The sequence below is a fragment of the Balearica regulorum genome, chromosome 1 (assembly GCF_011004875.1).
Source record: "Balearica regulorum gibbericeps isolate bBalReg1 chromosome 1, bBalReg1.pri, whole genome shotgun sequence".
Classification (NCBI taxonomy): Eukaryota; Metazoa; Chordata; class Aves; order Gruiformes; family Gruidae; genus Balearica; species Balearica regulorum.
The window spans coordinates 22,242,033-22,314,121 of NC_046184.1; the positions used below are offsets into that span (position 1 = coordinate 22,242,033).

A 72,089-nucleotide genomic window follows, 5' to 3' on the forward strand; every position below is an offset into this window, starting at 1 on the left:
TGACCACAAATCATCATCTCACTTAAAACATGACCTTAAAATATAATCTGACTTCAATTGCTACTAAAGTCTGTATTAAAAGAGTTAGATCACTTAAAAACTTTCATCTTTTAGGGTAACACAAGAAATTACAGTGTTTAAGATTGCATCATAGCATCGTAATTGAGCTCTACAGCTATTTTTGCCTGGTTATTATAATGCATAATAAATCCATTAGGAAAATACTGCAACTGCTTGACAAAATTGTAAGCATCAATTATATAATACTATATTATAAAAATGACAAAAGATTATGAAACAAAATTGTTCAGTGGAAAAAATAAACCTCTGTGTTAAAGTTATGATTCCTTCAAGTCATACTCTAGAGCAGACAAAATAATTGCTGATGCGTTTCTGGCATAACAAATAGATGTTGAGTTTTTAGTAAGTTTGTTTCTAACAGCTTCAGCAAAGTGTCAAAGTGGAATATGTTAAACTTCATCCTTTTAAAAGTAAAATCTTATATTTCACAATATTTAGTAATAGTAAAAGCTAGTATTTTCAAATTATCAAAGAAAATTGCTAACATAACTAATAAAAAGGCTCCTGACTAAGTGTATCAAAATGCCACTCTAAACAGGAAGGCACTCCAGTTTGTCATATGACTAGCTCTGTTGACTTAAGTGGGGCTACCCAAGCACATGGCTCAGAATTATTTAAAGAAATCTAAATACATAGCATCAAAAATTTCAGTGGCAGTTTGAACAGAAATTAATAAATAAATCACAATGATTTTACCAAGACTGAACTTTGTTCCTAATTCATTGATTCTCTTAAGTGTCTTACAACCATCTTCAGCTAGTGAATTCAGGTGATCCTAACAGGTATTGCTGAGAGGTGAGAATCCCTCAACTGGCTAAAACAGATTTCCCACTGCACTCCCACTTCTTTAACAGGTCTCTCATAGTAAGATACAGAGCAACCTTCTGTTTGCTTACTTGCCTGTCCTAATTTAAGTGGCTAGCAGAAAGAAGGATGTCTACACACCTGACAGGATCTCTGTTGGTCATGGCCATGTGATTAGCAGAATGCTGACAGGATCACTTCTGTATATCAGTTGGGTTCAATGGAGGGAGGAGTATTGACACAATGACAGGCACACTCCACCTATTCGCTAGTAACCTAGGATCACAGTGGAAACTCCACATATTGACAAGCCTTAGAGCACTCGCATATATCCTCCAGCATGTCCTCTCACTGGCCCTGGACTACACATGGCGGCATTCCCCAAAGCACAGGGCTCCCTCAGTTCCTGCAGCCACTATCTGGATTTCAAAGGTGGCAGGAAAATAAGGAGTATATATGGATATATGGAGTCCCTTCCACAGAAGCTCAGTGAGAATGGAAGAATCTAAGAATTTGTGTTTCTCTATTGTGCAGCTGCACAAACCTCCACTCAGAGTTACACTCAGAGCAGGGATCTCATGAAGGAAGACGGTAAGGGAGCCCGTGTTAAAAAAAAAAAAAAAAAAAAAAAATTGTAAAACTGTTTTACCAGTCAGAGCATCCAAACTTGAGGCTAAATCAAAAATGTAATGGTCTGCAAAAATGTGAACGGAACAGCAGTTGGCAGCTTTTCTGATTCCAACAACTGGAGCATGTCAAAATCATGTAGGCGATGCTCCTTGAAACCCACCAAACTGAGATTTCATACCTTCAGGTGATATGTAAGAGCCAGCATACATAGTACATAACCCGATCCCTACTGGGAAGAGTGTAAAAATACAAACTATACTTTTGTCTTCAGAAAAAAATGTATTAGAAAGGCTTGTATAAGTTTCTATCTAAATTCTGACCCAAAGCTCTCTTAGCATTGAATGTATGGTTAGATGTATGAAACACCTATGGTTTAGGGAAACGCAAAACTGGGATTATTTTTTGGACTAACAGACATGCAATAAAAGATGTATCTTTTTCCACATGGAACACAGTTAAATTTTGGAACCTTTTGTCACAGGAGGGCTGAAGCTACAAGAAGACTCCCAATCATTGACAAAACTGAGAGAAGACAGCCCTATCAGTACAATGTTTCAGAGGCAGCCCGTGGCCTAAGAAGATTGTACGCTGCCACTGGACCAGAATTTCAGGGTCAGGGCCCTCAGCTACTTTGTTGAGTATGGAAACCTATAAAAGGTTTTTATAGAAATCCAGCAGTTTTAAAAACTACTCTGGTTTTGGGTACATCTACCTACAAAAGTTCTTCAGGAAGTGTAAGAAAAATCTCCAAGAATACAAAAGTAAAAAATTTTAAAAGTTTGCATACATATTGTAAGATTTTTTTTTTTTTTTAATCTAATAAAAGTGACTCCTGAGTGGACATTGATTTGTTGTCAACTGACATATGAAATGGTAATTCAACTGACATTTGTATTTTCATTCATTATATTAATATCTTTACATCAAGCAATACTTAGGGAAAATTGATACTGGAGCATTTAAAGGGGGTATTCTATCCCTTTTGGCTTACAAAAATAATTCTCCATTTAGTGCTGAAATATTTTTTTTATTTATCTCTTTCTAGGAGCTGGTAAGTTTCACTATGTGAAAATAATTATAGCCATTTCCTGACTGACCTGGAAGCATTGCATAACTAGCTATGAGGCTTTGGGCAACGTGGTCTAGTGGAGGGTGTCCCTGCCCACAGCAGGGGGGTTGGAACTAGATGATCTTTAAGGTCCCTTCCAACCCAAACCATTCTGTGATTCTACGATTCTATGATTCTATGATTCTAACTATAACTTCACTCCTACTCCACTATTCTATTGTGTCAATCACTTTGGAGGACTCCTTTTAAAACCTAGTGAAAAAATCTGATTTCTGGGGAGTTTCTCCTGATATATGAGACAACTCAAACTTTCCCTGGGTTTTATGTGTCCAAATAACCCATCAAAGACAAACCTATGCTAATGGGTTTTGTTGATTAATAATACCTGTACAATTAGTACAATTAAACATGCACATCTCCTCTTCTCCAGTGATCCAGTACTAGAAAAAAAACAATCAACAACTTTTTAACAATCACAGGTGCGTGAGAGAATACAGGAAGGTGGTGTGCTGATGACTTTTCATTGCAGTAATATTATAGTATCACCAGTGAAATTGTCTTATGAAATTGGATTAAAGAGATTTTTGTAAACCAGTTCTTCTAAGAGTAAAAGTATATTATGAAGCCAAAGGTCATTAGCTGGAAAAAATATTGATATAGATATTTAAACTGTAGGTTTAAAGTAAACAATAGTTATCATCCTTTTTAGGCATTGTGAAGTTTCTTCACTAAAGAAGACTCCAAGACTTCACATAAACCTAGACAAAGGCAAAAGTTTCAATTTCAAGAGATTGGTGTGAAAGAGATTTGGTGTTCAGACAGAAAAGGAAGAATTTCAGATTATTTGAATTATTTCAACATTTATTCCTTAAAATTATCACATGCATAAATGATAAAATTCTGTAATATTTAACATCATTATTTTTGAATATGCTGTAAAACTTTAAGAATGCCTGAGCCAACAAGTCTATAGCAAATGTAGCACTGACTCACAGCTTGGTTAAAATTAGAGTTATAATACTCAGATAAATAGAAAATTATAATTGTAAAAGATGTCCAGCAGTAGCCTAGTCCTTGACTTAGTGAGATTGTTTAAACACCCTGGCACATCCCAAACACAAAAGTGCTCCAAGAACTATGACAGTTCAATTCCCTTTTCCATTTCAATACGTTATTAGAGAGCAGTGAGAAAGCATGAGTAGTATGAGCATTTCTTGAAGCCAAGCAAGGCAGAACAATTTAATTCCTCACTGCAGTCTGGAAACTGTTTTAGAAAAAAATTCCATAAAGTGCTTATTTGATCAAATTCTCTATTTATGTTTGCTATATTCAGTATACCACTGTGGCATACTTATACACACCCAGACTACTTTGTTATGACACTACTGACCACTGTGCAGTAAGAGGTAGCAAACAATCTGTTTACTCTCAAATTGATTTTGAGCAAAGTACAGTAATTCAGCGTTATAAATCGTGTTGTAGTGGTCTGAATGCATAAAGTCCATGCACTTCAGAAGACAGCTTCTACTTTCCCTAAGTTACAGGTGATTGACTCAGTAATTATAAAATGGAAATGTACATCAGGCAGAGCTGTAGGTGCATCAGAGCATCTTTTTCTAAGGGAAAGATTCAAAAACTATAGCAGAGATAAAGTACATTGCCAGAATTTATATTGACATACTCTTTTCAATAGTAAACAAGCTAGTTAAATTCTGGGTGAAGAGTAAAGCATGCCTGTGGTTGTCCCCTTCCATAGGTATACGGAGAGCTGCTCTCTGCAAACAACATTCATCAAAAGGTTGCAGTCACTCCAAAAAAGAAGACAGCCCAGCAGAACTATTATTGTAAACTATTTAAGCTAGCCTAGTTCATTTTTCTTGGAAAAGGTTAGGGAGTGCTCACATGAGCAGTGTGCAGGCAGATCTAAGAGGGCAATCATCTTTGACAGCACAACAAGGAGCTGAGGGCAGTAACCTTTACCACCAGCAAAGCCAGATGGTATGTCCATGCCACAAGGCTACAGAAACCTGTAGTGCTCCACAAATGCAAACCTTCAATGAGGACAAATTTTGAGCAGTCAGGAGAAAAAACCCAAATACCACCACTGCTACTGACAAGCAGTAGTCATAATTCATACTAGCATCAAAAAGGCAGATGGTTCATCTAACAAGAAAAATCAATAGCATTTGTCATAGTTAATGTTGACATTTTTTAAACTTCTCTATATTTGCAGGGCAAAGGCCAGCCAAGCTATGCATATTGCATCTGCTGGAAGATATGACGACCTTACCATCTTGCCCTTTTTCAACCCTGACCTTTTAAGACTGCAGTGAAGAGGTATCATCATTAAAGAAGGAATATATATTCACATGAACCATAAACTAATTTTTACTCCAATTTGCTACCTAATTCTTCTGTTTAAGGAGTAACAAGATTTTGGCTCAGTTTCCATCACCTAAAAAGCAGCTTTATATTTTCTTGGGTTTTCTTATAAATGTTCCAACCCGTCAATCTAAATTTTATGTCTTCAAAAGGCCAAGGTTATTCCTGGAAAGTAGCAGCATTCCCTAGTGTTTACCTTGGCCACATTGGGTCTGGAATTTTGAGGAAGAGGTAGAGAGTGCTGGAGATTCTCAGGAAGAACATGCTGACCTGATTTGATACATCATGAACAAGGCAAGGTAATTTCCTTTTAATTTTTTCAGTGGTCGTATCAGTATATGGGCTTGCTAACAAAACATAAACTAGTTGTGTGTCTCCATTGCCAAATGAATTACAACTTAGTTTCAGTGCAAGTGATCATAAAACAACACTCTCTGACAGCTAACAGACTTAGTTCTTTCACTTCAGTTACTACTTCTCCATTTTTTATTTGCAATACATGGTATGAGCTACTGATTTCCTCACTTCATTTTCCCTCTATTCTTGCAATCACCTCTCTCTCATTCAACTAATCACGTCTACTTTCCTTAATTTTCCTTCTCGGGGTTGCCTTCCTCACTAATTTTGCTCAGCCACTTAACTTCCAATCCCCCTTTAATGTCTTCTAAATAAAAGGGGTGAAAACCAAAATACAGTCTTTAGTTTGCTTCTCCTTTTGTCTCCAACAGCACTTTCCTATGATCTGTTGGGAATTCTGGATTTCATTTCAGATACATGTAGCACAAAGCAGGTTTTGTGATAGCTGTTTCCACGTGGTTTTTTGGTAGCTGGGGACTGGTTCTACCAGATACACAATGCTGTTTGCTCTTGTTAACCTCAGAGTGATCTGAAACTCTTAGCATCCAAAGGCTCAGGTACTGAAATGACAGGAGCCTCTGGAAAAAGGCAAAAACAAAATCCTGCTCCCTGCTGAAGTCAGTAAGAATTTTGCTTGTTTCTTCAACAAAGCAAAAGCTCACTCAAAGTCTTTATTTGCTGAGAAAGTCTCATCCACTGTATAAATAGTGACATGAAGGCACAGCATGACTTAAACCACTGTTGACTTTTACATAACTATAGTTACTAAACTACAGAATTCAGTAAAGAGGTTTCCATAGAAAATGACTTGCTTTATTACCAAATGTTTACTGAAGGCCATAATTAATAACAGATTTAGTATGTTTACATTAACTATCTGTTTAAAACTAATCTACTAACTCACATGAAAAGACTAAGCATAGTACTATATTGTGATAGTCAGGTAGCAGAAGCATTTTAAATGCTTCCCAGAAATTAACACAATAGCTGTTTGTACATGTATAAGTCCTTGTCTTACTGATTGGATTCAAAATAGATCCAAATTACCTCAGTTTATTTTTTTTTCCATACGGCATGTTCTGAAAAATGAATTAATATACTTTATTCTCTAAAAATAGACATTGTCAAATTTATGAAGGTGATTATTCCTATAATAATTACTGAAACAAAAAACTATTTGTCCATGACTTAAGGTCATTTATAACACATTCCCTGTGTGAACCATGCATGAATCTGACTCCTTAATTTTGCTTGTCTGTTGTCCATGCTCTTCATTTGCCACCAGAAACCTGTTTTAAAATAAGATATTGACCATGGAAAGTTCATGTAACAATTGTTATATTGACAATGATTTCCTTATTACAAACAAGGATTCACAAAAGTTAATAACATAGCCAATGTGAGCTAGTTAATCCATGCTCAGGAATGCATATAATAAGAAGTGACTCTGGCTTTATGTTGATTTCTCAGATTACCATTTTATTCAGTGTTTTAGAGCGCACAGTAATAATAAAATGCATTAGGCATGATTCATTTCCAATACTGCCATCTACATTTTAATAAGTCTCAAAATTACAGAGAAGAAAAATGACAAAGACTTATGATAGTTAATATAAATTTCAATCTATACACTTCATTTTAAACAATATTCTAGGCTTTTAACTAAGGGTAAAAAGGGTTTGTAATAACAAGATCTCCTTCTCTCTGAAAAGGACCAAGGCAAAGAAAGACTGGTGCTATGTGAAATATACAGGTAAAACTGACACAAAGGTACCCTCAACTCACTAAAAATGGCAATGAAAACTGATGAAGGGCACAAAGCATACTTGTTCATACTCAGTCAGAAAGCTTTCTCGATGTTTATTGAAATTTGAAAAACACCCCCAAAAATCGGCTTTAGTAAGATTAGTTCATTGATAAAAAGGGTGGAACTCTCTCAATGCTATTTAAAAGGTTTGAGAAAGAGACTGATCCCTCTGGAGAGTGCTTTGGCCCTTCCTAGGTTGGATGTCTAAGGCCAGTAGGGTGAATCACCCTGAGGAGGTGCCAGTTACATCTCCATTAACTACTGAAGGAGCTGAGACAACAAGCTTAGATGAGACAGCTAACTCTCAGAGAGCACATTAGGAGAAGTTAATGTCTCCCAGCAAAGGTTTATCTGCATTGCAGATGAGGCTCCTTTTGGATACAGAAAGACATATTGGCTCCAAGTTTAAGTTTATTCGCACAAGATAACAGTAATGAAAAGTTGCCAGCACAGGCTTCAGCAAGAGAGATATACCCTTGCTGGTCACTGGCCTACATTCAAGGCAACGTACCACATGATCACTATGCTGGTGAGATTATAGTCACAGCAGGGTCATTTACCTGTCATACAATTACACCTCTGTTTGTTCCAAAGACTTGCCTGAAGCCTAGAGGTGACCTTTTCACCTCAGATTAGCACACAAATTTCTTCACAGAAACAGTGGCAATTGTTTCTACCTCTTGGATATGGAAAATGACAACCTACAGGAAATCCTGTATTTTAACATTAGTTTTACTCATACAGGGATAAAAAAAAAAAATCAGAATAAATCAACATTACCCAGTAGCTACGTGGGATAAGCCAGATGGGGTGCTTGATTAATCTAGTGGCCTTTTACAATGGCGTGACTGTATCAGTGGACAAGGGAAGAGCTACGGATGTCAACTGCTGGGACTTCTGTAGGGCCTTCGATACAGTCCCTCACAACATTCTTGATGCTAAATTGGAGAGATGTGGGTTTGACAGATGAACTGTTAGATGGATAAGGAATCGGGTGGATGGCCACATTCAAAGAGTTATAGTCAATGGCTCAGTCTCCAAGTGGAAACCAGTAACGAGTGATATCCTTCAAGGGTCCATACTGGGACCAATACTATTTAATATTTTCATCAATAACATAGACAGTGGATTGAGTGCACCCTCAGCAAGCTGCAGATGACACCAAGCTGAGTGGTGCACTCAATTCACCGTAGGGAAGGGATGTCATCCAAAGGGACCTTGAGAGGCTTGAGGAGTGGGTCCATGCAAACCTCATGAAGTTCAGCAAGGCCAAGTACAAGGTCCTGCACCTGGGCTGGGGCAATCCCCAGTAAACCACAACAGGGTGGTGAGACACTGGAAGAGGTGAACAGGTTGCCCAGAGAAGTTGTGGATGCCCCCTCCCTGGAATTGTTCAAGGCCAGGTTGGATGGGTCTTTGTGCAATCTGGTCTAGTGGAGGGTGTCCTTCCCTAGGGGGGCAGGGTGGTTGGTCTAGGTGATCTTTAAAGGCCCCTTCCAACACAAACCATTCTGATTCTATGATTCCGTGATAAGGAAAATCTGTAAAACATTGTTTGGACTAGCTCTGCCAGGGAAATAAAATAATTTTATTGATGCATTCCTGCTTATAATTAACGTAAGATGTGAAATTAGTGAAGCAAAACTGTGTATGACATAACAGGTGATGAAGCATATGCCTACTAGCCTCAGCTCCTGAAACAATACAGCTACAATATATTTACATTCCCCTTAAAATATTTTGTTACATTTTGCGAGTAGATGGGATTATTCAAGTCTGCTGTAATGGTCCATCACTTTAATGGGTAAGAAGTCAGTTAACTGAGAGCTAACTAGAGGAGTCTGCAGCTGGAATATAGACAAAATTCTTCACTATATGTTTTTCCTCTGTCCTCAAGCTAAGAATCATGTTTTCTTGCAGTTTGACACAAGTAAATAATCTTGTCTCAAGGAAGTAAAGCAGCCTATTTGTATGGATTTCATTTCTATCTCTCTTATTTTAAATCATCCTGAGTTACTCTCTGCTGATTTCTTCTTTTCAGTTAGAATTTCTTATCTGTCTAACCTCTCACTGGCATGTATGTAGGTCAAAGCAATTATATTCCTTTGTTAAACAAGCTAGCTTGAAACAAGGGAAGCCATCTCCCTGTTACGTAGCTTTAAGCAAAAATAAGCCATTCAAGCTGAAAAATTTCCTGCAGACAGACCTAAAAAGGAGATGAGGACACTGATTATGCATGTAGGAAGCAAAAAGCAACCAGAAAACCCAAGGAATGCTAGAGAATAATTTCCTAGAATGAGCTTCGGAAAGGATAGAAATAAAGTATCATGATTCAGAGCTGCATTGGGATTGCTTACTAAAAATAATTGCTTTTTCTTTGTTCCTACTGCTTCAGGAGAAAGAGAACTCCATGTGCATTCTTTGTTTAGCAACAGGATTTCACTAAGAAATGCTGGATCCACAGTGTGTCTGTTACCTTTTGGGGTGGTACAAAGAGTGTAGGCATGGAGGTTGATTTGCTGCTATCCACTAGTTCTAGGCCCTTATGTCCACACTACATATTAACCAGAAAATAAGTTCACTCCAGTTGATGATCCTAGATGCACACCATGTATGAGCAGAGAGCTAAGCACTGTGTAGAGAACCTTACCCCCACACTGGAAGTGGGGTGCTCTTGATGGTGCCTCAGTGCATGACTTCATCTCTTCAGGAGAGGTACTGGCGGGTGCTTGAGTATCTACCACAAAACATAAAGAATATACAATAGAAATTACCAGATGGGCATATCACCGGATTCATTTTCATGCCCACCCATTTCTCAACTCAGTTTTTTTGTTGAATTGCTGCAGGTCAGATTGCTGGTAGAAGACCTCACTCCAACAACTTTATGTCATCAAGCAGTTTCCTGTAAAAAAAAAAAAAAAATCTGCCTGACAACCCCAGTGATACTGTGAATCTATGATTCTATAAATATATATTCTTATATAGCTGCGTCCTCATTTCCCTCTTTCTGTGGCATATTATTTGTGCTATTCCTTGTTGATTACCAGTGCTCAGGCACTGGCAGTGGGGCTGCGGGGCGGCCTCTGTGAGGAGAGGCCAGGGCTGCCCTGTGCGGGACACAGCTGGTTCCAGCCGGCTCCAACTCACACACACACACCCCCCACCCCACCCTCACCCCCGCAGGGCACAGCTCAACCCTCCGCCACAATGGCGGTGCCTCGGGGAAAACAAAGTTAGGAAAGGGCAAAATGCTGCATGGCAGTGAGGAGTGAGGAAAAAAGTGTGAGCAACAGCCCTATGACACCAAGGTTGGAGACGGGGGAGGGGAGGAGGTGCCTCAGGCACCAGAGCAGAGATTCCCCTGCAGCTGCAGAGGAGACCACAGTGGAGCAGGTATTTCCCTGCTGCCCATGGCGAGACCACGGCAGAGCAGGGATCCACACTGCAGCCCATGGAGGACCCCACAGCAGAGAAGGTGGATATTTCCTGAAGGACCTCAGCCTGTGGGGAGGAACAACGCTAGGACAGGCAAAAGTGTGAGAGGGAAAGAGCAGCAGAGAGGAGCTGTTACGGATGGACCAGGCTTCCCATTCGCCACTCACCCTGTGCTACTCAATGGGGGAGGAGGTCAAGAGTCAGAAATGAAGGAGTAAAGTTGAGCTTGGGGACACAATTGGAGAGGGGAGGGAAGGTGTTTTAATTTTTTACTTTGTTGCAATCCAAGTCTATTTTAAATGGCAATAAATTAAATTAATTTTCCCCAAGTCAAGTCTGTTTTGCTGTGAGAGTAATTGGTAAGTGATCTGCTTGTCTTTACCCAACCCACAAGTTTTTCCATCTCATTTTTTCCCTCTGTCCTTCTGAAGAGGAGGAATGAGAGAGCAGCTAGGTGGGCATCTGGCAGCCAGCCAAGGTCAGACCACTACAACCAGGCAGTCTCTTAAATTGAAACAATACCTTGAGAAACCCTCTATCTATGTAATTCCAATAATTAATCAGTCTTACATGGTCCCTTATATATGACAATGTCCATCTGCTTTGATTAGAGGTCCCTATTGCTACAAATACTTTTTTTTCCATAAAGGGATGTCAATGGCTTTTTAAATTAGCTTAAAACCAATGAAAACAATATTTTTTTTTAAAGTGTTTTCTAAGGTGTGCACTGTAATACCTTGACCTCTCTTTACGTATAGATTAAAATAAAAATTTAGGCAGTAACTACTTCAAATAGCCTTTGGTAATGCTGTAATCTATTTTTATAGTTCTAAATGCTTTTTCAGTAACACAATAACTCTCTTATCCAATTACTGAATTCAGAATAACTGTAAGCACTTTTACAGTACACTTCCTACATCCTGGATAGACTGAGTTTCTTAGAATGAAGTTTTCCTTCAAAATAGAGCTGCTGGAGCAGTGATGTTATGTCAGTTATAAGCAGCAGTCCTTGGAGCAAGACCTGTGACCTACTGCTCTTCAACCATAATGGACTTTGCTGACAACCAAATTAAAAGCCAGGTGCTCTTTTGCACAAGCACTCATTTTCTCTTCTTCCCCTCCCATGAATCCTACCTTCTCTTTTTCAAACATTTTCCTATCTCCAGGAAGCGATGTGGAGGCTACAAGCGCCAAGAACAGATTGCAGCGTGATGTTTAGAGTTAACTCCTGAAAGACAGGACAGTAGGTTTTGAATGCTTTAGGGCCAAAAGATCAAATATGAGTTTCCTACTTTCTGCATGGGTATTCTGAGGACAAAGGCATTATATATAAAGGTTCTACCCCACAGGTCATTGGTAGCTATGTTATGAACCTAAAAAGACTGAGTTTTGAACTGTATGACTTTTGAAATAAATCCTCATTCTCTTGATTGGGATTTATATTCCAAATAACTATACTTTCTGTATTTCCAGTGCTGGTAAAATGCAGTGGAGCAGCTCTTGGGTTTCCAGAAACGAGGAATTGGAAATAGAGAAGGAGTTCTCTCTCGTAGGCTCCATTTTATGCAAGGCTTAAGTAGATATATGATTCCACTGCTTGTAGATTTATGCTGTGCCAATACAAAACCTTAGACTCTTTATAGATGCTTCAGTGTACATTTTTGTACAGAATTACAGACATACCAAGATGCCAGACAAACCAAGTACTGCAAAAGCTGCTTTGATCTCTACTGATAGAATACTTACTGCTCTGTTCCACATACCATACTGAAGTGCAAAATCAGTAAAGCCACAGTAATGGCACTTAGCACTATAATGCAGAGTGAATTTATAAAAAATGGCAAACCACATAGCAATGCTGCTGCTACAGACTGCTATATATCATTCTGGAAAAATACCATTAACATCATTCCACTTTTGAATGCTGTAATTTCATCATGGAATCAAGGAAGTTCCAAAATTAATCTGCCTCTTTTCAAAGACATCAATTTGATGCCTTTTCCAGATTCTGTTCCATAATGTTCACATTTCTAATCTCCACATAAGAGAGCAGATGTGTACTGGGCTGGTGCTCAAATACTCTGCAGAGGGAGAACTGAATAAATATGTTCTTGAAAGTTAATTACTCTTCTGTTGCTTCTAAAGATCAAGACTTTGAGTGAGCATCTTGACAAACAACACAGATGGACAGTTCCACAGAGTAAACATTTTCCAGAGGAATGTCCCTTGCTTTCCAGCTTACTCCACAGTTTCAAAGCAGTGTTCATTCACCTAAGTGATATCTATTAAATGCCATACAAATAAGTGACAATGCAGAATTCTAGAGGCACGTATGAGCAAACTACCTTTAAATACTAACAGAAGTCAACCAGGAATTTACATTTAATATGTACAGCTTCATGCTTTGTTTTCTGAGCGAAAAATAAAGCAAATATTGCTGTGTTGATTACATTGTACATACAGATCACATAATATCAAAACATTCAATGGTCTTTATTATTTACATGCATTGAAGTGCCTAATTACTCAGCTGTATTTAAATGTTTCTATATGCCTCTGTATGCAAAAGAAATAAAGACAATGATATTTGGTTTAAATGTGCAGCTACAATAAAAATAGTAAAAGCACCTTTTCTCTCTCAAACCAATAGCATAGAAATGTACTGAAAATACTTTAAATGTGGAGCTATGAAAAAGCTCCATATTCTTCCAGAAGGATAACAACTCTTTAAAAGTTGCATACTTCTGAAAATGGACTAATATTTAAATCCATCTTCAGCTAGAACTGCATATAATTTTTCTGTAGTAAAATGAAAGCTTTAGATCTCTGCTAGCTGATACATACACTCTACTCTGACAAGTCCCAAATTATAATTTGTATGAGAGCTTCTGAATCTATAACTATTTGCACAAGCACTCAATAATACAGCAGTCTCTACCCCAAAATCTATGGTATGCATGGAAAAAGTCTGAGACAACGAAGTGTTAATAGCCTTAATAATAGTTAATTGTAGTTAGATGTAACTCAACTTCCTGAGGAAGCAGTTTAAGTTGCCTTCTTGTAGTAATACATATAGAACCTATTAAAATGATTGCGAATTGCTTAGAAAATGAACATGCACAAACTCCTAAAGATTCAGTTGAGTAATACAAATGATCAATACATTACTGGCCTATGTATGTGACTCTCTTTCTCATCAGAAAGCAAAGAAGAAACTGCTATCTAGGCTACCTGAGGCAAATATGGTCAGTTGCCTCAGTCAAATATTAAGTGAAGATTAAATTCCATAGAATTGATTAAACTTGTACTAATATTTTTTTGGTACTAAGGAATATTTTATAAACTGAATTTCAGCATACCATTTATTTGTATATCCACATACTTGTTTAGCATTCTTGGATGAAAGGAGTGATATAAAATTGCTGATAATATTTCAAAGATAGACAATAGCATACATTAAGGAACGTTTGTCACACAGCATGTGGAAAGACTAGGCCAATGAACAGAGTGCAAACAGAAGTTTCACCATGCACATCTTCAACCTACCACCAACTTGGCATGTCAATGAAGAAGTGTCACAGCACCTCTGGACCTTTTTCTTCTGAAGCCTACACTGAGAGAGGCAGCCGGTGGATGGCTCACGAGTGTTAAAAAATCCAGTAGGAAAATAATTCAGGTGCTTATATTTATTCTTCTGCCCAGTACAAGTCATAAGGAGAGAAACTATTCCTTCACTTCTGTACAGTCTGCAAAGGGTGATGAGTAGGGAATTCCTGCATTTCATGCACATACCATGCTTCTATGAATCCATGCTCAACTTCCAGCTAGACTGCCCCAGCAAAATATCCACAAGAGTCTGAAAAGCACTTGTTCTCCTTGAGAAAATCTAATTATTTCCACACAGTTCCAAGGTAGACCCTTCCTTACAACCTAAATTTTATCTTCCCTGCCTTACCAGAAACTGAGTACAGGAGGTAAATATAACCAAAATATGGAATACCCAGCAGTGGTTTCCTGTTGTGGTCCCCTGGGTTGAAATCATAGAATCATAGCATGGTTTGGGTTGGAAGGGACCTCAAAGATCATCTAGTTCCAACACCCCCTGCTGTAGGCAGGGACACCCTCCACTAGACCACGTTGCCCAAAGCCTCATCCAACCTGGTCTTAAACACTTCCAGGGATGAGGCCTCCACAACCTCTCTGTGCAACCTGTTCCAGTGCCTCGCCACTCTAACAGTAAAGAATTTCTTTCTAACATCTAATCTAAATCGACCCTCCTTCAGCTTAAAACTATTACTCCTTGTCCTGTCACTACAGTCCCTGATAAACAGTCCCTCACCATCTTTCCTGTAGGCCCCTTCAGGTACTGGCAGGCTGCAATTAGATCTCCCCGGAGCCTTCTCTTCTCCAGGCTGAACAACCCCAACTCTCTCAGCCTGTCCTCATAGGAGAGGTGCTCCAGCCCTCCAGTCATCTTCGTGGCCCTCCTCTGGACTCGCTCCAACAGCTCAATGTCTCTCTTGTACTGGTGCCCCCAGAGCTGGACGCAGTACTCCAGGTGGGGTCTCACAAGAGCAGAGTAGAGGGGCAGGATCACCTCCCTCGACCTGCTGGTCACATCTCTTTTGATGCAGCCCAGGGCATGGTTGGCTTTCTGGGCTGCAAGCGCACACTGCTGGCTCATGTGTAGCTTCCCATCAATCAATACCCCCAAGTCCTTCTCCTCGGGGCTGCGTTCAATCCATTCCTTGCCCAGCCTATAGTCGTGCTTGGGATTGCCCTGAACCAAGTGCAGGACCTTGCACTTGGCCTTGCTGAACTTCATGTGGTTCGCACAGGCCCACCTCTCCAGCCTGTCCAGGTCCCTCTGGATGGCATCCCTTCCCTCCAGCGTGTCAACCACACCACACAGCTTGGTGTCATCAGCAAACTTGCTGAGGGTGCACTCGATCCCACTGTCCATGTCGCTGACAAGGATGTTGAACAGTGCCGGTCCCAGTACCAACCCCTGAGGAACACCACTCATCACCGTTTGCCACTTGGACATTGAGCCGTTGACCACAACTCTTTGAGTGCAACCATCCAGCCAATTCCTTATCCACCGAGTGGTCCATCCATCGAATCCATGTCTCTCCAATTTAGACACAAGGATGTCATGCAGGAGAGTTTGTGCCACTTTGCCAGAAAAGATCAAAGATTTTAGTCTGCTCCTGGTTTCTCTCCATTTGTCAGAGAGGTGGTCTCTACGTAGTGTAACACTCCTTGCCTGAACCAGTTATTCCAACTGGGATTTATCCAGCTGGAACAACGGACGCTGGAATGCTTCCCTCCATACAGCAGCTCCAAACAACTCAATTTTAAACTGCTGTTTGGGTCTGCTTTCCAAAGCAAGATGCAATCCTAGATGGGTCTCACAATAACATGGAATATTCAATATGCACCCACGAAATCTTAACTGAAGGAAAAAGCTCATCAACCAGAAACCCTGACTGCAGCACACCATATGTATTTGTTGAAGAAGAAATAAAATTAAATAGATCAAGCTCTAAAAAATAAAAGAAATGGGGTGAGTGAATTTGCCAGGTACTGTTTCACTTCTTAATTTTTGTCCCAATCTGCTGTACTGAAGAGAGTGCATAGGTATGGGAGAATCATACTGCTGGGTTCTCCTTCCCCCCCCCTTCTTTTTCATTTTGGTGATAAAATTCAAAAGCTAATAAAATCAGACATTTTATAGCAGCATTGATGAATGGCCATGTCTGGATTTCCTGTCTGGAGACCGGAGCAGGCAGTGTCTGAGAAAGAAGACAAGGCAGTCAGTGCATAGAGAGAAAGGGAATATCCAGCAGATGGATTATGTCTGGCTGCTCCCATTATTAATACTGATCTGTATCAGGCAGTGATGAATACATAGAAGCACTCAGAAATACTAATGGTTTCACCCTTTAAGTACTAATTTCTACCCTTCTATCCTATTTAGCATTAAAAATGCTCTCTGATCTTGTCATTGAAGGAAACGGTTATAATGAAGAGGCAGGGCTCTTGGGAAGAAAGAATATACTAGATTTAATGAAAAATATTAAAATCAGCTTTAGAGGTAGAGAAGTCGTAAACTACAATCACTGAATATCAGAGAAAACTCTCTCCTCCTAAACAATTTATATTCTTATTTAAATGTGATTTTTAAATCCTAAATCTAAGGATATTTTCAGTTATCAAGACATTCTGAGGTATTAAAAAAACTAAGGCAGGCAGGACATGTTAGGTAACATATAGTAATATAATCAATTAAACAGAATTCATGCTGCATTGAAGTTAAGCTTGATGTTACAAAATCTCTAAACCTCCATTTCCTTGGATCTTTAGCTCTTTCAGAAATCTCCTTGAAGAAGTCAAAGACTGTATATGCAGTCACTGCCAAACAGGTCAAAAAAATCTCACCCTAAGGCCTGAAACTACCTAAATGTCTACTAAATGGAACTGGAAACAGAGGCAGCTCACCAGTCTGGAGGGGACAGCTGAAAAAGACAAACCAGGCTGTAGCACCTACCAGTAGCACTTACCCAAGATGAAGTAGGGAAGATCATTTGGATTGGGGTGGTTCAGGTTTGACTCTCAGGACTATGCAGTTCTAGTTGATTATTCTGCCAGGAGCTATTTGAGGGATTAATCTGACCGAGGGCAACAGGATAGGCTCTGGCCTAGCTGAGAACATTTTTTTTGTGAGCTCCAGCTGCTTCATGCAGCTTGAGCAATTTTCTGTTTTGACATGAAAAAAAGCAGGGTGACATTTCTTCCTGGGGCACACCGGGATCTATGCAATATGTATTTAGGTATTAGGGCAGGCTTTTAAGATCTAGTTGCTGAAAAAGAGTTGCTAAAAGAGAATGCAAGCTTGACTTCATGGCTAAGGAGGGTGGGGAAAATGTAAGCAACCACAAGCATAATGTAGGTGGTATCTATCAGCCAAGACAGAAATTAAGTAACATAACTGAGAGTGACAACAGTGCTTAGCCTGGGGATTGTAGGCGCCAGGTTCCCAGACATCAGGTGTTTGAAATCTGTGGACCTGCATTGTTGTGTGCCACACCAACCATTTGCATTAACTGAGAAACTTCTCCTGGGCTTAACCTTCCTTACGAAATGCCGCACAAACAGATGTATAAGGGGGGCGAAGGAAAAAAGAGGGCTCTGTCATTTGTCCTCCTTCCTCTTTTTCCTGGAAATACAAGTAAGCTTTGGTCTGGATCACGCAAAAAGGTAGGCAGAGCAGAGACTCCCATAGCTGCTCTGGTTCCTGCCTATGCCACCAACACAGTGTTCCTGACTCCTTTTTCTGAGCCTGAGATCCTATCCTTCCGCTAAGAGTGTTTGTAAACTTAGTTGTGGGCTAAGAGGGGATACAAAACTGTGGAGGTAGGTCACTAACTTTATAAACCCTGCCAGCTGAAGCATTTCTTTCTTTCTAGCCAGCAGATTATTCTGTTGCACTTTGACTCTTTTAGAACAACAGGTGTGGTCTTCTAGTGGAGGGTGTCCCTGCCCGCAGCAGGGGGGGTCGGAACTAGATGATCTTTAAGGTCCCTTCCAACCCAAACCATTCTGTGATTCTATGATTCTATGATTATAAATCTATATCTCAAACACATGACAGTCTTCTAGATTATTTTATTCCCAAATAGTCTTATGGACTACTTTATTTAGAGGAACCTTCAGGAACTCAAATACTGTTTTGAACGCAGTGTCACAAATTCAGGGCCCCAAGAGCCCTCTAAGAAAGCCTACTCCAATCACAAAATACAACTTTTTAACACAAATTTTCCCTGAAGAGTGAGACTCCATTCTCTTGAAATACAAATAACATTTACTTTTTCTTCATTTTGTCTGTCATTTTCTACTTTTAACCTCAGATTTCAATCACACCAGAGAAGCTGTGGTTCCATGCCTAAAACCAAGGACAAGAAATGAATGGTTTCAGTTATTTTCATCACTCTGCCGGTGACTTTGCGTGTAACACCAGGAATATCAGTGACTGCTGTGTTATACTCTCATTTGTCTGTAAAGTAGAAGTACTAATACACACCTATTTTTAGATGTTTAGTTGCAAGCTTATGTTATACAAGCTTTTGTAAAATGCTTTGACATTTCTGGAAAAAAAATCGAAGTCTGTAAATGCCATCTTCATATATAGAGAGGTTCAACTGAATCATTCTTTCCTTCCTTTTCTTTTACTGCTAAAAATAAGAGTTTTATTCTTGTTTTGTTAGCAAAGCTTCATTTTTACAATGAAGTCTTTATTATGACACACATGAACTCCCAAAGAAACAGACTATCATTTTAAGAAACTTTGTCTCCTTTCAAACAACCCACATAAAAACTTCTTTAATTTTTCTTTTTTGAGGAAAAAAAAGGAGGAATATTGTAGAACCTTTCAGTAGGCTTTCAGGATACCCGGAGATCTTTGCAATTTCCTGAAGTATTTAAACATTGCAAGCCTTTTTCTCATGCGAAGAGTCTTCAGTTACCCATGATGTTCTATACAGTCATTGGAGAAAACTTTGATAGTCTTATTAATACTGAATAACACTTAATTAATAGATTTCAGTGGAAAGCATTACTCAACACAGGATTTTGAACAAGTAAGACTATTAGAGTCAGAACTTTTTATGTAGCTTTCCAGGATAATTTATCTCAAAATATTTCTAAATCTAGACATAAGCAAAATTAAAGCAATGCACATTATTAATTCCAGAGGAAAAAAAACTATAAATACTTAGGTTTACATCTCTGTTTTACTGCCTTGTGGATAATGTCAGAGTATCATTGCATACACAGGTTTTATCTTCAGCATTTCATCCTGTTTTTAAAAGTATCATACTTTATGTATCAATAAATTTAGAACCACCACATTAGAAAATTGAGGGTTTCTTTATATATTTTAGTATGAAATTAAGTTATTGAAATAACTTGTATAATTTGGGAAGGGAGACCATATTTTTCAAAACATAGCACAAGCCATTGGTTAACACAAGTGTTTTGAAAACAGCTTTACCAATGTGAATGGAATTTGTTTTAATAGCCTTGAAAAGCCTGTGATTTATGATCTCTGTCAAAAGGCATTATGCGTTTTTACAATTCCTATTCAGATCAGCACATTTCTAATCTTATAATGTAGTATGGAAATTAACAACTTGGATTTCTCCATTTTGCTTTTTTATTTGCAGTCTAACACATTCCTTTAGGAACATGAAGTTCCATATGTCTCTCTTCATTAAGTCAACAGTAAAACAAGATATGTTTGTCTAAAGACTTTACAGTTGTCTTCTATTTCCAGATGTTATTGTACTATTGGGTATTATATAGTCTCTGAAGAATAGGGTCTCTAAACAGTTATTTCAGGTGTGTATGCTATTAAAACCAATAACTATACTAAATATTCAGAAAGATCAAGGCAAAAGCTAAATGAACTTCCACAGGGTTTGGGAGTTTCAGTTAAAAATCAACATCAAATACTTAAAGGTACTTCTTATCTGAAGCTTATCCTAATATATCAGTAATACTCTTCTTCTTGTAGTTGCAAACTAGGGTTGAAGTACCAATTTTTCTGAAGTCAATATCAAGCCTCCTGACAGGTTTACACAGAACTGTGATTAGCAGAACCAACTAATTCCAGCATTTCAGAAAGGTCTGATAATTAAATATCTCTAGAGTTAGCGAACCTGATACAGCCACCCATACATACTTAGCAAGGAAGAATGATAAGCTGGTAAATCAAGGAGAGGAGTTTTATGAAGGTATTTTGTAGCTCCTAGAAATTTTCCTTTTTAACAGATATTTGCCTGCTTATCAATTTCATGCTTAAACACAAATAGACTCACGGATAGTTTCTACAATATGGAGCTGCTTATGGTGTTAACATTGGCCTTCAATTCATTGTAGATGGAAGGAAGGAAGATTTGGAGAGTGTGTGCTTTGTAAATTCCTTCTGCACTACACAGTTTCTCTCCAGCTGTTTCATTACTATTTCATCTGCTCCAGTCAAATATGATTCCTGGGTTTTTGGAGAACCCCAATGTTTGTTTCCCTGCTATCGCATAGCTCACACTGCATCGGAGTGCTACAGGTGAGGCATGTGACCAGTGACCATTCTAGCACTTCTAGAGAATGTTGAAATGAACAAGTCCACAACTTGTTCATTTCATAATGAAATGAAGGACATAAAGCAAATATTTTTAAACCATAGTTCCTAAAAGTTTCTTTAAAATTCTGTAAGCTGTACTTTTAATTTACAAACCTCTCTTCAAACTAGAACGCTTTGTTCAAGTCTGGAATGCACCTGCAATACTCTTCTCCAGAAGGCAACCACCCGTGCAGTATGTCAGGCACTTTGGTTTGGTTTTGACAAGGTTAAAGAGGGACAGGAATCCAACTGGAATGAAAGCTGAAATCAGGCTTGGTTGAAGTTGCCTGCTGTGAAGAATGCTGTGAGTGAAGACAGACCACCCTCACAAGATGGTAATCCCAACACAACATTAGCTAAACACAATAGTTATGCAGGGTGATAGTGCTGCTGCCATCCTAACAATAGCAAATCCAATTACTTCTATGGAGGTCTCATTAGGACTTAAGATAATAGAAACAAATGCATACTTTCAATACACTTTCACAGAGCGCAGAGTGTAGTTTAAGCCAGTTTATCAGCCTGAATAATTTGGATCCTCACTGTTGTCAGCAGTGAACTTGTCATTTTTCTACATGATATTTTTCACTGTGTCAGCCTTAAAGGCATCCTTGCTTCTTATTTCTTTTTTTTCCAGTAAAGAACTTTCTCTCCTTGTCGCTACACTCCATTTCTAAAAGATCCTCCAAGAATTAATCTCTCCCCCAAACTCAAAAGTCAGTGAAACTTGAGGACATTCACCTAATTAAAACTGCTGATCTTAACTGTGCCAAGATCAACAGTGGTACCCAAAACAGCAGATAAGAATCAAACTGAAAACAGGAGGAGGTACCTCACAGCACCATTTGTAGCTCAAACTCAGTCTCTTCTCAGCTCTGCCGTGATTCACAGAAGCCATCGACCTCTGGTTACATGGTATTTCCAGCCCTTACCCACTAACAGAAGAGGAGCTTTTAGCAGCTCCGTTGTCTGGTCTGTTGCTTTTGGTTTTAAATGCAAGCTTATACCTCACAGAAGCAAACTATAACAAAATCAGAGAACCTTTATTAGCATAGCTTTCAAGATATCTTCCTAAGTGATCCTAAGTCAGGAAATGATAACACAATTGTGAGGGCAGTCAAACAGGCAAGCTGAGAGTCACAAAGGAAATGGTGGAGTAGAGTTGGATTTCTGCATCATTAGATGTCCCTCCCACCTCAGTAAAATGATAAATGCTGTCTCCACAGAGATCCAGGATGCACAGAATAGTGAAAACAATATAAAGGAAAACAGACTCATCAGAAAGTCAGTTCAATCACCGGTGAGAATGCACAATAAAGGCTCCCCTGCCTTTCACCACCCACAAGGAGAGAGCTGTAATTCTGCAGCGTAATAGTCTTCCACTCACTCCATATGTAGTTACAGGGCTCTTCAGCTTTTTGTGGTTCACTGCAAACACATAGAGGCCTGACTATGGGACACTATTGTCCCTAAGATAAGGGAGACTAAAGAATAGCCCAATAAAAAAATAACATCCTGCATGCATGGCTTGTTGCCAAGACACATATGGAAAAGTCCTGCTCTCGTAGGAGAAGAGAGCTAAGGCAGCAAGGGAGAAGCAGTCCCACCTGTTATTTTCTCACTGGAAAGGCCACTGCTGTTGGGAGGTGACTTTGCCACTGGGGCACAAGGAGGGGCAAATGAACAACAGACTTCAAAATATGTGCTGCTGCTGCAAAGAAGATAATTAGCTCCTCATATAACGTAAGCATTTCTGGAAAGGGATCCATGTTATCAGATTTTTTTCTTTTTTGCTAGTTATCAGTTAGTCAACATGGGTGAAGCTGGATAAATTAGCTATATAAAACCTTAAGAATGATAAAAGAATTATAACAAACAGTGTTTCCACTCTTTCTTCCTCTTTGTCTTGCGCAGCTTTGAGGAAATATAACGTGCACATAAACAGCTGTACCTGCAAGTTGTTACATTTCATTTGGGTTGCCTCTATTCATGAGGTCCTTGCTTACAAGATAGAATTGGACAGGTTTATTCTGTTAGAGTTTTATAGGCAATATAAATTTTTAAGTCTTGCCTGTACTGTAAGCCCTGTCTTGAAAATGCAATCTGCATTAACAGGATTTTGTAGGAAGGAACATCTAAATCAATAAGGTGAACCCAAAACACCCCAGGTTTTGTGCATTCATTTCTGGATAAGTAACTGGAGAGCATGGCAAAGCTTTTTTGCATGCCAGCCTCTTTTATCTTCAAACAGATCCACAAATGGATTATATATAGATGTGACAGCAGCCCTCTGAGTAAAGCATAAAGGGCAGAGATTACAAAAGATTGATTTCCACAGCTCGTTACTGCCATAAACCTATAACCCAAGCAGATGCACAGGGGAGAATTCTCTTCCTTAGGTCAGCTGTTTATTTCTGGCACGTGCTTACAAATCTCTGGGGAGGACTAAAAGGACATCCATATACTACATTTTCAAAGGGCCAGTAAAGAAGTCTTGTTGCTGTAGTTTCCCCCAGTGTTTGCCTCCATTTCATGAATCACTGTGGTTAACCCAGAGAAGAGATTAATTTCTACCTGTAGTGTGAGCTGTATGCATACTTGTGTGTGGAAACATCACCACAAGCCTTGTATTCAGTGTCTTCTCTACTGAATTCACCAACTTTATGAAAATCAGAAGAATGAACTTAAATATGGATTTCAGGCTATTGCCCAATTAAATTTGGTGAGCAAAACATAGACAGGAGTTTTTCGTGTCTCATTTCCATGAGCAGTGATAATGTATAACATAAAACACCCCTAAATTTAAAATAATGTAGGCTTCAACATCATTTCAATTGCTCACATCATATAAATGCTTTTATGAATTTAAGACAGTGAGGTGTACAGGCCAGGATCAACTAAATGACAGGCAACGGTGCTGGGTCCTGCTCTAACTATACGTGTAATGGAACACCCTCATGATTATACCAGTTAAAGTCCTTATATTCAGTTTTTAAGAATTTCTTATCTTTCCTATTTGAAGAAAAGCTATAAGTACAGTTCTGATAAGACAAGTATCCATTAATTGATTCATCTTTTCAAACAGGTTCAATTCTTCCCTTTGCCTATTTGTTCCCTAGAAATCAAGAAGGCCAAGAGTAAAAAACAACAAACTAAGCTCCTGGCTGTTTGTAAGATAAGTCTTCCACAGAATCAAAATACCATTAAGTGTTCAGACACTTCTGTCAGGTGAGAAAAAGATATTTAAATTCCCTTTTTAAACTGAATCCTTAACATGCTGCTTTAGTTTTGCATTTGTTACAGTTTTCTCCAGTCTGCTCAGTTCAGGCATAGATCCCAGAACGCATAAGGTACAGTTTTCATTCATTGTATCTTAAACATAGGAAGAAATCAATACATTCAGCTTTCCCCTTCTGAGCTAAAGAAGCAGTGCCTAATTGGTATAAGCAGTCTTCTGTCAGTCTGCTGCAGAACCATCACTTTGCAATGCTACAAACACCTCGAACACAACCCACTCAGCAACATAAGCAATTATATTGAAAGTTAGTAGATATTCTTCCATCTCCGCTCTGAATACAAATCACAGCTTCTAATTTAGCAACCAGCCTCTTGAGACACGCGCACACATACACGGGGCGGGGGCGGGGGGGGGGAAGCCCATAATGGCAGCTGCTTTTGTGGCCAAAACTCTGCAGCTCACATTCCTATGGGGAGCATCAATCCAGTATCAGCGGGGCTCTTCTACTTCACACAGAGGCCAATTCTTAGTTATAAGTGTTTTCAGAAAAAAAACAGTCAGAGTGCTTTACTAAAAATAATGATCTAGGCCCTACTGCATTTTGGCCCATATTTCGTGTGCTAAGACAGCTCCTCGTTGTTACTTCTTTTTTTCCTGATGAAAAGTGTATAGACTTGGAGGGGGAATATGGAGAGGGAAAAGAGGAAGGGACTGTGGTATCACCCCAATGTGCCCATATGTGACAGCTGTGATTTTATCTCTCCTCTTAATCTAGCAAGTAGGCATTCAGTGGTCGTGGACATTAAGCCCTCCACAGTCACTTTCTTAGCCTAAAAATTCATGACAGCTGCTACAGTTAAGCAAGGTACCTTTAGTAGATGTACCTAATATAGTGTCTAGGTGGCTTTGATCTAAGATACTTGTATTTCATGTGAATAAATGTACTCAGTGTGGAGAAAAGCATTACCATCTTGATTTCCATGGCCATGTCCCTTAATATGTATTAATGGGGTGAAATTAACTATTGGCCCTCCCTAAAATTTATCATCAGTTAACATGTAGTAACATAACAACTTCTGTTTGTGACCTAGGTATTTACAAACTGGCCAATATTCTTCCCTCCCCGTTTCCCTCCGCTCCTGTCTCATCTGCATCTGGAGACACAGCCAGTAAAGCCACCTTGAAAGGATAAAAGGCAAAAGTGCACTCAGGGCAACAGGTGGCTAGCTCATTCCTAAATGATAACTGAGTCTGGAAATCCAAGATATGTACAGCAGGAAAGAGCCATTGGTTTATAGGAAAACTTGGAACAGCTCATCAATAAATAAACAGTGAGGCACTGTTCCCAAGTTTTACATCAATACTCTCTTTTCTGACAGTCTTTATAAAAGGCCATTTTTAAAAAAATAACATTCATATTTTAAGAATTCATTGGGCTGAATTGAATTGCTAAAAAATGCTTAGAATTGTCTTTAAAAATACATTGTATTATTGTGGCTACAGTTGGAAATTATAGGCAAAACTACTGTTAATTCTGAACATTCAGTCTAATGGAAACCATTCAAAGATTACTATATGCATAAAAATACGGTAAGTCAAATTGCTCAAGTAATTTCTCCATGTCAGACTTCCTAAATAAACTCTTGTACAAAGATATAATGAATTTTAATTGCATTCAGAAAATGTCTGAAATCTAACTACAGGTATAACATGCTGTGCCAGCTATTTCAGACCTGCTTTTTTGTCCCTTGCATTTCATTTTGATCACCCTGTTAAGAATAAGCTCATATGCACAAAGAGAATCATTTTTCTTTTAAATTATTAATTAAAAGATTAATGCACACCTTCAGATCTCCCATAAGAGCAATGTTCCAATATCAGTACAGCTTTTAATGAGGTGAGCAAGAGAGATCCAAAAACTATTTTATTCTGTGGTCATATTTTCAGTGTTAATAAGAAAATTTAGCATCCAGTGAAGTACAAGCCTCAAAGCCTGCTACAAAGTATCACATAGACTAGGTTGAGATATGGAAATAGCCTGTTACAGAAATGCAGAGAAATGGCTAGAAATGAGGACTGCTCATCCCAAGTCTCCCAGAACAACTCCTTTGCTGAGTATGCAAATCAGGAAGAGATTGCTATATACTGCTGCCACTCCACACCAATCCCATGTTCTACCATGGGCTCGTTTCCCTTTTCTACAGGGAAAATTAAACAAATCCACATTATTGCAGTTGATTGGATATGCAAAATACTCCATTTGTTTCAAGGGGTATTACACAAGCCTTCTAGAGCAAGAATCACAGCTTATGGCATGTGTAACTTCGTATTGCCACCTTCAAAATGACTAAGCAGCTGAGCTCGGCCAGTCCTGATATGCCAACTCAAAGGCCAATGCTAAATATGCACTTTTTCCCTTTATTTGTGGCTTCTCTTTTGAAACATACACTCATTTCACAACATCCCCAGGGCCATCTAGTATCAGGTTGCTTTTCTAGGCATATCTGTGCATCCCCGAAGTATTACCTGGCTTGAGCTCAGAGGTTAGGAAAGCTTACAGATAGAAAAAGGGAAATCAGATGTTAGTCAATAGAGAAAGACATAAATAAGGTTTTAGATATATTATGTTACAGTTCTTACCCTGTGGTCATGACTAACTCCTTTTGTCTTTATTTCTCTAAGCCAATTTTATTTTTTTTGCATTTTAAAAGAAAAATTTTAAACTGCAGCAAAAACAAAGAAGTCATTGAACTCTCATTTTTTCTTTATGCATTACAATTACAGGAAAAATATAATATCGTTTTGGGTCAATCTTCTGTGAAAATTCACAGAGTATTAAATAGCCTTACTTTCAGCGTACATCATTTTAAATTGCGTAAGCAACAGATGGGAACAAAAGGTCATTTCATCCATTCTAGTGTGTGTGGTTTTAAGTGTTTTACTTCTAGTTGTAGAACCTCTAAAATTGAGGCTTTATGTAAGAAATTACATAAAACAGCAGATAGTTAAATTCACCACGGGAAAGAAAGACAAGAAGAAATAAATATGATAATAGGATGATTTAAAACAGCATGATCTCTTGATTGCAGTCTAAATATTAATACCTCTGTGTTTACTGTCCTAGTGCATGGAGAGAAAGAGAAGAGTCAGGATGACAGACTGCAGCAAGCACGCCTGGTGCTCAGCACCCAGGGAGTAGGACCACTATTAATGAGCTGTGGACAGGATTTGATTTGCCCATTCCTGCCATACAGAAAGGAAGAGGACTTAATTAATGACAAATTATCACTTCTCTGATAATGCATAAGGCTCCTTGCCATACTCTGAAAATTAATTTTATAGTCTTAAGTTGCTCTTACTGTTTTGAAAGGTGAGAGGTGTTATATATTGACAAAAAACATAAAATCTTGAGTTTAATCTTACTCCATAGTAGAGGGCAAAAAATAGCAGAATAAATGAAAGCTGATTTAGCAGGTAGATTTTCAGCTGAATTCAGATTTTCTTTTAGTTTCAGCTACAGGGGCTCCCTTTTTTATGTTATGTTGTATGAGATTCCAATTCTGCCATTAAAGCAGTCTGGTAAACTACTAATTAGAGGCATTAGCCTTAAATGTCCTTTGAATTTTGTACATTCAGTCAGCATCCATCCCAAATTGTGCTTTGATCTTTGATGCAAATGTAAGAAGCGTCCTCGTGTCCTCCCTTGAGAAACATAGTCCTGTCACTTTAACTTTATGGTTGATGCTGCCTGGGGTTAACATCGTATTGCTCCCAGATGCAATAAAGGAAGAGACCATGTTTGGCTGAGAAAGAGAATTAGACTCGCAGCCCCTCCAAATTCTTGAATTCTAAATGTCTTATGTAGTATTTCTAATATTTTATTTTGCATTGTATTATAAAAAGAAAACTATTTGAATGGTTTTTATTGACTGCAGGTAAGACGCAATGCTTCATTCTGCCACAGAGTCCCTTTGCCTTTAAGAACTGTATAGATGACTTATTTTTAAAAGATTCCTTAGAGAACATTTTGTAAGACAACAATTGTAAATTAAAGCACAATTATAATTTATGTTGAGCCCTTCTGATCTTTTATGCTCTGACTCTTTATTACAGCTACTATTAGCAAGTCCCTGCAGAGCCTCTTTTTGTAATCAAAATGACAACTCATATCATCAGTGGTAAACATTGTTTGAAATGTAATACAACATTTCTTCGACAGAGGCACAGGCAATTTTAAATTTACAGCCTAAGCCTATACTATCAAATCAGTGGAAAAGCTCATCAAATTCATAGGGCTTCTGATTAGGACAAGAGTTGTGTAAATGAGTAAGTAAATGTTTCAAGTGGCATCTTTATACTGATAAGAAAATCAAATCATTCCTTTGTGGATTTGCTGTTCTGGGGTGTGATCCTGCTTCCCAGTGCTGCTGATGCAGTCCTTCCAATAAGTCCTTCACACAAAGGACATAGGCAAGGCCAGGACCATCCCTTCTCCTCCAGTAACACCCACGTGAGTGTCCATACTTTGGTTTCTGCTTGCTTTTCTATGATGTCTCTAGTCCGCGATCCCAGTGCTCCTTTCAGCACAGAGGAACTAATATTGTCACAGGTGAAATTATTAACCCTGTCGGCTCAGACTTGACTGCACCCTGATGGCCATGGCACTCTTTTGTGAAGTGGGAGTTCAGGATTCATGTCTCTTTAACAAAAGCTATGAATTCAGTTCTAGGTTTTCCGCTGTTGAGTAAGTGCTCTAGCCATTATGTTACTCAAAAGAAATGGCCAGTGTTTCTTTACTATGAACTGAACTCATCATCCTCGGTGTGTAATTCATTTGCTTGATAAATCAAGCCCTTCCAAGGACTTATGCATAGTTTACACACTTTTCTTCCTGCCTCTGAGATAGAACAGATCTTGGATGGGTAATTAGTATTTCCAAACAGTGACATGAGAGCAAGTGAACAGTCCGCGCGCCAACTTGTGGGTTCAAGTATTCCCTGCGTGCCTACTCTCATCACAGTCCCTAACACATTTTAGCGCGGTCCGTCTGTCTGCACAATTGCTTCCGTTTAGTGCTTTCTGCACAAGTGCTTCTGCATCTGTCATTCAAGTGCAAAAGTGATTAGACCAAAGATATCGTACATTTGATTTTTAATACAAATGCATGCAACTAGCAAGGCATTTTCAATTCTTCTTTCTACAACTAGAGTAGCTAGATCACATGCATCTGCAAGAATGTCAATTCCTCCCCAGTGAGCTGAAGAAAGGAGTTTCATAGCTCAGTAAAACACGTTAAAGTGTGCATTCAAAGTGAAAACAAAAGTAAAGACAAAAAAAAACCAAAAACCACCACTGTTATCTGTGGAGGATTTTCTTTTTTCTCTTTTTGTAAGTCAACCCTTGCTGTTCACAATTATCTTGTTCCTTACAAGCAAGGAGCTGCAATAAATGGAATTATATTTTCCCTGAAGATAGTGCCTCAGTTCTAAGGGTGATGGTTTCATTTATTTATATTGGGAGAATAATTTGAATTGCGGGAACTATTTATTTTTTTTAAATACACACATTTAATACACATGACAAAATGCCAGTATTCTTATATATTATGTTAAAAAAAATAATTTTCTGAAAAGCATTTATACATTTTGTGTCACAATTACATAATTCTTATACTAACCCTGTTGCCTACATCTTCACATTTTCAAGAGGTGTGAATTTGACAGATCAGATGTCAGTTCAGAAAAAGTACACTAAAACTTGCAAAAGGTTGGATGCCATTCTGGCTACACCGATTAAAGACTGACACATATTTGGAACATGCCAGTTCAAGATTGAAGATGACAACAAAGGAAAGTATGAAGACATGGAAGTTGTGATTGATGGGTGGTACATTATTCTAAATTAATACTTAATCTGGGAGCTGACATAGTGGAGCAAAATAAAAAATGTATTTTATCTGATACGCTGCCCCTCACAATAGCATAAACTGAAAGTTCAGAGAAAAATACTATGCTATTTATAGCAAACACATAAAATATCATCTTAACTCTTTATAAATACCTCCTTCATAACACAAATCATACAAGCAAATTCCATCTTGATTTTTATAGTTGATTATGTATTACCATTTACCCTGTCAGACCCAACCTTATGAATCTGACAGCTTTGGTATCTCTGTAACCTCAGCACAGTCATCTGCAACTCAGAGACTGCTGTATTACAAGGTCAAGGGTGCCAAAATCCAAATACTTCCTTCTCCACTCTTCCATACATACTCCTTTCAGTTTACCCCAGTGTCTCTAACTTCCTCACCTTTATTTCCCAACATCCACCCCCTTGCACACGTCCCCTATATTTCTGTATCACCAGTTTTTAATTTTCTTTCTCCAGTGTTTTCAGACATCAACACCAGGCTGCCTAACCCATGTTCTTCAAGCAGTTTCTGATGCAGGGTTGGGGTCAGATGGGAGGGCAAGTGCACTAGCAAGGGGGCTTCACATGTCAGAGACCAACTAGGTAATTTGACAACCTTTCCCTATCACCTGTTTTTCCTCACATCCTCAGATCCTTTCCTCATGGCCAAGAGAATTGTTCAGCAGGCTACAAATTGTGCAACCCTCCTCTTGGATTTCTAGCTGCTTTGTAAAGTGCCCTGGGACAGATCCACACTGCACATCAGCAGTTGGCCATGTCTGGTATGCAAAAATCAGTATGAATATCCTTATGAGCATCTTTATAATCCTGTAATTTCCCTCCTTTACATCCTAACCCACTCACAGAAACTATAAATGCCTGCAGCCCCTTAGGACACTTCTATCTGCAATCTCCTGTGACATTTTAAGTTACAGTCTGTCTCCAGTGCCAATGTTGGTCTTTCTAAAACAGAAGAGGTCTCCCTAAAACAGTCTGAGGTCTCTTAGTCAAGTCTAAACCAGAAGAACTCAAGGCTTTAACTTAGAGAATTCACTATGGATCATAATCCCTACATCCTGTTTCTCATCTAAGAAACACTTTCATTATTTCATATTTTGAGACACAACAGTAGTATTAGAAGTAGGAACTAGTTTCAAATATTTAAACCCCGAAGTTATAGACTCCAAACTCAGTTGTTTTGACTTTTAATTTTTTTTTTATATTCCTCTCTCTTGTTAACGAGTCTTTGTTTCCTCTTTTTCATTCTTTATCTTTCTTCTCCCCAGTTTAATGTCCCTAAAACTTACAAAGAAAGGAAAAGATGTGAAAAATACATTAGCTTTGGGCTGCAAATGCTAATCAGAAAGTAATACATAATGTTTTGTATGTTTCTTTACTAGTACATCACAATATGGTCAGTGTGAAGGCTACATGTTTTCAAAGGTAATATAGAATATTAAAAAGTCAGAACAGCACATTCTCTTTGCAATGCAAAAACTATGAAATTCCCAAACACACAAGTAGTATAACTTCCCTTAAGAAATGGAAATGAGCATGAACATGTGATGAAGTATACTTCCACAAAAGATGGAAAATAGCCAATTTATCTGTTTTGGTAAGATCTGTTTTAATCTCCCACTATTATTATCGAATGTAGGAATTTTATGAGGGGGGTAAAAAAGCAACTGTTAAGATTCATTTACATTGCAATGAGGTGCAATGTAGATGCCTCCAGTTTTACATGTGATTGTTTGAATACCACCCTAAGTCTAACCACAGTTTTGGAAAGAATTAGGTAAGCCATTTATTTTTCTGATGAGTGCACTTCACTGAATTAAAAAAATTGTAAAGTGAAGTCACTACCAAAAATGTAGTTCTGCCCTTTACCTGCCCTAACCTTGTATTTCCTCCTCTCCCTTCATCAGTACTAGTACCCACATGCCCATGAAGCTTCCTGATCCGGCTGTGAAACCTTTTTATTTGGTCATAATTACTTTTCAGTTAGATCAGCAGTTTGATTCAGCTAACCATAGGGTGCCAAAAGCCAATGCAGATACAAAAGTGGAGGTGAAAATATGTAGTCGAGGATGGAGATGAGGGTCCTATCATCCCTTGGGGCAGCATCATGACTTGAGCATTCAAACTAAACTTAAGATACTGCACGTTAGCCACAGACACACGCAGTGCTTCTTGTGTGTGTATGCACTGAAGATTAGCTTTGATACGCTCTCATACAAGACGGTGTGTTACAGACACACCTTTTGAGGAACCGCTTTTAAAGCTACAAGGGAAATTCCTCTGAGCAGCGTTCTGCCTGCAAGTAAACTGTTGTAAACCCCCTCTGCTTTTGGAAGCTAAGCTCTTTCCTGCAGAACAATCACGGGATGCTGAGTGTCCCAGCCCCAGCACTGAAAATGGAGAGTCAAAATCACAAGTGTAAGCCTGTATTTTGAGCATTGGAAAATGAAAGGGTTTCCTCTACTTGCAAATTCTTTCTCCAACAAGGGGGGATAATCAAAGCAGCTCATTAGCAGTATAACATACACTACTATCACACTTCCTTTCTCTAGCAATCCTAATTTCAGTAAAACTCCTATCATAGAATCATAGGATGGTTTGGGTTGGAAGGGACCTCAAAGATCATCTAGTTCCAACCCCCCTGCCACGGGCAGGGACACCCTCCACTAGACACATTGCCCAAAGCCCCATCCAACCTGGCCTTGAACACTTCCAGGGATGGGACATCCACAACTTCTCTGGGCAACCTGTTCCAGTGCCTCACCACCCTCACAGTACAGAATTTCTTCCTAACATCTAATCTAAATTGACTCTCCTTCAGTTTAAGGCCATTATCCCTTGTCCTGTCACTACATGCCCTTGTAAAAAGTCCCTCTCCAGCTTTTTATGTGTAAGACAAAGATTTTACAACTCTCTTTTTAGTCATCTCCCACAATCTAATTCTTCCAAGACTGTCTTTTTTTCATTCTGTAAGTGACATTTACTGCAATTCTTCATAAACCCCTGAGAATTGGATTCCTTGCTCCTGGAATCGAATAAAATATGTGCACAGCCTGTCAGCAGGTCACATGTATCCTGCCAACCTACATCTAATAGATTTTTCACTTTTCATCAGTGGATTTCAAGACAGTATGTAGTCTGCCAAATTTACTAAAAAGCTTGCTACAGTATCACACTTTCAAAATGTGCAATCTGTCAAAGCCACAGCTCAAAATGTCTGCTACGATGAGAGTCTTTGAAAAATCTGCTACGGTGTTGGCATTCATTCAGACAATAATGAGTATATCAACAAAGAAGGAGGGGAAAGGAAAAAAGTTGTTAGGGGGAGGGGGAAGAAGTGGAGAGGAAAGAAGATGAATCCTAAATGTAATTTTTTAGCATCTGAAGAAATTACAAGAATTCTTTATGCAAGTGTAATCCAGTTTCATATGAATTCCTCCAGGATGACAGCATGTTAATAGATAAATACTCTATGAGTGCTATATTTAATAACACTGATGAAAAGATAATTTATCATAGATTTGACCACAGCTGTACATAGCAAACCTCAATATTGATTCAAACACTGAATACATTTAGCAAACAGTAGAAGATGTCAAAATCGCTTGCGCTGCTATTTCATATTATGAGATGCTATATATGGAGTCTATCAGAAGAGATAGGTGGAGAGAGTAGGAATGCTTAATTTATTAATTATGATATGAAGGAAACTGAAGTAATTTCAGGAGATTTGTAAGTAAAGGCAAATTTCCATTTTAAAACAGACAACACTAGCAACAAAATATCCAAGGACTGTGAACTGCAACTCTCAGAACTTGCCTTATCTGTTTTCCTTCATCCTTTATTTTAGAAAATACACATTTACATTCAAAGAACATAAAAAGAGGCAAAAAGACGGGGAAAGGCTAACATGTATGTAGATGTTCTTTGCAGACAATCTGTGGTTTATCTTTAAAACTCTAGAAAAGAAGGTGCAATTTGAGAATCAACTCTTATCTTGGAATGCGGGTGATAAAAAAAATAACAAAACATAAAATGAAAACAATCAAAAACTAAGAAAAACAGACTTAGGGCAAAAGGACTTAGGACAAAGCCCACACCAAGCCTCAAGGAATACTGGGCTTCCAGAGGACTGCAGACTGGTCTGCTCCTTTCCTTTATCCCAGAAGAGGAATCTCATCCAAATTAGCTTTTGATGATGTATAAGATTGGGGTGAGGGGTGGGGGGGGTGGAATACACACTTAAGATTATAAAATTGCCTCTCTAAAGCGATCTTTTGTTCCACTGGCTAACTAACCCCCTCCTCCTAGTAAAACTATTTGGTTGCATAATGTGGAAGGAGAGAAATGTAGCTGAGCTGGCCCAGTTCCATAGCGAGTTAACAGAACTGGGATTGTGTCTGGGTCCCAGTCTGGGAGGGACAGAAGTGCTTTTGTTTAGTTGCAGTGGAATCCTGCAGGAAGGTTAAATAGCAGCGAGAGAACCCAACAAAGAAGTGGTAATACTACATAGGCTACAACCTGCGCAATGCACAAAGATATACATACGTACCATGGACATTATTAACACTCTCCAGTTTCAGGCACCTAATTTAACCAGCAACCCTCTCGCAGCCAATAGGAAGAGAAAGATGGCTTTTTCCAAAAGGAAAAAAAGGAGATTCCTGCTCTAAACTGCCCCTGGAACTGACTCCCTCTTGCTCGCTTCCTGCAGTGACTATAGAAGGAAAGAACAGGCAGCTACCTTAAATACTGAGAAATCCACTGACGTAAATATCCACCAGCGTGCCTTTCCCAACCTCACAGATACTGAGGGTTTCAAAGACAAGGGGTCTGTTTTATATACTACCTAAAGTAATCATTCTTCTGCTGGCTTGTCAGATTAAGTCAGTCCTATGAAGTTTTATAGAACTGACAGTTGTTTTGAAAGTTAGGAGCATCCCAAAAAGGAGGAGACTTTTAGGAATGCCATTTTATTTCTTCTTTCTTTTCCTAAAAGACAGACTGTACTCAGTTTCTTGAGGAAAAACACTTTTAAGTAAAAAAAAAAGATTTGAACTCTTTGGTTGTAACAGCCTCAGCCACAGACTGCACACAGTTTTAAGAGAATGGTAACTACAGTAGAATGATTAATTCAGAATTAAATTGAGATAACTTGAGTGTTTTGTAAGTGCCTACAAACAAACTGATCTTCCTCATGTTTTTTGAGGATTCAAAGGAAATATTTACAGACAGTGATTACAAAAAGTGATATGGTGAAAATACTGTAATACTGAAATATTTGTGGAAGTTCTTTTGCAATATTCATTCAGGTCTAACGGAAAACTCACTTCCAAACTTTTCTGAAGTTGCACTTTACTGCAATTACAATTATGTAATTGCATGTAATACTAGTGCATACTAGGAATTCCCAATAATCTGTGGTTCAACTACTCCACAGGAAAGACTTTCCAGAACTCAGACAATCACTTCACAATGAGGAGCCTAAATATATGCTAACAATGACACCAGCTTCAAGAAGATACTGCATTTTATAGACTGAATAAAATATCTAGCAAGTGTGGTCTTACATAACCAATTAAGACGTCTGCTTAAAATAAGAGCTCTTTAAACTGATTATGCAATGCATATAGTAAGAAATGACCTTGCTGTACAGGCAGAAAATATTCTAAGCTACTATTATGACCTACTACATGCATTCACAATTTTCTTCTGAATTTCTTAAATATGCATTTATCTATTAGACCAAAACAAAGTCTGCTTAGCTGAATCAGCTTCATACATTATGAAAGGTAGCAATGTTGAACATGCTGCACATCATAAGACCACTGGTGCACTTCACCAAGTTATCTATGATGTCAGACAAATGATCATCTTCTTGCTTCAGCCCAAGCTGTGCAGTAGGCAGTGATGGCGTAAGTATGACTACAGAGAAAGCCGACTCCGAACTCACTGTACTTCAGTCTCTGGGGAAAAAGAAATAAAAATTAACTGAACATTTTATTTCTTCAAAACAGGAGAATTTCACAAAAGCATCAGGAATGAAGGCAGGGAGATACACCAAAACAGGCTGTGGCAGATTCAGTTCAGCTCAGTTCCCTGGACTGCCCAAGTGAGGAGCCAAGGCTTTACCAAGCTGAAAACCCAGCCTGCACACACACACACAGACACACACACATTATATTATGTACTTAATGTATAGTATGCATCAGTCTCAACTGATAATCTCATTATTATTAAATGGATATGAAATAGATATTGCACTAGTGTATTTGCCTACATTTCCCAAGTCCACGTATATTGAGATCATCTTTGAAACTCAACTTCTGAAATTCATAAGGAAAGTAAACAGAGTGTTTTCCGTAACTGATGCCTATGAGCAGTCTTTGAAGTAAAATTTTAGTTTTCAGTATAAACATTTTGTCAACTGCTTTCTTCCTCACTTATGCACGCAGTCATGAAGTTCATCACATATTGCCCCATATTGAAAGACACGTCTCACAAGCCACCTGGTCCGTGTATTCCCCTTATCTACTCACAGTTCATTTCACTTAGCATACTATCTATTGACACAAGTTTCCGTGCAGTGGTTCCATCGGGCACCCTTGCGTCCCTGCTCACATCCAGGGCTCGGTGCCATCACCAGCAGTCACAGCAAACACCCCCACAAAGGAAGCAAGCGAGTGGCAGCTCCCGGCCGCGCTCCCCTGGGGCTAACCCTGCGGGATGGGAAGCGGCGCCTCTCCCCAGCTCCCAACAAACGCTAGAAGCAACAACCTCCTTCCCAACCTGCGAGCCTCACTTCTAGCACTACCAGCCAGAATTACAATATTTTCCCTTCGGGGGACTTTTAGCATTAGATGTGCCAGGAATTTCATTAAAACGCAACGTTGACTTAACAGCTCAAGTCTCTGGCGGTTTTCCCCTGGAAAAATTGGCAGGATTGATTCCAGGCTGCTCTTCCCGTTATACAACGCCACGGTGCTTCCTACACACACCACTGATTTACAAGGATGCTTTAAACTTGTATTACTCTTCCCACTCAAAGAAGATGTCGGTTTTAATGTCTGCTAATAATACAGAAGTATTTTGATGATTCAGAGTGTGGCAGCTGACTCAGAACTCACTTTACACTCTTGAATTCAATGCAAATTGCCAGAGAGGACAGAAATCTTGTGAATGTGAGCTTTGAATTGGAAGAAAAGGTTTCCTTCTGGGAAACATTTAAGTTAGGAAAAAGTCTACTTTATTTTTTTTTATTTATATGTCATTAATAAATATTCCCATTGTCAAGGCACCACAAAGGCTGGTGGGTCCCTAAGGGAGCAGCACAGGCTCCCCAGACAACCAGGGCAGGCAGGGCCTGGCAGCCAGGGCCTGTCCCACCCCAGCCAGGAGCAGGGCAGCCAGGGGCACCGGGGCAGCCCCAGGCATCAGGCACCTCCCTGGGGATGGGGACGGGCTGAAGCTGGGACGTGGGCCCACGGGCAGGCCCGGCTCAGCGGGGCCCACAGCCAGACAGGGCAGGGCTGTGGGGCGCTGGAGATCGGATCTGCTGCGGGATCACTGGGGCAGGGCCTGACAGCCCTGACAGCAGAAACGGGTTCCTGGGCCGTGGGCAGGATGGGGGAGTCCTGGGGGGCTAAAATGGGGTCCTGGGCCATGGGCAGGGCAGTGCGTGTATATAACTGCTCACAGGAGGGAAAAAGGAAGAACTGGCCCTTCAAGACTACACAGCAACTCAAACTCCTCCAAGAAAGTTTACCCAAAAATTGCTGCCAGTCCCACATATCTGCCTGCCCAGAGTCTCCATTGTATAAATATCAGATAACAGCAACTATGGTCTTCCAGAACTGCATCACATAATACATTGAAATTGGAAGCACTGTGCAAGAACCTGAATTTTGCATGGAAAAACAAACATACCCAGATTTGAAGCAATACTATATGTTCACTCATAATTGATCCAACAGACCTTGTTTTTAAATGGACGTAAATCTTCCACACAGTGTTGACATTTGCTCTCCCAGAGTGCCTCAGAAACCGTGCAGCTGCCCTAAAAAAAAAAAAAAGAGAGAGAGAAAAAAGTAACATGCCGATGAAGAACTGCTCTTTTTTTTTTTTTTTTCCTGCTTTTAAATCAGATAGTAAGTAGTTCAGAGCAAGTATCTGGTAGACTGGAATAGTATTTCATTATTGCCTAATCCAAAGACATTCACCAGAAATCTTCCAACTTACAGGTTTAACTTGTGAGCAAATGTAAGCTTTACTTGTTTCACTGAGATTTTCGCTTCTCCCTTCCCACCTCCAGTCCAGTTACTGTCTCACGAAACTTAAAATGGGAAACAAGAGGTTGTCTTCTGCTCCCCAGCACTAGTTACTTCCCAAGCCCCACGTCTGCCTTTGGGTCCCCCAGCAAGCTCCCTCTTGTCCATGCAGCAGTGGTTGTGCTGGTCGAGGATGGGGCTACGCCATGCACTTCTGCTAGCCGTGGTGAAGGTGTACCTGATGCAACAGTTCCTCAGGCCTTCTGCTGCTCCTGCCTGGGGAGATCTGTAGGTCCAAGGAATTCTCCATTCTCACTTTTCAGATTTCATTACCACTTTTCAGATCTGCAGCTGTAAGAAACGGAAACAAGAAAGAAGTAAGTAACAACAACTTGATTTCAGCTTACTTTTTGCACAGGAATACGGGAGCTGATTTTCCGCAGGTTCTGGACCCTTTCTGTTCACTTCACTGTTCTCCTCAGAGAAACAAGCAAATTCCTGTGTTTCTTTCTTGTTCAAAAGATTCCTCTTTTCAAGGGGTTAGAGACAGCAGAAGTTCCCTCCTGACACAGCTGTTTTCCACCTGGAGGTAGGAAGGTACAGAAAGCAGCCAGTTCTTAGGACTTTTCAGTCCTGTTGAATAACAGTAGCACCCAGACCATCACAGCTTCACTTGCAAGACCATTACCCACCTGTGAAATGTTCAGAAACACTTCCCAAGTCTTACAGGAGTACAGACTTGAACCCTCAGGATTAAAAAAAAAGAGGGTCAGAGGGCTTGAATGACAGTACACCAGCATCATTGCACCGTACACATTTGTAGCATGAGTATCACTGTTTTGAAATACTAAAAATATCGAAGGGAGTTTCCCAATATTCACTTTTTCCTAATATACTGGAATGGAAGACAATGTCTCCTCAGCTAAGACACATGTTTCGCAGTCTCCCAGCTCTGAGTCCTCATCGTCTGTCCTTGACAAACCCCATGCAATGACAGGAAAATTGAACTTTGCCATCAATTAACATTCAGAACAGATGAGCATGTGCCCTGGTAACTATTATTAATATGAAGAAAATCTTAAAAATAATTACTTGCACTCAAAGGGAAAACATAAACATCAATCCAGACATTTAGAACTTGAAAGTCTGTCTACATAAAAATCATGACATTCATTTTAAGAAAAACGGAGTGGTTTGTTTCAGGAAGGGTCAATTTAAAATTAAAATACTTTTCCTTCTCTTAAAAGGAAAGAGAACTTTCACTCTGTTCACTCATTGTTAGTGAATAATGTGACATAAAATATAATAAGCTCTTTTATTGTCTCTCCCTAATATAGAACAGTAGGAGAGAGGAAGACATTAACATCTATATGACATATAAATCATTAACTGTAAACTAAGAAACATAAAAAATGCACAAACAATAGCAAGCAGAGACTACTCACTGTAAAGCTGGATACAGTACATGATTCACAGAAATGGATGCAGAGCTAGGATAAAAATATTCTGATTTCTGTTCACCCAGTTGGAAAAGTTGAGCATAATATTCACATTTAGGATCCACATTTTTCCTCTCTCTCCTTTAGTAACATCTGAAGCCAAAAACTTGATCCTATTTTAACATAGATCACAACTATCCAAAACCAATACATATGAAGGGGAAAAAAGATTCTGAAATTCCTTCTTCTCTAGTAATGTCTTTGAAACAAACAGGTTGGTTTACCCCATTTTTTACTGCAGAATTTCTTAGCCAAGAACAATCTCTATGTCAGTTATACAGACCTTTCACAGGCTTAATCAGGTATTTTAGGCTAGCAAAGTGTATCCCCATGTAACATTTATTCTCCAAAGTTCTGCCATCTCTGCAGAAAATATGTTTCAAAACAGTGACAATGTCACCTTGCCATCTACAAATCCTACTGTTCATATCTGCAGCAAATCTCTGGCCAAATATATCTCCAGTTGTTTTCAGTTAACCAGGACTGTACATCCCACATGTATATTCACAACGATAATATGAACAAAATGCAGATATTTTTGCTTTAGAATTATTTATACTGCTTAAATGTAGAAAGAAAAAGTTCCATTATAAATATAAACAGACACACGGCATCTATTTGATTTTAATAAATAATTTTCTCTCTTTACTCAACAACATAAAAGTCGCCCTCTTTAGTCAATACATCATCTCTAGTCTAAAAAGTTCCAACAAATACAAATATTTCTGAGACAAGCAGGCACAGAGATTCTCCTTTAGCAACATTTATTTACACCAGAGCTAAATCTGTGCAGATGAAACCTACAGTTCATCTTAAAGTATTTGGACAAAGTAGTGCCAAAACATTCCACATAATTGGGTCATTTATTTTCATTCATTCTTCTAAGCTTGATACATGTGAAATAACCCATAATCTTACATTTCTAGTGACCACTGGAATGACTTCATTAAATGTCATCAATATAAAACACAAGGAATAAAAGACTAAGCATATATCAATGCTATATTAAAGGAGAAAGGAAAAGTGCACTTTCAAACATTTCTGCTTTGACATTCTGGCCTACCAGCCATTTAGCCTATAAATAAGCAGATTTACTCTTTTATAGACTCTATTCTTTCCTTCAAAAATGGACTGATTCATCATTATTATTGTCAAAAGCACTACGTTCATTGGCTACGAGTGTCCTTCTGCAGGGGCACATCAACTTTAAAAAAAAAAAAAAAAAAAAGCCATGCAAGCAGACTATTAAAATCCCCAAATCAGATATAAAAGTATAACATTAATTTTAGTTGAATCAGTGTTGCGTTTCATTTTTGACTGTTCCTTAATTCATTACATAGTCACAGTTGTAAATACTTTTATTCTGAAAATATTTGATGCACTCATGCAAACTAACAGATCTTAGAAACTTGGAAGTGGCGTACCTTTGTGTTTGTGCTTTAAATTTTCCTTGAAGGTGATTTGCAAGGCCTATAGCTGATACAAATAAAATATATTTTAAAAAAAAACAACCCCAAACCTAAAGGTAATTTTTATATCAGGTGGACTTCATTAATCAAAACCATCTCTTTCAATTATGCAAACATCGTATGCTTAAATCTGACCTGCTGTTGTATAACATACAACAAATGGGAAGTTCAGCATTTCTAAAGGAAAACAGTTTTGCTACCTACTACTTGTTTCAGAATTTTTTTAGGTATCCGCTCTGGTTTTGACAACATTAGATGCACAGCAGCTGGGGCAGCAGGTGATCCAGGCCCTTTAAATACAATACCTACAAACACACAGGTGTATTTTCAATTCCTAATTTCATGAAAGGAGATTTTGACTGTGATCAAAGCTTTGACTTAGTTTTAATGATTACTTCCTCATTAAATGTTAAAAACATTAAGTAGCCACTGTGCCAAAACACCCCTTTTGGCAATTACACCTTCCTTTTACTAAAAGCTGATATACAGGCAATGGGAATGCATAAGAGCTGAAAATTAGCCTTTTGCATGGAAATAAGGGAATGTTTGTGGAACTAAAAGGAAATGTATGCAGCACCCATACGTTCAAGCAGATGGCAGGTATTTATTAGTGACCCACAGGATCGTGGTTTCAACGTTGAACTTGCATCTGATTTATCCTTAAAAGCATCTACAGTAACACTAATTCCTCTGTGCAACGAAGCAGACTTCTCTGCTGTGATAAGAGGGATGCTACTGTATCCTCCTCTCTCTATAAATACTTTGTGCATACAGCAGTTCAGATGACCAGCAGTTTCAGCGTGAGATTTACAATAGGAAGTTAGGCCACAGGAGCCCTAACATATTCTAATATCGTTATGGAACACAAAGGCTGTGGACAGCAAGCTATAACATAATGCAGCTGGAGTGAGACTGCATTTAAAAGCATATTCTTACCCAAACCTATTCCCTTGAATTTCAGAACAGAAATTCATTCTGGCTTCTTGACTGATGAAAGGTTTTCAGGTCAGAAAATTCTCACTCTGTATGAAGCCTTGTATAACAGAGTTGTGCTGGTCAGATAATTCAGAGCAAGTGGAATAAGCTTGCTTAGAGGGATTGCTGTGTGTGGAGGTCACCCGTTGAGGAAAAACAAAAAGCTAAACCATGAGTCAGCCTCAAAGGATGCTGAAAAAGAAGAGGCTCCTGCAGACTGGTTTTGCATTTTTATTTCCCAAACAAAGCTTTCTCAAAAGGAGGCAATATGATTTCTCAGCCTTTCTGGTAGCAAAGGAAAAGGTATGAAATAACAATAAGCTGGAAAAGCAGCTGAGTTTCCCAAGGCACTGCAAAAATCATGTAATTTTTGGCATTTAGAGAGATGAGCTAACTTGTTTAAAAACATACGTATATTAAGGTTGTTTTGCAGATGACCAGTTCTCAATTCCTTTGTGTAACCATGCCAATGAACTTCTCAGCTAGTTGGATTGAAGCCTCTAAAAACTGTAACTCATTGAAAGACAGATTGTGCCACGTTCTGAACCAGTGCTTTAGGTTTCCAAGCCTTTTACATATCTTTTCAGTTTCTAGTATAGCTGTTAGGCTCCTAGCAGTCATTGAGCACAGGTCTAGAAACTAAAAGCACCTAGTGAGAATCAGGAAACCTTTCTAAACACAAACTACAATGTGTGGGAAAGGGAACAGAGAGAAGAATGGAAGGAAATAGCCATTATAGTATTCGGGTCTCCCCATACTGCAAAAGCAAATGTGATTGCCTGGATTCCAGCACCTCCAGAAGCTATGAATGAGACATGCATGGCATCAGCTATGGTTAAAAGCTCCATTTTATCCTTGACAAATGTTACACAATGGGCTGTGCTCTTATATTAAATGTAAGGAGCGCAAGTTACTGACTGAGGTACTGAGAAACAGTTAAAGCTCTAGATGACAAGGACAGGGCAAGTGCAGGAACAAAAGCGTGAATAGAACATTCAGTATTTCTGCTGTGCCCCAATGCTCTCCTTATACTGGAAGATGGGAGATTTTTGATCCTTCCTCTTGGGAGTTGTGACACAGATGGACTAATGCAATTTCTAGAACAAAGAAATGACAAAATTAGGCAAAAGCTAAATACAAACAAAATATATAGTTGATTCAAAATTTCTTCACAATGTCCTCTGTAACAGATCAAGGAAATATAGCAGCAGAAACAGACTATTTTTCTGGGGGCAGTATCAGTAAGATCAGTCCTTGGACCATTTACTCAAACACTGAGAGGTGCTGAAATTAAAAAAAAAAAAAAAAAAAAAAAAAAAAAAAAAAAAACCAAAAAAAAACCCCAAAAAAAAAAAAAAAAAAAACCAAGTATGCATTCAGCATATCACAGAGAATTTGACTACTGGCAACAAGATAAAAAATTTAAACAAATACAATTTAAAAGAAGACAGAAATCAGGCTTACTCTTACTGCAAATAACAGGACTTAACTGCTTTTTCTGAATCACTCTTTTGACAATTCAGAAGTTAAACTCCCTCCTGAGCACGTATGCTCAGTTGCCTTCATGGAGCATTCACAAATCATTGCATAGAGCTACTTGCCCAAGTCCTTCTACCAGATTAGAAACAAGGGTCAGACTCCTCTACTTATAAAGATGGGGCATGCACTTTTCAAATGCTCACTGAATGCTGTTGCTCCTTTTCCATGACCACCTAAATGTTTCTTCTCCCTTTCCTCCTGGCATATTCCAAGTCCCACAGCCAATCCTTCTGCCTTGCTGAAGGTGCTGGTACTGCTCAGGTAGACAGAAAACTCCCTTGGACTTCAATGATTGCAATTCACTGTACACTGAATTTTTTCAGTTGCTGTAAAACACAAATGGTGAGCCCTTATTCACTCTAAATGTGATAGAGAATAACTAAAGTCATAATGCTTCACATGTTGAAGCTAACATACTTTCAACAAAGCTGGCTGGGGATGGCAATGTCACAGGAAAAATTGATTACACGGTTGTGTTTCCCTGGCAATTTAAAGATACAAGTGAATCCACTTGTTACTTTCAACACTCCTCAAAATTCTACGAACTGTGCAAACAATATGTCTAATGGCACTAGACTAGCAGAGCCTGCTTGAAATTAGATATGTGCTCTGAATAAGAATATCACTGGAATGCCTGTAACAAAAACTCCCCTGAAACTACAACATGATGTGAAGTATGATATGTCCTCTGCTATCTTCAGTGGAATCGGAGCACCTGTGAGCCCAGATCCACAACAGCATCGGCTCCAAGGAACCTGAACCTGGTTCTTGTTTTGCAAGAAGTCACAACCTGTGAGCTAAATCAAAACTGAATATCCAGAAACGCTCATTCTGACCTTATGGTATACTATTACATGAGAGGTAATAGTTCATGTAATTAGAGTTTATATCTGTGAATTAAGATGCCAGGCTGGAAGGCAACATTTACTTGGAGCAGGATTGTGACCTGGATTACATTTCTCTGTGGAAAAGAAGCATTACACATTACTGCAAGTGGAATATTTAGGGCATAAATAGAGCACCCATTTACTCTGATAAAACACAGGTGGGACACCTGCATTCCCCAGGGGAGGGAAATAGTTGACTTCTGGTCAGGGTAAATCTCAGACCATATATATCTTGCAGCACTACAAAAAATATGGAAGAGAAATAATGAGGAAAATATCTACATTAGTGAGTAGAAAATGCTAATAAATGGGATCCCACTTCTCCCAAAATTAGGGGGATGTTCCTCCAGCACAACGTGCATATTGTGTGAAACTGCACGGACAATCCAATTCCAGCTTTCCTGGAATCTGCATCATTCCCATAAGCAAACAGAAAAGAGCAAGTCAGTTACCCATACAAACAGGGCATAACATTGCAACAGCCTAAGGGCTGAAATTCAGTCCTCTCTATACTGAAGAAGTGATGCTCACCTGAAGCCCTGCATCTCAAAGAGTTTCTAATGAGATAGCACATGTTGCCAACTGTGGCTCAGAAATCCACTTTAACCCTCATGGTTTGACAAATGTTGTGGAGTGAGCTGTTGTCTTACCATATCCAAGTAGGAAAACTTGCCCCAAGGCATTTCTCAGATGCTTTGCTTTCTCTAAAGATTGTCCTCAAACCAAGCCTGGGACTACAATGAAGGGAGTAGCACACTCCAACCCTGCTGTTGAAACAGTTGTTCCATAAAGAACGGAATTCACGATTTTTAAGTTCAGAAGAAGAGATCAAGGAGGACCCTAACAGTATGGACTCGTCGTTCACCAGCTCTAAAAGAACCTGAGGTTCTGCCATTCCTTCCCACCATAGCTGGTTTTGCATGGAGCAATTAATAGGTAAAACTGCTGTTAGCAGCAGCAGGGGCTATCATCTATTGGCTGCGCCCTTTGGAAAGGAATAGCTTAATTACCTTTGAGCGTCAGTGGGAATGCAACCTAATCACAAGCCATGAGAAACCATCCTGATAAAGCCACTAAGCCCAGGGAACAACTGCAGCACTAGAAATAGAAAATAAGGTGCTGTGAAGTCACAGCTGATGGCAGACATGCTAAGCAAGGCATGTTTCCTAGACCAATAACACAGATCTTAGTGAAAGAAAAGACTGACAAAATCAATAAACTGTATCATGGTCCCCTCTCTGATGGAAGGCTCCAGTTCAGTTGACAAAAGTCTCAAGGTCACAGTTAGAGTTAGTCTGGGTTAGCCGGATCACAAAAAGCCAATTCCAGGGAATGTTACACTCTGCTACTAGGTGACTATTGATCTCTGGATGCAGTGAAAGCTGTGCCTTATTTAAAGAGAATCCATGGAGATTTAAGAACCCTAGCAGCACAGACAGAAGTTTCAAAACTTCAGAGAAAACTGACATGCTTATACCTAGTCAGAGAGCCAAGAAAGCCAGGATTCATGCTGTTCTACATATGCAGCTAGGTGCTGCCATTGGAATACAAATTTGGAAGAATGTAGGTCCCTAGTTTTTCATAAAAGAATCTGAGTTCCCTACAAAGAGGTATCTCTGAGAAGGCAAGCTCTTGAATCTGGCAATAAACCTGTCTTCTCAAAGTAAAACACAAACCATTAGGGTTTATCCATAGTTTAAAATACCACATACTTCCAAGGATGTGCTCCTGAAAGAAATGAAAACAACTGTAATCATCCTCAGTGAAAAGCTTTAGTAGCTTGATTATAGTGTCTCTTTCCAACGAGGAATATATTTGATGATATTTGGGCTGAATTTTGAAATGCTTATCATTCTTCTCCAAATATGAGATTCACATTTGCTCATGCTGTGTATTGGGTCTCTGTTTGAAAGAGAGAGGCAAAAAATATTTATCAGAGTGAATTCATAATATGGACGTTTTTCCAAAACCTGCAAGGAGAACAAAGATGTTACTCTGAAATTAAATCCACTACCCTAATCAGCAAGCCACTTCAAGTTAAGTCTAAGAACGGTACTTTCAGTCCTCTACTGCCTTTTCAGTTGTTTAAAAACAAGTAAGTGTTATAGTTTATGAGGTCTGCATTTTTAAACTAAAATTGAGTTTTAAATATTTAAACAACAGCTAAATAACATTGATATGAGCTGATGTGGAGGAATATTCGCATTTGGGAACTGCCATCATTGTGTCAATAATAGTTTAAAACACTGGAGAACTTGTCTTGCAAGACATAAATATTTAATTAACCTACGAACAGTTTGTTATATATGAATTCATATTGAAAATGGCATTCCCATGTCAGAACCGCACAAAGACAGGCTTACCACCACATGGAAACCATCTGCACATAATCCAGGTTACCATTGTTTAGCAACAGCCTGATAAGCTACAGGTCCACTTAAATGTGTATAAGAGTCATTTCTTTTCACCACATCCCAGTTCTGTCAGACTGACTTTATGACATGAAAAAAATGTAACAAGATTATGCAGCACAGCTGGACAGCTCTTCCAGCCATTCAAACAAAATACTGTGTAAAAGTTATTGTCAAACACACCTGTCCATTCCATTTGCTTATATGTCAGTGCACAATCAGTCCCTACAAAGCTCCTACTTTGTAGACCACCTTGAGACATAAGGCTCTTTTAGACAGCCAGGTTCTATTTCACATGAAGTTAAGATGATAAAAGTAAAAGCTTCTTTCCTTTAAGGAGGTTTGTAGCGATTAAAGCAGTGAACAAAGACAGTACTTGGTCTGAATTTGCTCAAGATCATATACTGGGAAATAAAGAATTGCAAGTCACATTCATGTGCAAACACCCACATTAGTCTTTGTAGTTTTGAGCATTACTCCTGCTTTCTTTTACTGTTCCCTATTAATTATAATTATTTATCATTCAAAACAGTAAGTATTCCTACCAATTTTACTTCATCTCTCATCAGTCTCCGATGTGGAGGTGCTGCTGATATGCCTGCAGGACCTGTTAAGGCTAAGTGAGATTACTTTAAAACAGCTTGTTCACTCTTGTTTGGTTGCTACCAGAAGGTTGTGATGGGCATTTGTGTCTGTTCCCTAAAGGCTTTCGTGAGTGCTGTCTTACATCTTTCACAATGAGGTTTTACATCTTTCACTCTAGTACTCTCACAGGTGAACATCCTTGAAGGAACCATCAAGCAAAGCATTTGTGCTTTTGTACTTGCAATAGAAGAGGAGGCTGACTGGAGGAAATAAATAACAAGCACCTCCTCCTCCCCATACCACACACACTAACAGTGCAGTGTTAGAGTCTGAAAGATATGGGATATTTGGAGTTAAGATTATTTGGAGGATACAGGACCCCTCCACTTCCTAGGAGCAGTTAAAGTCTCGTCTCCCATCTCCCAGGCAGAGTTTGAACCACTCTAAAGTATACTTGAGTGTTGTTCTTAGTCTCTCCTATTAGAGTATGTCCACTTTACATGAAATACCCATCAAAGTAAAGAGAGTCAAAACAGGCAAGACAGCTAAGTTCCTATCCCATATCCACCAAAAGATTTAGTATTCTATGCAATGTTGAACATTGTTAAGAGTACTTGAAAGAAATCCACTCTGGAGTAACACATACAATAGTGGCTAATGAACTCTGTTGTGAGATATGGATTCAAATGCCCTTGAACTGCAAGGGAATTGAATCTGGGTTTCTCACATCTTCAGAAATTCCAGTCCAGAATGGCTTGGTAAGGAGAATTAAGAAAAGAGTAATTTTTCTGTCTGGCTGTTTAGTGAAAAATGTATGTCTCTTCTTCATGCTTTTACCACAAATTTGCAAAAATACAGTTGTCAAAGCTTGTCTTTTTCTTTTGGACACAATGTTTTGGTGAGTTTAGGATTAAATTTGCTGATAGTTTTGACAACTGAAATAAAACCCCAAAATATTTTTCCTGGTTTCATTTATAGTTTAAAAGAGAGAGCACGCAATTTCAAGTTTTACTTCTACAAAAATGTGTATGAAGGCAAGGACACTGAACACGTGCATTACAAAAGACTCTCACCTTGACTCCCTCCCCAGCTCTCCTTGCATCTCTGAAGCACCAAGGCTCGTCCTCCTTTGCTGCCTCACAGTTTGGGACCCGTTTTGCCAACCATCTTTGCCAGGAAGAACTACTGACACACTCCAGCACCCACGTGTGTATTATCCTGGCCCCAATCTGCTTCACTTTGATGCCAGAGCTAAAAGCGTAATTTTCCAGCCCATCACAGCACTGGAGTGCGGAAGACACAGAAGTTAGGGCTAATGCCTTCTCCCCATCTCACAGTCCTGCTATACGCCTGAGGCAGAAGCAACCTCAGAGTGAGTTTAAAATGAACCAAGCAGACTCCAGAGATCCCATAATATTACCTTCTGTAAATACAGCCCACCTTTTACCCCCAATCTAAACAGACTTCACAAGGAACAACTGGGTGCTGTGCAATATGCATCACTGAAGAGCAGATGAGGGAAGGAAGACTTCCAGAATATGTTTTATTAATGTGTGAAGATTTCCTCTTTCATCAATCAAACTATTACATTCTACAACTTGTTTTTCCTTTGCAGAGTGCTCCCTGCAAGGCATCAAAGAGAAGACTCCTCATGCTGGGTTGAAATTCAACCTTAGTGTGGTGGGAGACAACAGTATTTGTCATCATGATGATCCAGATAAAATGCAGATTTCTTTCCAGAATTCCTTTGCCCTCCCTGGCTGGGGGCAGGCTGGGCAGGGAAGGGTCTCACATCCAGATCCCACCACCATGTGCGGATATATTGGCCAGCTGGCAAGGAGTTTGTACTGGCTAGGTACTGCTGCCTCTCAGCTCAGGGGAAAATCAATGAAACAGCTTCAGCAACTCTTCTGCCCTCTTACAGCTCCTCCTGCTGTGGCAGCGGTGCGGGGACCATCCCCACAGACTCACTTGAACGTACTACAGCCAACAGGGGGGATGTAGACAATTTCTTCATCAGCTATTTAAGACCAGAGTGAAGACAGGCACTGAACTGAGAAGAAGAAATCTCATTCTTATGCTTGTCTCTCCCAACTGCTGGCAACCAGACAGTGTTGAGGAGGAAACCACTAGATTTAAATATTTTGGAACTTTGATAGCATTTTTACCTTTTTCTATGTATGGTTTTCTAGGATTACTAACAAACACAATGAAAAGCTTCACCATTTAACTCCATATCAAGCACGTTTACCTCAGAAGGGTTGCTCTATATGTTTTTAAGTGTGTATCACTTTAAAGCTAGTTCACTGCTAGCCGTATTTTCATTCTGTACAGGGGTCAGAGGTATCTGCAGCTTTTGTACTCCCAAATGTGAGATTATCTCTAAAATCTATTTTCCCATCTTACATTTCTTTTGTTCAGAACAGTGAAAAATAGACTGCAATAAGATTTAGTACTTACCGTGAGTACTACGTACATTATGTGAAAGAAACAGGCCTAACCTGCATTTGTGACTTCCATAATTTTATTTCATTGTTTTTGTCTTTGTCAAGTCCCCAAAACAACATAATTTGATTTCATATCATTCAAATGACTACCAGTATTACATGATTAATATAAATGAACAATATCTGAGTAAAAAAATAAGACCAGATGAACATAAACACCAGAGGATGATTCATTCTTGGTGTAATTTCTGTGTCAATGGAAAATACACCAGGGATAAATTTGGCCCTGTTACGCAGAACTTCCAGGAAACATGAAGCTATTGTAACTAGAGATCTCTGCTGACGTATGAATTGCAAAGCAAAATAGAAATGAGGCAAATTCAGCATGGGTATAAAAGTATTGAAGCCAGGTCTATTAATTACCCAACTGAAAGAAAATAAAAGCCAGGATCAAAATAACCTAAAGTACAGAAAGAAAAGGATGAAAACATGAGGCAAGAACAACAGCATGATGACAGATTTGAGAAGCAGCACATAGTAAATAGGATGACTAAAATGGAAAAAGAAAGTGTTTTCCATTACATTCAACACAGAAGACAAATCTTTGACTTCTGAGAAACTCAGTTCAGATAGTGTTCAATGAACTACATCTTTCAATAAACATCCTTTATGTGCATTAATAACCAAAGTAATACAGCTTTTGCTAACACCACGCTCATACATAAAACTGTGAAGAGATGGCTTTTGATCTGATGAAATTAGGGTAAAGGTGATCTGTTCCTACATAACTGGTACTGTCATTTTCAGCACTTCACAAGGGGCACAAGTACCAGTTTATCTCAGGAGATGCCCCACACTTTCAATTTAAACTCTTATTAGTGTCAAATAAAAATGGTAGAGTAGGGTGCAGAAGAGAAAAGGTCAATATGCATTTTATTACAAATAAACCCATCTTATTGGCACTTTTTTTTTCCCCCTAAATTTGTTAAGAGAGTGTCAGAATCATCATTAACCCTGCTGTCCCAATCTTCTGCCCTGGGGGAGCTATGGGAACATGTCACACCTCCCTCCTTCCCTGCCTGGGTTTGCTGCCTATGGAGGGTGGGACCCACATCTTACTCCAATCTAGAGTTAGACACAGTCAAGACATGCACCTGGTGCCCAGGACTGCCTGTAGCAATTATCCATTAACGTGCACAGATTCTACTGTGAAAAGAAGATAATTCAGATCAGAGAACAGTGGTGAAATTTTGCTTGCAGTTATTTTTTAAAAACTGCCATATTTTATTACAATATCTAAGGTTGTTCCTAAACCAAGTAACTTATTAATAGTGTCACCAACTATACTATAAACCCTTACATTCCATGCAAGCTGAGACAAGTCAAACTCTAGATTCTTTTTTCTGATAGTTTATTAAAGGCAAGAAATGGTATCATTAAAAAATCAGGTTGACAAGTTCTCCAAGAGCAGTGAGGAGTGGTTTAGGCTTACTTCCAGTCATGTATTTCTTCTCCTGAGAGTTAACAATCAAAAAGGGATGGGAAAGTGAAGAAGGAAAATAACTCCAGATCTTCAAATGGTCTGTCTCATCCTCATGACAAGGTAATTAAGCTATGGATTGAGAATTTACCCTTGTTAAAACATGAACTTGTCCTTTCTGGTGAAAGCTGAGTGCATACAAATGATCTCACCAAGCTGTATCCCTAAAAACCTACACCATGTAATCATGAGCGTAGCCACTGTGTGAACTTCATAAGCACAAATTAAATTTCCACGGACACGCAATCCCAAAGACATAACCTAGACACAATATGATTTCTCCGTGTTCTCCAGAATGGGACTAAGCCTTGTCATCCTTGACAAGTGAGATTTTTCAGTTGTGTTATTCAAAATAGTGCCAATCAGAAGGAAATAGCACTTTGTGATAGCCCTGTATCAGACTGATATTTACTAGATTGCACGTCTAGAATCTAAAATCATTAACAGCATTAACAGCCTATTCAGGACTATAATTTGGCCTGTAAAAAACTACTCCTAATAGACATATTTGAGGAGGATTTTGGCAATTATGAACCTACGTCTTTCAAAGTACTAAAATTGCAGTTGCTGTGAGTTACTGTATAGAGTTGACTTCTCAAAGAACAGACTTTCTAAAAGATAAAGAAAACAGACACATACAGAAAATCCTTAATGAAATTTTTATCATGGAAATATTTCCATCTAAAACAATTAATAGTGTTCTTTCTTGGCTTTATTGCCATGAATTATCTATCTGTTACAATTGTCTGAACTACAAATGAGATTTCAGTGTTTAACAAGTCATGTTTATCTCTTGATTTTCCATTATCATGTTAATATTGCCTAATTTCTAAAATACTAATAACTAAGGAAAAGAAGATATTATTGTCAGTCAATTCAAAATAGGACATTTTTGTCCAACAGGAAAACATATCTTATGTATGTTATTAGCTTGGTTGATTTGTTGTCTGTCTTATGTTTTGCAAGGAAGACTTGACGTGTAACAGGCAGGGATTTAGTAAAAGACATTTTCTAAATAAATGAAGTGAATTATTTCCCTGTGGCAACAACCCTGAAGAATATTACACAAAGAATCCTGCATGGTTTGAAGCTTCTTTTTACATGATAAATGATGACCATCTGTCCAGGCAAGGATCAGTAGTACGGCTTCTCTTACAAAGTAAAGCAAGGTCAGAAGTTTAGGTATCCATCTTTATGTGTCTGAGATGGCAAATCGCACCCTCAATGTATTACAAGTGCATCAGTCTGCATCCCTGGCCCAAAATGAAAAATTTGGTGCAGATGATGCTATTTACTACTTGAACGACATGAGCCAATTTCTGTAACAATTACTTGATCCTGAAATCTATCTTCATGTAGACTCTCAACATTGCCAATGAAATACTTGTAAAAATATGAACTATTAACTTCAGCAGCAAAGAATTCAAGGAGTATGGCGCTTCTGAAGACTTCTATCATGGATATGACTAACCAACCAACAAATAATGATCCTTTCTTTTTAATTATCCCTAAAAATAGCAGCTGGCAAACAGAACAACTGGATAGGAAAACAGGGTCAGGCAGTTGGGTAAGAGATAGACTTAAAGTGACAACTTTAGGACTAGAAGGAGTTAGAGGACTAATACAGGCACATGTTTTTCATTCAGAAGGGGAACAGAAATAGGAAAGGAATTTCCCATCAACCTCCCTAATCTTCCTTCCCTTGTCTGGTTTCCCGTGATCTGAAGAGAGAGGAGAAAAGGAGAGTTAGGAAAAAGGTGAGCAGAAGAGAAAGGGAAAAACATTTTGCTAATTTCTTCCCCTGCTCTTTCCTATCCATGACAGCCAATATCACAAGAACAGTAACAAAACAGTAGCAGGTACAAAGGATCAAAGCAGGCTAGAAGGACCAAGAGGGAGGTGTCATGGAGGTACAGGGGATCACCAGATCCCTTATTATTGCTAGGCCCTGAGAAACTCCTTCGCAATCCAGTCTGCATATGAACATCAACTTTACAATCATCAAAATGTTTGAATGTGTCTGACACTACTATTCAAGGTAAACCCCATCCTATCCTTTTGTAACAAGTTTATATGGATCCTTCCACAGTTGAGTCCTGGCTTCCAAAATACCACACAGGGCACTATCACTACCTTCCCCATTTCTCCTTACACCAGGAAATCCTACAAGCACAGGGATAACTTCTCTACTGGCCATTCTGATTTTCCCTCTTTTTTTTTTTTTTTGGTATACATAACTGGGAATATTTTTCCCACAATGAATTAACTTGCAGTTTTCTAAATTTCCTGTGTTCCTGTGGTCAGAGAAAATCATCTTACATGATTTGTGTCAAATTCTTGACAGAGAAAACCAGAATTTTATCTTTGCTTTTAATAGAGAGGTAGTGTTTCCACCTTCTGTTTTGGGTATGCGTTAGCCTGTTTTACTGGTAAGGGTCTGAAGTATTGCACTTCTGTGCCAGAGCTGATTCAGAGTCCAGTGGTCTGATTTACTACTGTAAATCAGTAGTAAATCAGCACAGCAACATTGCTGCCCCTTTATACACCCTCTTGCCCCCCCGTCCTCACTCCAGCCCACTGTCATTGCTAGATATGTTCCAGGCATTTGGCATCTCCATGCGGAGAAAATAATACTCTCCGTTTCTTACCCATACCTTCAGCTCAATAATATTAAATTTCATAACTGGGCTATGCCGATCACAGCTGGAGCAGAAGGAACCTAGAGGATTTGAGGAACTATTGCTCCGGTACTAAATAACACTGTTCTTTTCTCTCTGAATCACCAGTTTTTTGACTGAAGTCTCTTTGCTTTTAGTTACCAAATCATATAACCAAGCATCTCTTCTCTCTGAGATTATAGTATAAACCTACAGCAGAAGATTAAAATGCAGGAGCCTGCCCTACACTGTTTACATCCCTGACATCCAGCAAAGGTTTCTACAGAGCACCTATTAACTCTCTGTTAACTCTGTATCTAAATCTGCTATATCACTGTACTGGAGATGTGCTTTGAAAGACAGGATGCACTGCAAGCAGAAGATAATGGAATGGTGACATTAGATTTAACAACAGAAGCGCCTCCTAATCATAAAGCAATATCCCTTATTTTCAACACAATTTTATCTCTGTTGCAAATAGCTATCAGTCTGTGTAATCATTATATGAGTAGTGCTGCAGATGAAGCTACCCAAAGGGGTATTTTCTCTGTATCTTAATTAATTTATTTTGCCTACATCTAGTATTCCTAGTATATTATCTTGCCAACAGAAATATGGACGTACTGTTCCATGCACATCTTGTTGATGGGGGGGAAAGCTATGTTTGAATTGGTAACCTTGTTAAGAAGTGAGCAATGTATTAGCCTCATCTCCTGTGGTTTTGCCATCTAAAGAAATTTATGCCACACTAGTCACCTCAACAAGAAAAACATAACATAGAGAAATTGAGGGAGAAAATTCAAGGAAAATGTGATGAGAAAGGCTAGGCATATCGATAGAAATTGTAAAAACATGAGGATTATTTTCCTTAGAAAACAGGTGAATAGGAGGCTATGGGATTAAAACATACAAAAAACAATACTGAAGGATTCATTTTCTCTGTGTTAAAGCACAAAAGTAAGAGGATATTCAGTCAAAATAGAATATCCTCTCACACGGTACTTACTCAAACTCTGGAACTACATTTCCAGATGTCACAAGCATCGGGACAGTAGCAAGATGGAAAATAAGATTACATGTTCAGAGGTAGCGGAAGAAAATATGGAACAGAGATAACAGCATTTCAGAGGAGATTAATCTTCATGTTTCAGGGTGTAGTGAAAAAGTGTCTTAACTTTTCTGAGGTATCTGGGCTGGCCACTTTCATAGTAAGACCTAACTAGACTGCCATGTTAGATTAACTCCTAGACTAGTCTTCACCTGCAGAGCAGCAATGTTGAGACTGAGCCAGCCAAAACCTACAAATGCATTCACTTTTCCACGCCAGTGTTATATCTGCCTACTATCCATACAGCGAGAGACTGCATTTTCCTTCCATTCAAATTATTGCAAAAATTCTGTTATAAAGGAAAGTCAAAAGGGCGAAAAGAATTTGAAAGATCAAAACCATATGTGTACACGTAGGGAAGGAAGATGCCTACCTTCACCTTCTGAAACTCGATTTATGTTGGACTCATAACTTCTGTAGGAACCTGGGAAGAGCTATGTATGCAAGATATAGGACATTAAATGCAGTGCTCTTCATCTTAGATCCATTTGGTCTGAGTAAATCAGCCTGGCATTACGATCACAAAGAGCTGGAGGGACATCTAGTGGACTTGTTTACAAGTAGGAAGGCCTTTGTGCTATCATTTTACTGCACTGCTCCACATCAGAGGTGTTAATGTTGGTCTTTTCACTAAATGAGCATATGAAATGCCAGAACAGTTCTAAAATCCATGCCATGCAAAACAGGCAGCCAGCTATAAAACATACTGTCATCAACTCTAGATCTGTAGTCCGATTTTCATATCCAAACCAAGATAGAATTCAAAGCCAATCTGCAGCTTACTGACACTATTAGATCGGAACTAGATGCTTAAAATACGGACCCAAGGCATTTTAACTATAAATATGTATAGTGCATGTTGCGCCAGCCTTCCAAAAGGTGTTTATGGTTTAACATCTATGAAAATTCCTTTACAGGCTGCAGGCAAGAGATAATTCTATTTTAAACATCTTCTTTAAAAGTAAGAGAGAACTATCTTCTAACTTTACCCTAATCTTATTGGCTTCAAGAGTAGTAATGCATTTTGGAAAGCAGAATGAGACATCCAGCAACATGTATTTTATGAAACTTTATTCTTATTCAAGCTATGAATATTTACTTCCACTGGCCTTGCTCAATAGTATACCTGAACATCTCCAAGATTCTTAGGAATGGAGTTAGAAGTGTACTTACACATTTAGGGAAGTCGACAGAACAGAGTTGGGGAATGCTGTGATTCTGGGGAGTAATCCTACTAAATTCAAGTACCTTTGAAAAATCCAAGAGATACTATATTTGAGACTAAAAACATTTTTGGTGTCTGAGTCCAACAGATCTGTTCCAAAATAGTTCATCAGCTTAACATCTGTATCTTTAAGAATATCTTTAGGTAATCTGGTCATTCCCACAAATTTTAATTTGAGCTTCTTGATCTGCAAATGTGTTCAACTTTGTTGCAAACATGGACAATCAATTTTCTGTTTAACTGAAATCTTAAAGTATTGTAGTTTAAGAAGCTACTGAAGGAGAATCAGGCAAAAGCCATTTCCCTCTTCTCCTCCCCCAAGTGATAAGCTGAGTCTCAGCTTTTCTCTCTCTAGTTTTCCCCCTATAGTTCTCTATAGTTGAAACTATAGAAACAGAAGAGTCCTCCAAACAGTGAATTTCAGTAACATTTTCAGCTTTTCAAATTTAAAAGTTATTTCATTCTATGATCTGTTTTGATTAATGTGAAATGGACCGATATCAAATTAGGCCAATTAAAAAAATTAGAACAGAAATCAGTTCTGTTGAAGAAGCTAATAGCTGAAAGGAAAAAGCCAACTTCTCTTATTAAACTTCTTAACTTACTGAGCCTTCCTAATATGCAGAGTTATACTAAAACTACAGCTCTTGAAAAGCATGAAAGTCTCAGGGCAATGGAAACAAAGACTAGCAATAAAACAGGTAGAGAGGAGAAGGAATTTTTATTTAAAATTTAAAAAAAAAAACAACCTAATGTGTCTGTCTCATTTTTCTAGAACTTAGCAGATGCATCTTCAGTGCTGGAAAATGAAGGCCCTACGGGTACAACCTGGAACTGCCTGGAAACCAAGCTGTCATCCATTTGAATTCTCAGATCTGTCATCTGTTTCCATCTGCAAGTTTTGTCCAGGCAGCACGTGAGGACCTCAGGAATCTGAGTCAAGGTGGTGCTCGTTCAGATGCAACTCAACAGCTAAAATATAGTTATCCTGACACAGATGGGATTCAGTAGATCCTATGTTGTTTATGTACTCCATGCCAATCTGCATGCCTCGGATCTGTTGAGAGTGGCTTGCTCACTATCCACACACATCTTTCAGTCTGGAAAACAATATAGAAACACAGGAACACTACACTGAATAATAAAAAGCTCTGCAAGTGTCTGCTTACGCTACAGTCCCTGGTGGGAATCTTTCTTTTCCTCCAGTTCTCACAGGCTTAGCTCTGGTGTCTCCCAGGTGTTCATGATGCTGCCCAGAAGTGGGAGGGCTGCCTGCATGCAGTGATAAAAGATATTACTCTTGTCCTAGTCTGAACATAAAATTCACATCACATAGGCTAACTTCCAGCTGGCTGCCCCAACTCTGCTGGGACACAAAGCTCAGAGAACCAAAATGCTGAGATTGAAGGGCCAGACCTTGGAAGAGAGACTAACCAGGCTCTGATCAGTTTCTAAAGGAACAGTCTGTCCTGTCATAGCAGCACAAGCCACAGGAAAGATTGGAAGACCTTTATCGGAATAATGGTAATTTTTTATCACATTAGTGAAAATGCAAAGAAAAATGCTACTTTTAGAAAACAGTTTTTCAAACATCTGCACTTTTCACTCCACCCTGTGGCCCAGAGTTGATGGTGTTGGCTTTGTAAAAAAAAGTCACTAGTCTTTAGTCTCAGAAGTTTCTGATCTTGCAAGGGGAAATTTCTCCTTTTCTAGAATTATATATTTTGGCTACAAAGTGATAGTGACTAGAATCAATGTGACAGAAGGTAGACATGCAAACAGGAAAATCACACTTGGAAATTTTACTACATTGTTGGTTGTTTCATACAGAATAAATATTTGGTACGACAACATTGATGTGCTTTAGGAGTACAGATACTGCATGCTTTATACGCAAATAGGAGGCTGGGAGCAATCTGACCTTCAAGTAATTGTGAATTCACATGTCAAAGAAGATACCTTCCTTCAAGAAAGTATACTCTTTCTGTTTGAATATGTTCCTTATGAAAAATTCTCATTTCAGGTTATTTTCCCGTACATTAATAACACAGACTTTCATAATCCAAGCACATGTTGCCACACATCCTAATGCACCTAATGCCCTTCACATCCCTTGATAGATTCAACTCCAGGTGGACTTTCACTTTCCTAATCAAATCTTTGCACACTCAGACAGTGTCTCTGTTCCTCCAAAGTCTGGAGGAATGACCTGACCCTGCTTGTACCTCTTCTGCGTTCCTTTACTATGTTTTTTAGTTAGGAGACCATCTACTTCTTCTTCCTGTCTGTAGCAGACACCCGCCATAATGCCCGTGTCGGTTGCCTACCAACCCTAACCCATAAGCTCTCACCTGGCTCAGCATCCATCCCTAGGCAAAGTTCATCTACAGTGTGTAAACTCTGTACAAGAAGAAAGCAAAATCTTCAGAAGATTGGCTATGTGAAACAGAAGTCTGCACAACCCATAAAAGAAATACATGCTTCCTGTTGCACCAACACAGGAACACTGCAATTTCTACTGCCATGTTGCCTAATATGGGCCAACATTTTATAGACTATAAGAAAGTAGAAAGCATAGTTTCATAAGTAGACAGCATTTGTCCATAGCAAGCTCCAAGATGCAAATACAGATTATTGAGCAAGACACTTGCTTTCATCAACATTTTGACTAAATTCTTTTTTAGGTTCCTAGATTTACTTGAATCCAAACATGAAAGCAAAGGTTCTGAAATATGCACATAAAACTGAAAGCAAAAAAACCCAACCAAAACACCAAACACACACACACACACACACCCCCCAAACAGAGAAAACTGGCCAGATTTCCATTCCTATAATTTTTAATTTTTTTTTTTTTTTCACATTTTGCCCTGAATGGACCTGTCACGAACAGAGACAAAGAGACAAATTATCTGACAATCTTTCTTTACACTGTGCTAGTGTTAGATTTTTTTTTTTTTCCCCATCTCACAGTGTTCTCATGGATAGACATAAGAATCAGGAATACCACCAGCATTTGGCCAATGGATTTTCTAATTAGGTCATATAAAGGACATCTGAAATCCAGACAGGATCAAAAGTCAGCTCTGTGCATTTACTAGCTACATAGTACTTATGGAGAAGTTATGAAGGAGATTAATATTTCCCCAAAAACTGAAGCTGAGGTTTTGCTTGGATAAGGATTGCAAGATCAATTTAGCAGAGAGAGACTGATTGCTATGTCCCAGTTAATTTTGGGGTGCATCCATTTGGACTGCAGGAGCAAACTGCTGCACTCTGTATTGCTAGATGTTCTAAATCCAAGCCCAGACCTACAGTTTAAAAGTTAATTTTCATTTCTGTGGCATTCAAAATACATAGTTAAAATGAAGTTGCAGTGAACAAGCCCACACAAACTATTCAAATGGTGAAAGTGGCTTATACCAGCCTGAAGATGACAAATAAACCTACCGCTAATCGCATTGCTGAAAAAGGCAGCCAGCCAAAACACAAGGTTATTCCCAACAGATTTACAGGCCAGTAAAAAAAATCCCCATCTTAGGCTTGCAATCCTTTTGACTGAGTAATAATAGAAGTATTATGTCTATCAGTGCCCTTCCCATCCTTATTCATATTCCCACCCAACTCAATTCAACAGCAAAGGAGAAAAAGAAAGAAAAAACAAAACACCTTTTATCTATTTCAGTCTTTAGGATCCAGAGAGCAAGGAAAACTTCCCTCTCCCACTACCTTTTCCCTGTTCACATTTCTTTCAAAAAGAAGACACGTGGCTTGCTTTAAAAACTCTTTTCCTGGAATCACAGGATCACAATGGCTGAGGTTGGTAGGGACCTCTGGAGATCATCTAGTTCAACCTCCCTGCTCACAGCAGGGTCACCTAGAGCAGGTTCCTGTGAGCCATGTCCAGCCGGGTTTTGAATTTTCGCAAGGACGGAGACTCCACAGCCTCTCTGGGCATCCTGTGCCTGTGTTTGACCACCCTCACCGTGAAAAAAGTTTTCCTTGGGTTCGAGTGGGAATTCCCATACTTCAGTTTGTGCCAATTCCCTCTTGTTTTTTCACTGGATACCACTTAGCAGAGTCTGGCTCTGTCTTCTTTACTGTCCCCCATCTGATATTTGCACACATTGATATTATCCCCCTGAGCTTTCTCTTCTGCTGTCTAAACAACCCCATCTCTCTCAGCTTTTCCTTGTACAGGAATTGGCTCTAATCCCTTAATCATTTCAGTGGTCCTTTGCAGGACTCTCTCCAGTCTGTCCATGTCCTTCTTGCCCTGGGGAGGCCAGGCCTGGACAGAGCATTCCAGCTGTGGTCTCACTTGGGCTGAGTCGGGGCGGGGGGAAGGATCACCCCCCCTCAGCCTGCTGGTGCCACTGCCTAATGCAGCCCAGGATGTTGCTGGCCACCTTTGCACAAGGGCGCATTTCTGGCTAATAATTTTTGTGGTATCCCAGGTCCTTTTTGGCAGCGCTGCCACCCAGCTAGTCAGCTCCCAAGCTGTGCAGGTGTAGGGGCACCTGGCTGTCCCACATGGCAGGTAAAAATTCCAAAAAGCACCAAAGTTGTCTCCCGTTGTCTGTCTAGGGTGTCACAAATGCTTTCATGTTGCCCTCCCTTATCACCACTAAGACAGACCAATGTAGCTAGTAACTGTTTGAAAGCCCAGTATGGAAACTTTTTTCTATGTTTTTAGGAGTCAGGCCCTGCCCCGACAGACCCGGCAGGCAGCCCTCATCACTCCCAACCCCCAGCCCATGGGAGCCACCATCCTGTGCTGTGCCATGAAAGATACATGTAGTGTCAGAATACGTAGGAAAGCTGCTATATTCCTGTTATACAACTCCATTCTATTTAACAATTCATAGCAAATAAAATTCTCTGCTGAACACTGTGAGACTTCAGAGTACTTTCTGTCGAATCTTCTTGGTTAATGCATGGTAAATCTGCAAGGGATGGTATACATTCAGCTATCCATCTTCATTCTCTGCAGTTGTTTACCCCATGTCTCGCTCAGGCTGCGAAGTGAAGGCAGCGTCCTCCATGTGGGCAGGAGGCCCCCCCCCGGGGATCACAGAATCATAGAATCATAGAATGGTTTGGGTTGGAAGGGACATTAAAGATCATCTAGTTCCAACCCCTGCTGCGGGCAGGGACACCCTCCACTAGACCAGGTTGCCCAAAGCCCCATCCAACCTGGCCTTGAACACTTCCAGGGATGGGGCCTCCACAACCTCTCTGGGCAACCTGTTCCAGTGCCTCACCACTCTCACAGTAAAGAATTTCTTTCTAACATCTAATCTAAATCGACCCTCCTTCAGCTTGAACCCATTACCCCTTGTCCTGTCACTACACTCCCTGATAAACAGTCCCTCTCCATCTTTCCTGTAGGCCCCTTCAGGTACTGGTAAGCCGCAATTAGATCTCCCTGGAGCCGCCTTTTCTCCAGGCTGAACAACCCCAACTCTCTCAGCCTGTCCTCATAGGAGAGGTGCTCCAGCCCTCTGATCAGCTTCGTGGCCCTCCTCTGGACTCGCTGCAACAGATGCCAGACAAGAGAGCAGTAAGGGCAGCAGATGTAAGATTGATCACCCCTCTCACGCTGGCGCGCAGCAGCTCTTCTGCAGGATGGCCATCCCCACGGCAGACTGCAGCGGATTTTCCTTCGGTGCTACCTGGGTGCGGTTGTGCCGGATACTCGCTGCGGGCCCGGTGTCCGGGCACCCCGGGGGCGGCCAGCGACCCCCCCCGCCCCTGCTCCCTCTGCCGCCACCCGGGAGCCACCAGGGGGCGCCCGAGTGCTGCGGCGCGCGGAGGCGCTGGGCTCAGCCGCTGAGCCCGGCAGGTTCTTGGATCCCGAGGACCGTTCGCTGGCTGGTTTGCTCTCCATGGCGGGAGGGGTGTCACTGGGGTGAGGAGTTGCTGCAGCTTCCCTGAGCTGCGGTGACAGCTGGAGTCCTGTTCTTTCCAGCGAAAAGCAGCAGCGGAGTGGGGAGGAGGGAAAGGCAGCGAGCCTCATCGGGATACCGAGGCTTTCTGGTTGTTTTTCTGGGCAAGAGCAGATGAAATCCCAGAAATGCCATTTCAGATTGTTGCCAAATGATACTGAGCAAATCAAAATGTGGTAATGAGTTGCAACAGTAGAGGATTGTCTCCAGGTCAAAACTCTGCAAGAGTTTGTACGTTTCAGTAAACAGAATTTCTGTGGTTTGAAAAAAGTGGGGGTGGTTTCGGTAAAGCAGCTAACTTATGAAGGGATACGTTTCCACGTAAGACAGAATCTCCAGGAGTGTTCTCTGTTGTGAAACTTTACTACTTATCATTTACATAAGGGGTTTTTTTTATTATTATTCCTTGTCAAAGCAAGACATGAATATCAGTTTGGTGTCATTTGTAGACGAGGTAACCCACAGAATGGTTCAGTACCTCATTTTAGGTCATAAACTAAGTCATGGGCAAAGTGCAAGCCAGAATTCAGATTCTCTGAATTCCGGTTCACCTTCCCATCCAACACAAAACGCTAGTACTTCTGCACCAATTCACACCCTTCCACACCAATAGTTTGATGCTTTTCATTGTACTGCTCTTGCATAGCTTTAATTTCATAGCAACTTTGGCAAGATGTCAACTCTGAAAACACATCTTGCAGAGGCAGAAATGAACCACTGTCAGCTTGGGATACTAATTCTCATTTGCAATCTCAACAAATTTCCACAAATAGAGGTAGTACCATGGGTCCTGTCCTGGTTTAGGGATAGAGTTAATTTTCTTTCTAGAAGCTAGTATAGTGCTGTATTTTTGATTTAGTATGAGAATAATGTTGATAACACACTGAAGGTTTTAGTTGTTGCTAGGTAGTTGTTATGTCTACACTAAGTCAAGGACTTCTCAGCTTCTCACACCCTGTCAGGTGCACAAGAAGCTGGGTAAGCGTAGGCTGACCAAAGGCATATTCCCTACCATATAACATCATGCTCCGAATATAACTGGGGAGGCTGGCTGGGAGGCAGAATTGCCACTCGGAAATAGACCGGGCATTGGGAACTTTTTTCCATTCTGCACGTGGTGAGCAATTGTATTTGTGCATCACTTGTTTTATAATTGTTGTTGTTGTTATTAATCTCTTCCTTTGTTATCCTATTAAACTGTCTCAACCCACAAGGATATTTTCCATCCTCCTCTCCATCCCCTTGGAGGGGGAAGGGGGGAGCGAGTGGTCACGTGGTGCTTGGTTACCGGCTGGGGTTAAACCACTTCCATTAAAGCCAATTCCTGCCATTTCGGGGGGGGGGGGGGGGGGGGGGGGGGGGGGGGCAGGAATTCATTCTCTGTTTGAAACACTAAGAAAATTAAAACATTTGGTTCAGTACTACTGGGACTAGATACTTTTCTCAGTGCAGGGATCAAACCCCCTCTGAAGCCAGGGTTAAATTTGAGCAGAATGGCTAAGGAGATTCAGTCTTTAAAAGAGGTGCTCTTCCTGCTATCTCTTACTCTCTCTCCATGAAGCCCTAATCTATCTAATTAAGCAGAAGACCATTTTTTTCCTGGGTAAGTTTTCTGCCAAGTAAGGGAGTTAAACCAGCTCAGGGTCTGATGAGTGCAAATTGGTGCAAGATGAATACGGAAACCATGCAACTGGGGAGACAAATATAGGATGAAGGACCTCACTCCTTCAGCTGTGGTGACTGGCCCAAGCCATCTTAAGCCATCAACTTCACCACCAGTAGCTGAAAAACTGTATACACCAACCCCTCCTCCCTGAGCGAAGATTAGCATTGGAGCTTGTCACATCTGGACTCCTTTCCTTCTGTTGGTGACCTTAGCTTAAAAGTAAACATGATGTTGCCAGAAGACAAAAAAAAAAGAGAGAATACAGCTTTCAGACCTTTCATGGGGGCTTTTCTCAGCAAGTTCTATTAAGAGACAAAGTTCATGCACAAATAAAACCTCCCTGTGTCCCAAGTGCATGAAGTTGTCCTGACTGTCATTCTCCTCCCTAACTTGACAACAAAACAGTGTTGATTGAATGATCTTCACAAAAAAATGGAAGCACTCACTGCTCCTGGATGATGTAGCCCCGTGTTGCAATGTAACTTCCTATTTTTGCTTTTTTCCCAGTTCCTCAGAATTATTCTTGCACAGGAAGGGCAGTACATACCACTCCTGCTTTTGACTTTACTTTTTTCTTAACCCTTCTTGAGAAATCCTTTGGGTTTCTACCAAAACTTTCTCATGCCTCACTGGAGAACAGTAGTACACTTGGCAATGCTGTGGATTCTCACAGCGGTGCCCAGGACCTCCAGAAGACCAACAGTCTTACTCAGTGTCACGTTCTCCACGCACACAGACACCTGGACATTTCCATTTGCTTCAACGGCAGCACCAATCAGGTACCCGGAGGAGGAGGACACTTTGTTTCTGCATTGCTGTATGACTGCACATGGGACTATCATTTGTCAAGACACTGACTGTTCATCAAGATCTGACATATACTTAAAAAGGCAATATCAATCACTCAGAGGGGATCTGCAGAAACACTGGGAATATCGGCAATGCAGGCTGAAGAGTGAAGGTAGCAAGTTCAGGTACATCTCAGTTCAGATGAGCAACAGATGAACAGAGAGTACTCTGAAGCAGAGAGGAAAGTGCAGGTCCCTGCCCTTCAGCTTCTGTGGGAGCATGTCCACGGTTTATGGACAAGTCAGAGGAACACCATCTTCCCATTCACAGGTGCAGTTTCTACACTTCTGCTTGTAAAAGGTAGATGTCGTTGACATGACCTGAATGTGTCTTCACCTAGTTATTATCCTATTAAAATAATTATACCAGCATTTTGAGCAGTGAGAATTTTTGTCCTATACCTTCACACACATTAAGATCCCTTGCTTGCTATATTGGATGTAACAAGCATTTGTTTCATTAGGATCTTGTCTTGGTTTTATTAAACATCCTTTTGATTGTAGTTATAATTTCCATGGTTTTGGCAGCATGGGCTTTGATGTGTAAATTCTTCAGCCGGGTTCTTGGAATAAACAACACAGCTTTCTGAAATAGCCAAAAATATCTGTTCTGAGCAGAGCCTTGGAATACGTGTGAGAGGCTGGGAGAAGTGGGGGGCACAGCTCAGACTGGCTTCTGGTCAGGGATTCACAAACCATATGAGCAACTCGTGGCACACAAGACATTTCAAAACGTCCCCTATGTGGGAAGATGCAGGGGGAAACTGCTGCTGCTAATGAAATGCAAAAGAGGAACTCCCAAGTTTAAATCCTTTCTGGGTTGCTTATGAAGTCAGCCAGGTAATTTCATCACCGCGTAAAATGAAAACTCCGAAAGAGGGTTCCCCTACCACTAAAATTCCTGTACATGAGCTAAGACAGCCATGGTTTAAATTAATTCCCTATTCCTGGGAACCCAGCGAAGACTCCACATTACTTCTATAGTGGCAGATAACACAGTAACATTACAAAACCTGTACCACAGAAAAATTACTGGTTAATAGCTCATAGGAAGGGAGTTATCTCTGGTCATTTGCAGTGGAAAAGTTGGATTGGGAAGCTGGTTCATACATCAAACATATATTTTTGCTCTTTTTGTTGCATTATTTTCTTTCATCCTCTTTGTCATACATAACATTAATAGCTTGCTCAGGTGACTTGCCCTCCATTCAGGTGTCCTGTCACCCAGCACAGATGCAGTTGAAGATGGCTTTCCTTATCCGCTGGCAACTGGCTTAGAGAAAAAGAATTTCAGGCAGTTCTCCAAGAAAACCCAGACCTTCATTTTCAGCCGTGACCTGAAAAATAAGCTTCAGCAGCAGAGGTCACAATCTTCCAGATCAATGAGCACAAAAGGTGATGGCTGTTGTGGTTGTCTGAGGTGAGCCACTATATCCTGCTTCCACAGTCTCAGGGGAAAAACTTGGATTTGCCCTGGCACTAGTATATTCTGGGGGTGGTAGTTTGCCTTTGGGGATATTCATGACATGTATTTTGTTGGTTTCCCCCCCGCCCCATGTTCCCTTTGTTTCCTTCCATCTGTACAGTGCATTGCTTATGACTGAGGAAAAACCTTTTCTTCAAAGCCTAGAGAGCTTGGTTTAATTTCCTCAATTTATTTTAATTTGGTTTCCCCACAGTTCTGCATGGGAGTGCAAAACAGTGTGTGCCTGTGCTTATTTATTAGGGATCCTCAGGGGCTGAGGTTGGCCAAGAGGCTGAATCGTGCCTTCCTTTCTGCCAGTCAGTCCCTAGCAGAAAAGTTACATGAGTGAAGATACCAGACCTACCATCACCCTGGGCTGCAAGACAGTGATGGGATTATGAAAGGAAAGCAGTTTTAGAAGTGAGAAGGCATCTTAGTTACAAGTATGTGGAACTGTGTAAGAGCTCTTGGCATATGCATGGTGCTTGTACCTGGCCTTGCAGTCTCTTTGCTGTGTATGTTCAAGAGACAACAGCCTGACTATTTATATATCTGCCTATATAGATATGTGGTGGGCATGCACTCTGTGGTGGTTTACACTTCACGATGGGGACACAAAGGACAGCCTGTGCCTATAACATAGCAGTTCCTTTCCTCAGGAAAACAAGGCAGACAAAAGCAGGCAGCACAGTCTGAAAAACTCCAGTTACTGTAACATAAATTACCTTGAGAAAATCCCTCAAAAGGGAAGGCCTTTGAGGGATTTTCTGCTGTGGGCAACAGTGATTACAGGAGTGCTTTGCCAGCTATTAAATCCAGAAGCTTCTGTAAATTAGTGTGTCATCAGAGATTTAGGTTTGTTCTTTCAAATGTCTTTTTTTCACTGACACTGCTGAAACATCTCTGATGCTCTGTTTCACCTCATATGAAAAAAAAAAATAGTATGACATCAACAGAAAATGGTCCATTAAAAATGCTAAAAATACTCTTGCATTCAGAACGAAGTCCATCTTGACCACCTTGTAAGAGCTCTTTACGCAACCTACCATCCTTTTGGAGAGTTTCTAAATAGTTGGAGATTGGCATACCCTCGGCCTCCATTATGGCCATAGCAACACCCAAGGAGACAGCCGAAATATATGATCCAAAAGACAAAGAATGGGACACTGTCTGGCATCTTGATTTTAGGCCACTATTCCTATATGGGATTTGTGAGCTATGGGGAAGAACATAATTGAATTTTTTTAGGGTAACAAAGATTCTCCAATCCCTTTCAGCAGAGTGGATTTTTAAGAAATAACTTGTCCAGGTGGAAACAATGTAGTCAGGATCTGCTAACATAGCATGATTAAATTTAGGAACAGGCTGCTTCAGTGCTTCTTACATCTCCAGACAGTAGTTTGAGGTGGAGAGTTGCAATATGTCACACAGTGTTATATAGTCTCTTTCAGATGGGAAAGCTCATCATAAAGCCTGGCAATTTTGCTGATGACAATTAAGGTAGCAAAAATTAGTAGAGAAGAGATTTTCACTTATGACAGCAACCATCTAGCTTTAGGCTGAAGGGTGATGGGATGCTTTCCCTCCCACCTCTATTCTGTGACAACAGAACGGGGTGCAGAAAGTTGGGATTGGGTGGAGTCACAGGATTCCCCTCTGATTTTGGAAAGAGCCATAGAGATCAGAAGGAGCTGAGAGCAACCCTACAGCGATGCCTCTGTTGTCCAGGAGACACTGGCAAGGCATTCCTAACTCTAAGCTCTTCAGAAATGGAAACTTTCACATTTCTTTTTGGTTAGTCCTGTAAACAAGTCAAATCTGCAGTAAGTACAAAAAGAAAAAAAAAATCCTTGTTGTTCAGAATCTATGACTGTTCAGTTGTGGTGTTTAAAGACGTGATTAAGTTATCCACCAGACTGTTCTAATAACTGCTGCACAGAGTGATCTGATGCCAGATGCATGAGTCCAAAAGCTTGATTACCTCCTGGCATTGAGAAAAGCTCTTACTGCTTCTCACTTCATTGTCATTGTCTATCATGACTTCTTACACTGATTATCCTGAGATATGCTACAGAGATCACTCACATGCTTTCTGGGCTGCTTCAGACTCCAGTGCTGGGGGAGTTTGCAGAGAATGTCTGTCTCTCGGGCAATACGGGCAGTAAAATAGCTGACAGAAATTTACCCGAGTATGAGAAATTTACCCGAGTATGATGAAATACGACATGCAAGTTGTATTGTTTTGTGCCAGCCCTGTCTGGGTCCTTTTCTGTCTCTCTCTCTATAGTAAATATTGGCAAAGGATTACACCCCAAAAGGCCTGTTTCTACTCACTAAAATTACCTAGAATTAGATCATTAGCTCAGTCTGTGTGGTTAAGTTACATTCAGAAATTGAACCTTGTTCACTTTCCAAACAGTGCCTATTTCTTTCCAGTGACTATAATAAGAGAGCAGACAACCAGCTCAGCAGTAGATGTCTACACCTGATCAGATGAATCCCATCGTCAGCCAAATTGTTGCCCCAGCTACTAGATTAGAGGCTTCTCAATCCCTACATTTTTCATTGTGAATACATGTTTTCTTTTGATCACTCTGCATAGTCATATTACTTCATTATGCTGGGTGTATGATGGGAAGTGAAGACCTGAAAATGAATCATTTGGGCTCACTTCAGTAAACTGAAATGGATTCTTTTGATTGTGGACTATGATAACATTTCATTTATATTTTAAAAACAGCAGAAAAACTTCTAGACTTTTAATTAAACTTTTGTGGGAACATCTGTTCTGTGAAGAGCAACGAGCTCACGTTTTTTCGTCATGTGTAACAAGAACAAATGTTGAAATGTTGGAATTTTGCTTGGGATTGAAAATGGGTTCTGTTTAACAGCACTAAAAACATACTAAATTCAGCCAATTAGGTCACAAAGTTACAAAAGGACATTACAGTGAAGAAGAACCTACCATATTTATAGTGCTTAGTAGTGTTTTCCTTTTACATTTGCTGTAGCAAACCATAATGCTGATTGCTATGAAATAATGGCCATATCTATATTAGTAAGCTGGACAACTGGCGTGTGTTTTCTGACCATGCCAACAAATGGGACAGCCTGGCTTGATTGCATCAGCATAGCTAGACCCCTTCCACAGCATGGTCTTCACGATACCATGTATTGCAACCAGCCCCTGGCCTCATGTTATCCCTCAAACCACACCTGGCCATCATCTGATGGAGTTCCAGTTAATGGTCAGGGGCCAACACTGGGCCAGGGAGAGGGGTGGTAAACCAATCAGTACAAATAGCTGCTGCTTCTGAAGCCAATGTCTTGGCCCTGTTTAGCTTGCTTGCAGGTTGCTGTTAGTTTACTACTGCTAAGCATAAGTAGCATAGGCTGGCTCATGCCCACAGCACTTGAGGTTAGCTCCCTTCAGAGCAGATCTCCTTGTGCCTCATGTGGTACACCACTGCTTCTAAGAAACTGCTACTATTCTGTCTGCTCTTTTCAGTTCAAAGTGTCTAGAAATAATATAAGAGGTGCTTTGCAGTCCATCATGATGTTTTCGTAGCAAGCAATTGTGCTGGATTGACGCTGGCTGGGGGCCGGGTACCCACCAAAGCCGCTCTGTCACTGCCCTCCTCAACTGGCCAGGGGAGAAAATACAATGAAAGGCTTGTGGGTTGAGATAAGGACAGGGAGAGATCACTCACCAATAACCATCATGGGCAAAACAGACTCAACTGAAAAAAAAAAATCATCTAATTTATTATCAATCAAATCAGACTAGAGTAATGAGAAATAAAACCAAATCTTAACCCCCACCCCTCCCTTCTTCGCTCCCATGCTCAACTTCACTCCTGGTTTCTCTACCTCCTCCCCCCCAGCAGCACAGGGGGACGGGGAATGGGGGTTACGGTCAATTCATCACACGTTGTCTCTGCCGCTCCTTCCTCCTCACAGGGAGGACTCCTCACGCTCTGCCCCTGCTCTAGTGTGGGGTCCCTCCCACGGGAGACAGTCCTCCACAAACATCTCCAATGTGAGTCCTTCCCTCAGGCTGCAGTTCTTCATGAACTGCTCCAGCATGGGTCCCTTCTATAGGGTCACAAGTCCTGCCAGCAAACCTGCTCCAGCGTGGTCTCCTCTCTGGGCTCCTCTCTCCATGGGGCCACAGGTCCTGCCAGGAGCCTGCTCCAGCGTGGGCTTCCCACGGGGTCGCAGCCTGTTTCACATGTCTCCACCTGCTCCGGCGTGGGGTTCCTCCATGCAGGGGGACAGCCTGCCTCACCATGATCTTCACCACAGGCTGCAGGGGGATCTCTGCTTTGGCACCTGGAGCACCTCCTGCCCCTCCTTCTGCACTGACCTTGGTGTCTGCAGAGTTTCTTATATCTTCTCACTCCTCTCTCTGGTTGAAAAAACTGCTGCTCCCTTCCCTCCGCTCCCCCTTCTTAACTATATTCTCATAGAGACACTGCCACTGGCACTGATGGGCTTGGCCTTGGCCAGCAGTGGGTCCGTCTTGGAGCCGGCTGGCATTGGCTGTGCTGGACGCAGGGGAAGCTTCTAGCAGCTTCTTGCAGAAGCCACCCCTGTAGCCCCCCTGCTGCCAAAACTTTACCGCACAAACCCAAAACAGCCATGTAGGGTGTGTATTGCATGCCCAGAGATACGCTATAGGAGCGTGTGTAGGTGCGTGAGGGCAAAAGATGCTGATATATCATGGAAAGACTGCACAGGGGAAGAGAGCCAAAGTCAGGGTAGTCTCATACATACTAACTACCTTCTGGGAAAAGAGCCAGGAGTGACTTGTCCCCAGAACTATGCCTGGGCTTTGTCCTAGCTAAAGCAAATTGGAGAGGGCCAAACCAGAGCCATGGAGTAAAACTACAACTAAACAGAGTGGATGATCAAAGTCTCTCTCCTTTGCCCTTGTACATTTAGCAGCAGTAGCACCTTCAGGTTCTAATAAAATGTTTAACAATGGTCCATCATCACCTTTGGGAACTCCTCGTGGACTGGAGAACTGGACTCTGGAGTCAAACCATGCTTAGCTCCAATGTTCTCGAAAGCCAAAACTTCCCAATGTCAAAACAAAATTTTGCTTTTAATTTTAAAACAACAACTGGACTTGAAGGGAATGTACAATTTCTACACAAAGGATAACTTAAACTTTACTGCTCTAAACTGGAGCATTTTTGCCTATGGTTTGTGGCCAGGCTTTGAAACAACACTCTGCTGCACAGTAACAGTCAAAGTGACACTGCGATCTGTTTTGCAGAGATATGATTTTATTGCAGTGGTGTCCAGTGAAGAGTCTCCTATAATAAAAGATTCATAAATGTCTATTTTCAAAAGGCTTTATCTGAACCATAGAATTTATCTTCAGGCATGTGCTATATAAGGCGGCTGTGGCACTCAAGCATGATTTTATATTTTTGGCAGCAACATAGACAGTATGTTTAAATGTGAGTTGGTTTGCCCAATTCAGCCTTTTCTTGGTAACTTAAGGTATGTCACAAATTTTATCACATTTTTATAGGGTTAGATTTTTTTTTTTACAGATTTCATAAAAACCCAAAGGAAGGCTAGTTTTATGCCTGTAATTTTTATGGTCCAATAAATCTGTGAGATGG

At 40.0% G+C, this 72,089-nt stretch overlaps 1 long non-coding RNA gene across 1 annotated transcript; it reads right to left on the bottom strand.

The window, feature by feature from the left end:
• Positions 1–6,416: 6,416 nt before the first annotated feature.
• Positions 6,417–37,953, bottom strand: LOC142599970 (uncharacterized). Its single transcript, XR_012833469.1, has 4 exons — positions 37,844–37,953; positions 35,700–35,883; positions 9,781–9,867; positions 6,417–6,612 (listed from the first exon to the last, which is right to left on the bottom strand). It is a non-coding gene; the product is annotated as an uncharacterized LOC142599970 (long non-coding RNA).
• Between the last annotated feature and the right edge of the window lie 34,136 nt (positions 37,954–72,089).